This window comes from Lolium perenne, chromosome 4 (assembly GCF_019359855.2).
Source record: "Lolium perenne isolate Kyuss_39 chromosome 4, Kyuss_2.0, whole genome shotgun sequence".
Lineage (NCBI taxonomy): Eukaryota > Viridiplantae > Streptophyta > Magnoliopsida > Poales > Poaceae > Lolium > Lolium perenne.
Genome location: NC_067247.2, coordinates 242,841,762 through 242,913,850, shown reverse-complemented (window position 1 = coordinate 242,913,850; position 72,089 = coordinate 242,841,762). Strand labels below are relative to the sequence as shown.

Below are 72,089 nucleotides of genomic sequence, written 5' to 3'. Positions count from 1 at the left end.
CGTATCTATAATTTCTTATGTTCCATGCTAGTTTTATGATAATACCTACATGTTTTATTTATACTTTATATCGTTTTGATGCATTTTCCGGAACTAACCTATTAACAAGATGCCGAAGTGCCAGTTCCTGTTTTCTGCTGTTTTTGGTTTCAGAAATCTTACACAGGAAATATTCTCGGAATTGGACGAAATTAATGCCCACGATCTTATATTTCACGGAAGCTTCCAGAGAGCCAGAGAGGGACCAGAGGGGAGCCCTGGGGGCCCCACCTCACATGGCGGCGCGGCCAAGAGGGGGGGGGGCGCCAGCCTATGGGGGGGCACCCCCTGGCTCCTCCGAGGCCGCCCTTCCGCCTATATATTCTCTCCGCCTCGAAAACCCTAAAGACATAAGCCACGATACGAGAAAAATTCCAGAGCCGCCGCCATCGCGAAGCCAAGTTCGGGGAACAGAAGTCTCTGTTCCGGCACGCCGCCGGGACGGGGAAGTGCCCCCGGAAGGCATCTCCATCGACATCACCGCCATCTTCATCGCCGCTGATGTCTCCTATGATGAGGAGGGAGTAGTTCTCCCTCGAGGCTAAGGGCTGTACTGGTAGCTATGTGGTTCATCTCTCTCTCCCATGTGATCTTTATGTGATCATGAGCTTTGTGATCTAGTTGAATATCATCTATGTGCTACTCTAGTGATGTTATTAAAGTAGTCTATTCCTCCTTCATGATGTAAAGTGGACAGTGTGTGCATCATGTAGTACTTGGCGTAGGTTATGATTGTGATCTCTTGTAGATTGTGAAGTTAACTATCACTATGATAAATATATTATCTTGGATTTATGATTTGACGTGGATATCCCTATGAGTGGTGTTTGTCAAATACTTGTTGAACTCTGAGCGGAGATTTTGTAGCCACTACACGATTAGTGATTCCATTAGGAGAGTTATCCAGAGTAGCACTATTATACACTCTAGAGGTTACTTTAATATGAACTCCGGATTCACTCTCCACGGTGTGACGGTGACGGTGTGCGCATCGTGTGTGTTTCCTTTATGAAGTTGTGGAGCTTGTTAACTCCGGCTTGAGGTGTGCTTTTGTAGCCCTACACAATGAATGGTGTTTGTTATCCAACAAGAGAGTGTAGCATTTATTTATTCAGTTATGTGATCAATGTTGAGAGTGCCCATTAGTGAAAGTATGATCCCTAGGCCTTGTTTCCGAATATCGAAACTCCGTTTATTTACTGTTCTACTGCATGTTTACTTGCTGCCATATTTATTTCAGATTGCTATTACCACTCATATTCATCCATATCACTTGCATTTCACTATCTCTTCGCCGAACTAGTGCACCTATACATCTGACAAGTGTATTAGGTATGTTGGGGACACAAGAGACTTCTTGTATCGTAATTGCAGGGTTGCTTGAGAGGGATATCTTTGACCTCTACCTCACTGAGTTCGATAAACCTTGGGTGATTCACTTAAGGGAAACTTGCTGCTGTTCTACAAACCTCTGCTCTTGGAGGCCCAACACTGTCTACAGGAATAGAAGCATGCGTAGACATCACCATACCACAGCAATCGCGCCCACTCTAATAAGTGTTTTATACCTAGGATCCATCCCATTTAGCAAATTGCCAAAAATATTTGCAATGCTACGAGCTGGTATAAGGTAGAACCCATCTGAATGATTGACCATATAGATCTAGCAACTCGGCAGTTGAAGAAATGGTGTTTTATAGTCTCATCTTCATGACAAAACACACATTTCTTACATCCTTGCCAGTTACGTTTTACAAGGTTTCTTTATTTAGAATCACACCCCGACGAAGATACCACACAAAGACTTTTGTTTTCAGGGGTATCTTCATTTTCCAGATGGACTTATTGTTGACAATCGATTGAGTGGAAATAGTAAGAGCCTTCTACATGGAGTTGACCAAGAAAACACCATTCTTGGTGAGACTCCATCGGAATTCATCAGTCCCATGCAGTAGTTGTATTGAAGCTAACCTCTGTAGCAATTCTTTCCAACTAGTAAGGCGGGGGCCAATAAGAACACACCTGAATAGATGGTGGTGAAGTTTCCATGACCTTCTCTAAGGTATCTCCCTTATAACGAACAATATTGTACAAGGATGGATATTGTTCGTGGAGAGAACCTAATCTCCGCCCCATTCCCGATGGAGAAAGAACCATATGGAAAAAGTGCTTCTTAGTCGTCATAATGCCAGCCCAAAAGTGTGAATCCCCCGGTTTCCAATAAACCTGAGATATTGCTTTTGAACCCATATACTTTTTCCGTAATAGTTGTTGCCAAATACCATCCTCGGTCAATAACCTGGCCAGCCATTTCCCTAACAAGGCCATGTTCTTAACTTCAAGATATTGAACTCCAAGTCCACCTTGATCTTTTGGACGGCAAACAACACTCCATTTTGTCAACTGGTATTTTTTTTCTTCTCACTATCCCCTTGCCAAAAGAATATTGATCGGAGATAATCCAATCTATGTAAGATTCCTTTAGGTAAGTGGAATAAGGAAATCATATACAATACCATATTCGTGAGTACTGAATTTATGAGAACCAATCTCCCCCCTAGGGACAGTAATTTACCTTTCCAACTACTAAGACATTTATGTAGTCTTTCCTAAACGAGTTTCCATTCGGCCAACGTCAGTCCCCGGTAATGAATCGGAATACCGAGATAGCTAATTGGAAAATAACCAAGCCCACAACCGAACAACTCGGCATATAGGTTGGCTTCGTCTTTGGCCTCACCGAAACAAAACAATTCACTTTTATGGAAATTAATCTTAAGACCTGATAACTGCTCGAATGATGTAAGAATTAACTTCAGATTTCGTGGTTTTTCCAAGTCATGATCCATAAATAGAATTATATCATCGGCATACTGAAGAATAGATAATCCCCCATCCACAAGATGAGGAACTACCCCTTCAATTGGCCATCAACCTTCGCACGCTCAATTATAATAGCAAGCATATCTGCAACAATGTTAAATAACATTGGAGATAGGGGATCTCCTTGCCTCAAACCTTTTTTTTGTCTGGAAGTATCGACCAACATCATCATTGACCTTAATGGCAACACTTCCACCAAAAACAAAGTTATTTATAAGAGCGCGCCACTTATCTAAAAAGCCTTTCATCCTGTGTGTTTGTTGGAAAAAAAGACCATTTAACTTTATCATAAGATTTTTCGAAGTCGATTTTGAGAATAACCCCACTCAACTTTTTTGGTGCATCTCATGTACTGTTTCATGCAGAGTGACAACACCATCTAGAATGTGTATGCCTTGCATGAACGCAGTCTGAGATGCGCGGAACACATGATCCGCCACTGAATTGAGTCTAATAGTAGCGACTTTGGTGAAAATTTTAAAACAAACGTTAGGTAGACATATTGGTCTATACTGTTGAATTTGTTCCACATCAGTGTCTTTTGGTAGGAGGATAATTTTACCAAAATTGATACGGAACAAATCTAGTTGACCCGCATGGAGTTCCCCAAAGAGCTCTAATAAATCATACTTAATTATATCCAGAAGGACTGATAAAATTCAGTCGGAAAACCATCAGGGCTTGACGCCTTATTATGCTCCATTTGAAAACCCGCTTTTCTTATATCCTCCTCAGAATAAGGGGTTGACAGAATCGCATTTTCTTCTGGAGACACTTGGGGTATATCATCAATCCTAGATTCATCCATGGATACATCAGATTCCTCTGAAGCGCCAAACAAGCCTTTATAGTATAATGTAATATAGGACTTTAGCTGCTCGTGACCTTCGATCACACCCTCCTCCTATACTAGAGAATGAATGAGTTTCTTTCTGTGTTTACCATTAGCCACACTATGAAAGTATCTCATATTTGAATCTCCTTCCAACAAGAATTGAGCCTTACATCTCTGATACCACTTGAGTTCCTCCTCGCTAAGTAGGACGGCTAACTTAGAACAAGAACTACTATCTACACTATCCTACACCTCCCTCTCACATATGGCCACCATGGCTGCCAATGATGAGAGAGAGGGAGGATGGAAACTAGAACGGAGGGGAGGATCAAGGAGAAGTTTCTAAAGAGGGTAAGTCGCCACATGGGAAAGTCCAGGAAAAAAACGAGTGGATAGAGAGACTAGATAATTGTTTTTAATTCAATATCATCTTAGTTGTTCTAGATATACCAACATAATATGTTCACCCCATCTGGATATTCGGAAAATAAACTCCACCCATGGTTCGACGCCCGTGGCTTATCCTGGAGATCCAATCTAGCATTGAGATTCATGCAACTCTCTTTGACATTGTAGAAAATACCATAGGCAATATCCATTTCAAGTTAGCAAGCCCCTCCTCTTTTACATCACATACCCCTCATTCTTTTCATTTTACAAAAAAGTAGGACCTGGTGCACCTCCCTAAGAAAAGGGCTTCCACGGTGAACAAAAGCCATAAAACATGGAACAAAAAAAAGAGATTCTGATATTTTACATAAAAAATCAACATATATTTTCCTAGATAATTTTTCTACAGATATTTTACATAGAAACAAATCAACCAAGAACAGAAATATGCCACAAAACAAGAAAGAGGTTTGGATTAGTTTAGTTTTTTGTCGCTAATTTATACAACGTTCAAGGAAGAAAGAGGATGTGAGAGGTTAAAAGAAACTGAAATTTTGTTAGGATGAATCCCTAAGATCATGGAAACCAAACGCTAGTATCCATCATATCCATTTCTAGGAATTGGAAGAAGAAAAAGGGAAATAAATGCCAGCACTATCCCGTTGAACTCGAACGGGCTTGCCATCTCCAGGAGGTGAGCTCCATGGACCCGACGAACCCACGTCTTGAGGACCCTCGGTTCATCGCTGTAAACGGCGTCCCCGTTGGCGAAGTAGAAGATGTCATGGGGATGGCTGCGCATACATCGTCGCCTATCGGGGATGGATGCACCATCCTCATGTTGGAGAGAAGAAAGTGAGGATAATGAGAGAATGGAAGAGACAAAAGGATAAGGATGTGCAGGTAGAAAGTGGACACGTACATCTTCATTGCTATATGGGTGAGAATATAGACAATGTGCAGGTTTAAAATATAAAAGACATTGGGACAAATCTTGAATCTGCTTACGCTATCAGGTAAGGCATGGACGTCAAACACTATGTGGAATTGTTGCTTGCCTGCGTTATTAGCCTTAAGTTGTTTGCATAGGTAGGTTATAAACCTACATGAACGTGCACATCGAAAACACAAAAGGATATTACAACAATAATTTTTTAATTGTGTCATCAGAATCACACAAAGCAACCTACTTGCCACATTTTCAGCTACCCCTACCCAGTATCTTTAGTTGGAACAAATCATCTGCTAAAAAACCAATCGGATATATTGTTAATTTTTAGGCCAGAATTCTAATCTTAGAGGTAAACTTTCTACGAAAACAAAGATTTATTTAGGACTAGTTTTAGAAAAGAACAACTTGATAAGGAATAAGACTACTCATGTGGGAGTTACCACCTAAGTTACTCCTACTAAGGGAAACAATCTTCTCTTTCTACATTCTCTCTCCTCCAACTAAATAATAATCCAGTGTGGCTACCGTAAGGAAAGCTGACGTCACATTGTTGTACATGCCCTTAAGCAATCCATGATTAACAGAACCACCACACAATTAATGAACAGTGACTAGAGCTACTAAGATCAGAAAGATCATATGGAGCACGCTCGCCCCCGCTCCCGCTCGCTGCCCCCAGCGGCCACCTACCTAGCCACCAGCCCCTCGCCGCCGACAGCTCGGTCTGCGGCGACCACCTTACCTCCTACTGCTGCCCCTGCCGCAGCCCCCCGCTCCCCCATCAGCTGGTCAAACATTGGATCCCACGGGCGGAGCGGAGATCCCAGCCAGATCCAGATCTGCGCCGCCTCGGGCGTGGAGCGTCCCCATCCCCCTACGCCGCTGGCTGGAGCTAGCCTGCCGGGGTGTAATGGCTCTGCGGCGCCGCGTGGGCCGGTGGCTATCCAAGGTAGGTCTTATGGTGGCCAACTGCGCGTGCGCTCCATGGTCGTACGGACCGGTCCGCTCCTGGACTCGTCGCCTGCGCGTGCATCTACTACACCTGCTCCTCCTGCCCATGGCATTCATGGCCAAAGCTCGGATTGGCAACTGGTGGTTTCGAGGAGACGAAGGCGTCCGCCGCTGATACGCGTACAACACGCGTCCGTTGGGAACCCCAAGAGGAAGGTGTGATGCGTACAGCGGCAAGTTTTCCCTCAGTATGAAACCAAGGTTTATCGAACCAGTAGGAGCCAAGAAGCACGTTGAAGGTTGATGGTGGCGGGATGTAGTGCGGCGCAACACCAGAGATTCCGGCGCCAACGTGGAACCTGCACAACACAACCAAAGTACTTTGCCCCAACGAAACAGCGAGGTTGTCAATCTCACCGGCTTGTTGTAACAAAGGATTAGATGTATAGTGTGGATGATGATTGTTTGCAGAAAAACAGTAGAACAGTATTGCAGTAGATTGTATTTCAGTATAGAGAATTGGACCGGGGTCCACAGTTCACTAGAGGTGTCTCTCCCATAAGATAAACAGCATGTTGGGTGAACAAATTACAGTTGGGCAATTGACAAATAAAGAGGGCATGACCATGCACATACATATTATGATGAGTATAGTGAGATTTAATTGGGCATTACGACAAAGTACATAGACCGCTATCCAGCATGCATCTATGCCTAAAAAGTCCACCTTCAGGTTATCATCCGAACCCCCTCCAGTATTAAGTTGCTAACAACAGACAATTGCATTAAGTATTGCGCGTAATGTAATCAGTAACTACGTCCTCGAACATAGCACTAATGTTTTATCCCTAGTGGCAACAGCACATCCATAATCTTAGAGATTTCTGTCACTTCCCCAGATTCACGGAGACATGAACCCACTATCGAGCATAAATACTCCCTCTTGGAGTTACAAGCATCTACTTGGCCAGAGCATCTACTAGTAACGGAGAGCATGCAAGATCATAAACAACACATAGACATAACTTTGATAATCAACATAACAAGTATTCTCTATTCATCGGATCCCAACAAACGCAACATATAGAATTACAGATAGATGATCTTGATCATGTTAGGCAGCTCACAAGATCCGACAATGAAGCACAATGGGGAGAAGACAACCATCTAGCTACTGCTATGGACCCATAGTCCAGGGGTAGACTACTCACACATCACTCCGGAGGCGACCATGGCGGCGTAGAGTCCTCCGGGAGATGAATCCCCTCTCCGGCAGGGTGCCGGAGGCGATCTCTTGAATCCCCCGAGATGGGATTGGCGGCGGTAGCGTCTCAGTAAGGTTTTCCGTATCGTGGCTCTCGATGCGGGGTTTCGCGACGGAGGCTTTAAGTAGGCGGAAGGGCAGGTCAGGAGGCGGCACGAGGGGCCCACACTACAGGCCGGCGCGGCCAGGGCTTGGGCCGCGCCGCCCTAGGGTGTGGCCACCTCGTGGCCCCACTTCGTCTCCTCTTCGGTCTTCTGGAAGCTTCGTGGCAAAATAGGACCCTGGGCGTTGATTTCGTCCAATTCCGAGAATATTTCGTTACTAGGATTTCTGAAACCAAAAACAGCAGAAACAAAGCGGCACTTCGGCATCTTGTTAATAGGTTAGTTCCAGAAAATGCACGAATATGACATAAAGTGTGCATAAAACATGTAGATATCATCAATAATGTGGCATGGAACATAAGAAATTATCGATACGTCGGAGACGTATCAGCATCCCCAAGCTTAGTTCTGCTCGTCCCGAGCAGGTAAAACGATAACAAAGATAATTTCTGGAGTGACATGCCATCATAACCTTGATCATACTATTTGTAAAGCATATGTAGTGAATGCAGCGATCAAAACAATGTATATGACATGAGTAAACAAGTGAATCATAAAGCAAAGACTTTTCATGAATAGTACTTCAAGACAAGCATCAATAAGTCTTGCATAAGAGTTAACTCATAAAGCAATAATTCATAGTAAAGCATTGAAGCAACACAAAGGAAGATTAAGTTTCAGCGGTTGCTTTCAACTTGTAACATGTATATCTCATGGATATTGTCATCATAGAGTAATATAATAAGTGCAATATGCAAGTATGTAGGAATCAATGCACAATTCACACAAGTGTTTGCTTCTTGAGGTGGAGAGAAATAGGTGAACTGACTCAACAATAAAAGTAAAAGAATGGTCCTCCATAGAGGAAAAGCATCGATTGCTATATTTGTGCTAGAGCTTTGATTTTGAAAACATGAAACAATTTTGTCAACGGTAGTAATAAAGCATATGTATCATGTAAATTATATCTTCCAAGTTGCAAGCCTCATGCATAGTATACTAATAGTGCCCGCACCTTGTCCTAATTAGCTTGGACTACCGGATCATCGCAATGCACATGTTTTAACCAAGTGTCACAAAGGGGTACCTCTATGCCGCCTGTACAAAGGTCTAAGGAGAAAGCTCGCATTGGATTTCTCGCTATTGATTATTCTCAACTTAGACATCCATACCGGGACAACATAGACAACAGATAATGGACTCCTCTTTTATGCATAAGCATGTAACAACAATTAATAATTTTCTCATATGAGATTGAGGATATATGTCCAAAACTGAAACTTCCAACATGGATCATGGCTTTAGTTAGCGGCCCAATGTTCTTCTCTAACAATATGCATGCTTAACCATAAGGTGGTAGATCTCTCTTACTTCAGACAAGACGAACATGCATAGCAACTCACATGAAATTCAACAAAGAGTAGTTGATGGCGTCCCTAGTGAACATGGTTATCGCACAACAAGCAACTTAATAAGAGATAAAGTGCATAAGTACATATTCAATACCACAATAGTTTTTAAGCTATTTGTCCCATGAGCTATATATTGCAAATGTGAATGATGGAATTTTAAAGGTAGCACTCAAGCAATTTACTTTGGAATGGCGGAGAAATACCATGTAGTAGGTAGGTATGGTGGACACAAATGACATAGTGGTTGGCTCAAGGATTTTGGATGCATGAGAAGTATTCCCTCTCGATACAAGGTTTAGGCTAGCAAGGTTATTTGAAACAAACACAAGGATGAACCGGTGCAGCAAAACTCACATAAAAGACATATTGTAAACATTATAAGACTCTACACCGTCTTCCTTGTTGTTCAAACTCAATACTAGAAATTATCTAGACCTTAGAGAGACCAAATATGCAAACCAAATTTTAGCATGCTCTATGTATTTCTTCATTAATGGGTGCAAAGCATATGATGCAAGAGCTTAAACATGAGCACAACAATTGCCAAGTATCATATTATCCAAGACATTATAGCAATTTACTACATGTATCATTTTCCAATTCCAACCATATAATAATTTAACGAAGAAGAAACTTTCATCATGAATACTATGAGTAGAAACTAAGGACATACTTGTCCATATGCTACAGCGGAGCGTGTCTCTCTCCCATACAATGAATGCTAGGATCCATTTTATTCAAACAAAACAAAAACAAAAACAAACCGACGCTTCAAGCAAAGCACATAAGATGTGATGGAATAAAAATATAGTTTCAGGGGAGGAACCTGATAATGTTGTCGATGAAGAAGGGGATGCCTTGGGCATCCCCAAGCTTAGATGCTTGAGTCTTCTTGATATATGCAGGGGTGAACCACCGGGGCATCCCCAAGCTTAGAGCTTTCACTCTCCTTGATCATATTGCATCATACTCCTCTCTTGATCCTTGAAAACTTCCTCCACACCAAACTTAGAACAACTCATTAGAGAGTTAGTGGACAATAAAAATTAACATGTTCAGAGGTGACATAATCATTCTTAACACTTCTGGACATTGCATAAAGCTACTGGACATTAATGGATCAAAGAAATTCATCCAACATAGCAAAAGAGGCAATGCGAAATAAAAGGCAGAATCTGTCAAAACAGAACAGTTCGTATTGACGAATTTTATCGAGGCACCAGACTTGCTCAAATGAAAATGCTCAAATTGAATGAAAGTTGCGTACATATCTGAGGATCACTCACGTAAATTGGCATAATTGTCTGAGTTACCTACAGAGAAAACAGCCCAGATTCGTGACAGCAAAGAAATCTGTTTCTGCGCAGTAATCCAAATCTAGTATTAACTTTTCTATCAACGACTTTACTTGGCACAACAAAACACTAAACTAAGATAAGGAGAGGTTGCTACAGTAGTAAACAACTTCCAAGACACAAAATAAAAACAAAGTACTGTAGTAAAAACCATGGGTTGTCTCCCATAAGCGCTTTTCTTTAACGCCTTTCAGCTAGGCGCAGAAAGTGTGTATCAAGTATTATCGGAGGGTGGTGCATCATCCTTACCTTGGGCTTTACCCTTACCTTTCTTGTTGTTTTTCTTTCTCTTTGATTTAGGAAATGTATGATTCCCCCCCGGTATAGAGGTGAAATCCAGGATGCCTTCTCCCACATCTATGACTGCTCCCAATAGTTTTAGCAGGGATCTTCCGAGTGTGATTTTTCCTATCCCTACACATTCAATAACAAGATAATCAATGGATATTGTTCTTCCAAGAATGGTTGTATGCACACCTGCGGCTATTCCCTTAGGAATTATAACAGAGTTATCAATGAGAGTTATTTCTTCTTCTCTTTCATCAACTCCCCAAAGTTTCAAAGATTTATAAATGCTCTCAGGTATAAGGCAAAATTCAGACATAATATCACAGTTGGCATGAAGAGTTTGATCACCGATAACAATTTTAACAGTAGGATCCCATAATGAAGGTTTAGAGTTCACTAAAACTTGTTCAAGACGATTACGAACATGGTGATAGTTGTCATCCAGGCGAGATGTACTTATCTCGAGATTGTTTAATCTATTATAAATGCTAATAAGGGCTGAATCAAAGTTATTAGCTGAATCATGTGATGCAACCAACTTCTTTATGGCATTAAAAGCTTGATCCCCATTGCAATGAAGGAAATCTCCTCCCACTAAAGTATCCAAAGCATATCTATAGCGAATCATAAGACCAAAATAAAAATTACTAAGGAGCAAACTTAGAGTCATTTGAGGTTCAGTTTTACGAGAAGAAGTAAAAATTCTAGACCAAGCATCCTTAAAACTCTCCTCATCCCCTTGTTTAAAAGTGAAGACTAATTCTTCAGGCGAAGAAGTAACAGGTTCAGAGCTAGACATGGTAACAAAAGTAACTAATTTTTTTGTATTTTTAATATAGAGTGCAGGACAGTAAATAAAGCAAACTAGATAAAGTAAATGGAAGTAACTAATTTTTTTGTGTTTTTGATATAGCAAACAAGATAGCAAATAAAGTAAAACTAACAACTAATTTTTTTGTGTTTTGATTTAGTGCAGCAAACAAAGTAGTAAATAAAACTAAGCAAGACAAAAACAAAGTAAAGAGATTGGGAAGTGGAGACTCCCCTTGCAGCGTGTCTTGATCTCCCCGGCAACGGCGCGCCGGAAAAGAGCTTGATACGCGTACAGCACGCGTCCGTTGGGAACCCCAAGAGGAAGGTGTGATGCGTACAGCGGCAAGTTTTCCCTCAGTATGAAACCAAGGTTTATCGAACCAGTAGGAGCCAAGAAGCACGTTGAAGGTTGATGGCGGCGGGATGTAGTGCGGCGCAACACCAGATATTCCGGCGCCAACGTGGAACCTGCACAACACAACCAAAGTACTTTGCCCCAACGAAACAGCGAGGTTGTCAATCTCACCGGCTTGCTGTAACAAAGGATTAGATGTATAGTGTGGATGATGATTGTTTGCAGAAAAACAGTAGAACAGTATTGCAGTAGATTGTATTTCAGTATAGAGAATTGGACCGGGGTCCACAGTTCACTAGAGGTGTCTCTCCCATAAGATAAACAGCATGTTGGGTGAACAAATTACAGTTGGGATATTGACAAATAAAGAGGGCATGACCATGCACATACATATTATGATGAGTATTGTGAGATTTAATTGGGCATTACGACAAAGTACATAGACCGCTATCCAGCATGCATCTATGTCTAAAAAGTCCACCTTCAGGTTATCATCCGAACCCCCTCCAGTATTAAGTTGCTAACAACAGACAATTGCATTAAGTATTGCGCGTAATGTAATCAGTAACTACGTCCTCGAACATAGCACTAATGTTTTATCCCTAGTGGCAACAGCTAATCCATAATCTTAGAGATTTCTGTCACTTCCCCAGATTCACGGAGACATGAACCCACTATCGAGCATAAATACTCCCTCTTGGAGTTACAAGCATCTACTTGGCCAGAGCATCTACTAGTAACGGAGAGCATGCAAGATCATAAACAACACATAGACATAACTTTGATAATCAACATAACAAGTATTCTCTATTCATCGGATCCTAACAAACGCAACATATAGAATTACAGATAGATGATCTTGATCATGTTAGGCAGCTCACAAGATCCGACAATGAAGCACAATGGGGAGAAGACAACCATCTAGCTACTGCTATGGACCCATAGTCCAGGGGTAGACTACTCACACATCACTCCGGAGGCGACCATGGCGGCGTAGAGTCCTCCGGGAGATGAATTCCCTCTCCGGCAGGGTGCCGGAGGCGATCTCCTGAATCCCCCGAGATGGGATTGGCGGCGGCGGCGTCTCAGTAAGGTTTTCCGTATCGTGGCTCTCGGTACTGGGGGTTTCGCGACAGAGGCTTTAAGTAGGCGGAAGGGCAGGTCAGGAGGCGGCACAAGGGGCCCACACTACAGGCCGGCGCGGCCAGGGCTTGGGCCACGCTGCCCTAGGGTGTGGCCACCTCGTGGCCCCACTTCGTCTCCTCTTCGGTCTTCTGGAAGCTTCGTGGCAAAATAGGACCCTGGGCGTTGATTTCGTCCAATTCCGAGAATATTTCGTTACTAGGATTTCTGAAACCAAAAACAGCAGAAAACAGCAACTGGCACTTCGGCATCTTGTTAATAGGTTAGTTCCAGAAAATGCACGAATATGACATAAAGTGTGCATAAAACATGTAGATATCATCAATAATGTGGCATGGAACATAAGAAATTATCGATACGTCGGAGACGTATCAGCCGCCCGTACCATCTTCGGCCGCCCCTCGGCCACGCCCCAACTCCCCTCCTGCCACCGGAGTGATGAGGCGCTCCCGCTTCCCCCTCCATAAGAAGCGCCTGCGGGGGGAATGCTTCAAGTGTCTCAGCCCCGGCCACCACGTCTCCGACTGCCGCGACCCCGTCCGGTGCCGCTCCTGCCACCGCATCGGCCACATCGCCAAGGAGTGCCGTGCGGGGCCGACCCCGTGCCGCACTGCCACCGAGCGCCTACGGCCTCCTTCCTCAACCGAGGCCCCTCCGCCTAGGCCCATGGCGGCCCGCCCTGGTGAGGCGCACCGGCGCCCTGCAAGATCGACGGCGGTCATCATCTGCACGCCGGAGACGGAGAGCGTGGCGCAGCTGCTCCATTCCAAGGCGCTCGTGCTCACCGCGTTGGTGCGCCGCAACGACCTCACCATCGACCTCGTCGCCAGGGCCATCGCCCGTGACTGCAACATCCCCGCCGAGAGGTTCCAGGTGTCCAAGCTCAGGCCTGGCTGTTTCCTCGTTCGCTTCGACATGTCCTGGCACCGGGACCAGGCCATGGACGCGGGCGTCGTCTCCTGCCGGGGCATCGCCCTCACCATGGCCCCGTGGCAGCAGGCCTCCATCCGTGCGACACATCGCGTTTGACGCTACTACTGCCGCGTCGCGGTGGAGGGCGTCGCTCTCAACTTCTGGACCAAGGATGTCATGCAAGATGTGTTGGGCTCCTCCGTCAAGGTCGAAGTCCTCGAGTACCGCTCGGAAGCCCTCGACGATGCCCAGGTATGCTATGTCTGGTGCTGGGCTTGCAACCCCGACGACATCCCGTGCGCCTGTGACGCCTCCTTCCTCACGCGCTTGGGCGCGGCGCCGCCAATGTGCTGCTCCCTCCCCGACGGCACGCCCCGGGAGGAGGGCTACGAGGACACGCGGGAACCCCTGCTCATCCACCTCGACAAGACCGAGGACTTCGCGCCGGCGGAGCGGCACACGCCCAGCAGCCGCGCCTCCGGCATCCCCTCGCCAGAGGTTGCGTTGCTCGACGCGCACGTGCCTACGGAGCGCTTCGACTGGAAGCTTGGGGTGGAGGATGCCAACCCAAGGGCGCGCCATGACACGCCCGACATGCAGGCTCGTCTCGGCCCTCGACGCCGTGACGACCGTGATGACGACGATGACGACCTGCCTGGCGGTGGTGGGTGCCGCCCTCGTCGGCCATGGCGCGATGCGCTGCTTGGCCACGTCGGTCGTGGAGGGCTGCAGTGGAACTGCGGCGGTAACAACAATAACCGCCGCCAGCAGCAGCGCCAAGGTGGAGGCGGGCGCCGCCGCGCAGAGGATGGTGCCGCCCGGGAGCTTGACGGCTTCCACGCAGCTGATGGTGTGCGGAGAAACGCTGTTGCCGAGCCCGCGGCGCTCTCCGTGACGGACCCGTCCCTTGGCGCCATCCTGGCGTCTGCGCGGGAGGAACTTCGCCGGCCAGAGCCGAACCTGCTGCAGGCTGTTGCTTTGCCCATGGAGGTGGACATGATCCCCGTGCGGTTTGACCCTGCTTCCTTTTGGCAGGACCTTTCGCGCACTGACCCGGTGGCCATTGAGATCGACGCGGCCCAGAGAAGGCCGTCTCCGGTGTGGCAGGCGCTGGGTGACCACCTATCCTCCGGCCAGGAGGCGGGCCTCGTGGACTTGTCGCGCGACATGGGCGACACCGACGGCGAGGTCCTCTTCGGGCCTGGGGTACAGCTGTCGGGCGCGGTGGCTAGCCCTGGCAAGGCTGGGACGGCGCCGTTGTTGATGGCGCCTGCCGGTGGCCACGGCGGCCACGGTGCACGCACCGATCACGCCGGCCAAGACGTCCTCGACCTGCTGGCGGCCAAGTTTGGCAAGATGAAGGTCGACGGCGCTACCACCTTCCTCGCCAAGGTGCTCAGCATGCTGCCGCCGTCTGTGATGGGCGCCATCCCGCTGATCGACGCTCCGAAGCCCAGGGCTGGCCGGCGTAAGAAGCAAAAGGGGGAGCTCCTGCCGTCGCGCCGCTCCTCTCGCAACTGCTGCATCAAGAAGTCGGGAGCGCCCATGCCGTGCATTCTCGAGGAGAGCCCGATGGCCGTGCTGGAGCTCGCTGGAGGGGCGACGGCCGTGGAGCAGCCTTGCTCTTCGCCTCTAGGCGCGGAGGAGATTGCACGCATCCGCCTCGACACCGGCGTGCTCCAGGGCGCGCGGATCGCTCTCCCAGACAACGAGCTCCTGTCGATCCTGGACATGGAGGCTTAGGCACTTTGTGTCTGTGCTGATGCTTAGCCATCTCCATGTTAGATCGTCTGCATCCTGTGTCGCAGAGGGCCTCCCCGGTTTCGGACCCCTGCTGCTGTAGCCATCCTGTGTGTGTGCGTTGCGAGCCCGACGGCCCTCGCTTGTGCTGTGTCTTCATATCCCCGTCAAGATTAGCTCCGGATGACTGTAACCGTCCCTGTTCTGTCGTGGTCGTGGAGGCTATCTTGGTGACATGTGTTTTTCGTCGACGCATTTGCCTCCCTGTTGTGTGCCTAGTCTCCAATGGATCTTGACCTTAAAATCCTTGATTGGAACCCGCGCGGACTCAACAATCCTGCGCGGAGGACGGCGATACGGGGGGTCGTTGAGCGCTCCGCTTGCGACATCATCTGCCTCCAAGAAACGAAACTGTCTGACGCTTCCGATGCCATCCGGGCAGAGTCGGTGGGCAACCGCTGCCACTCGGCTTTCGCCTCTCCGGCCGATGGGACCAGAGGGGGACTGTTGGTCGCCTGGGACCCGGATAGATATAATGCCCAGCTTATCAGCTCGGTGCGCCACTCCATCACCGCCACCTTCGTCAACAGAGCCGGTGGTCCGGCTTGGACTCTCACCAATGTCTACGGACCTTCCGACGCCGATGTGGCTAAGGAAACCTTCCTCCATGATCTTGAAGAGTTGAGGCACTCTGTCATTGGCCCTTGGCTAATTGTCGGCGACTTCAATGTCATCCTCTCCGCACCGGACAAAAACAATGATCGTCTCAATAGGCATCTCATGGCCAACTTCCGGGCCATGCTCAACATCACGGAGATCAAGGACATCAAGCTGGTGGGCCGACGGTTCACTTGGAGCAATGAGCAGAACCCGCCCACCCTTGTCCGTCTTGATCGGGCCATCTGCAATGTGGATTGGGACGCCTCCTTCCCCAATGCCCAGCTAACGGCTATTTCCTCCTCGATCTCGGACCACTGCCCTCTGGTGTTGTCCCACGCAGGCAAGATTAAGTGCTACAGCGGTTTCCATTTCGAGGCGTTCTGGCCGCATGTCGAGGGTTACGCGCAGACCGTGGCTAAAGCTTGGGTCCAGCCTTGCAACCACTTCAATGCGCTTATTCGCCTTCACCGTAAGCTCTCCCGGACGGCCTCCGCTCTTCGGGCTTGGCACAAGAAACGCATCGGTGACACCAAAGCATAGTTGCTTCGGGCCGAGGAGACGGTTAGGCTTCTGGACGCAGCGCAGGACTTTAGAGCCCTCTCGGCGGACGAGGCCGACCTTCGACAACAGCTGAAGTCCCCTGGGCCTCTCGGTGTTGGAGCACATTCGGGTTCGACAACGGTCTAGGGTGTGTTGGTTGCGTGCTGGGGACGCCAATACCCGTTTCTTCCACGTCAAGGCCAATGGCAGAAGACGCAAGAACTTCATCCACTCCCTTAGTCGCGACGGAGGCACGGATGCCATCTCTCAGGAGGAGAAGAGGCAGGTGGTGGACGCGCACTTCCATGCCATCTTGGGCACGGCCCCATTGCCATCGGTTACCTTCAACTGGGAATCTCTCGGGTTGCCTAGCCTCGACCTCTCCGCGCTAGACGCTGACTTCTCCCTTGCCGAGATCCACAACGCAGTAAAGTCCATGCCGTCGGACAAGGAGCCCGGCCCCGATGGCTTCATCTCCAACTTCTTCAAAGCCTCGTGGGACTTGGTAGGGCCGGACATCCTCGTGGCTTTTCAGCAGATTGCGGAGGGCAATTTTGCTGGGCTGCACCAGCTCAATGTCTCTCACATGGTTCTACTGCCTAAGTGTGATGACGCCTCCTCCATGAAGAACTACCGCCCCATCAGCATCATGCACAGTTTCGCTAAGCTGTTCATGAAGGTCCTCGCCACCAGGCTGGCCTCCAGGATCGATGAGCTCGTGGGCATTGAGCAGAGCGCCTTCATTAAAGGTCGGTGCATCCAGGATAACTTCATCTACGTTCGGCTCTTCTTCGACGGCTGCACCGCTCCAAGACGCCATCGCTTCTTATGAAGCTCGATATCTCCAAGGCATTCGACTCGGTCTCCTGGACGTACATGCTTGATATGCTGCGGGTGCGCGGCTTTGGGGTGCGTTGGCGGAATTGGATTGCTGCCTTCCTGTCTACCGCCTCCTCGCGCGTGCTCTTCAATGGGGAGAAGGGTGCCAGCATCTCTCACCGGAGAGGCCTTCGGCAAGGTGACCCCCTGTCACCGCTTTTGTTCATCCTGTACATGGAGCCGCTCCCCCGCCTCTTCGCTTTGGCCACCGAGGAGGGCATACTTTCGCCTGTCGCAGGGTCCATCCGATGCTCCCTTTACGCCGACGATGTGGTCCTCTTCATCATGCCGACCACCGGGGAGGTAGCTGCGACAAAGGCAATCCTGCAGGTCTTCGGTGAGGTCTCCGGGCTGGCTTTCAACCTCACCAAGAGTCAGGCTATCCCCATTCGTTGCGACGGCATCAACATCGACACCATCCTGCAGCCGGTTGGCTTGCAGATCACTACGCTGCCATGCACCTACCTGGGCATGCCCCTATCGCTGCGCCGCCTGCGAAGGATCAACATTCAACCTCTCATCGACAAGATCGCCGCCCGACTTGGACACTGGAAGGGCAACCTCATGTCCAGGGCAGGACGGCTCACCCTGCTTAGGGCTGTCCTTTCGGCGCTCCCGGTTTTCCTCATGACGACGCACCCCCTATCTGCTTGGGCGGTGGCGCAAATTGACACGCTGCGGCGGGCTTGGCTTTGGGCGGCAAAAGACGTTTGCAACCCTGGCCAGTGCAAGGTGTCCTGGAAACTAATCTGCCGGCAGCGAGAGTTGGGCGGCCTAGGGGTGTTGGACCTGCAACGGTTCAATAACGCCCTTCACCTACGCTGGATTTGGCTTGCGAAGACCGGGGCAGACAAGCCCTGGAAGGGCCTGTTGGAGCAGCCCTCCCCTTCTGACCAGGCCTTGTTCGCCTCGATGACTGAGGTGGCCATTGGCAACGGCCTAGCAACCAGCTTCTGGTCAGACAACTGGTCCGGGGAACCACTGAGGAAGCGGTGGCCCCTGCTCTTCGAGGTGTCCAGGCGCAAAAACAGGACAGTGGCAGATGCCATTGACGAAGACCACTGGCTCATGGACCTGCGGGGACGGATCTCTCTCCCCTTGCTGGCAGACTTCGTCGCGCTTCGACAGGTTGTGCTAAATTGCAACATTGATCCCGACACTGAGGATTCTTTCCGGTGGAAGTCTGCCTCCGGTGCCTACTCCGCGTCCTCCGCGTACGCACTGCAGTTCGTCGAGATCCACCAGTCACCCCTGCGCCATATCTGGCCGGTCTGGGCACCGCCAAAGTGAAAATTCTTCATGTGGCTCCTTATGCAGCGTCGGATTTTCACAGCGGATAGACTGCTTCACTTTGGGATGCAGAACCAGTATTTCTGCACTTTGTGCCGGCGCAACCTCGAGACCCCGGCGCATCTCTTCGCTGAGTGTCCTTGGGCTAGGCAAGTCTGGGAGCGCACCGCCCTTCTGTTCCACTGCCCAGCCATCGGAGCTCCGGACGGCGATGACCGCGCCCTGTCCTGGGTTGTGACCAAGCTGGCGGCCACAGATAAGCGGGCAGCCTCGCTCATCATTCTAGTGGCGTGGGAGATTTGGCGCGAGAGAAATAGGCGTGTTTTCTGTAATAAAGAGTTGAGTGTGTCTGGCCTCATTCACCTCATTGCTGATGAGGCCAATAGTTGGGTGCTTGCCGGTGCGATGCACCTTGTAAGGCGAGAGTAGGCTTTGAACCTTAGGTGGTTTTAACCACCTATGTTGTTTGTTGTCAACACCCGGATTTTTAAGTCTAGATGCCTATTATGCCATTCATCGCAATCCCAGGAATATTGTTTTTGCGAGACATAATAGATTGATATCACAACACATCATTCATTACAACACATAATCGTCTTACAACAAAGGATCACATGATCCAGTCTTAATACATCATAGTGGATCTAGATATCATATTACAAACACATAGCGGAAGCGAAGTAGTAGCGGTCGTGGTTCATCTGTTCCACAGGCAACTGTTGACGTCAGGAGTGATCCTAGTTGTCGTAGACGTCCTGCTGTCCATCTTCTTCGTACTGCTGTTCTCCTTCATAGTCTGGCCATTTGAATAGCCAGGGACAAAGCCATGAGTACTTTAAAGTACTCGCAAACTAATACTAATGTAAGCACTATCAACTATTGTAAGCGGGTGCTAAGCTCTAAGTTTATTTGCATAAAGTCAATTTTAGTTCACAAACATTTAGTAAAAGCCTCTTCATTTGCTAACTAACTCAAGTGGGAACATTAGTGTCATTCCCACAACTCTGTTGTGATTCAAATTCAAGTCACCATTTCAAATTCAACTTTCCTTTTCAAGACAAGACCTGATGATGGAACAGTATGGCCTTTCCAATCGTCCGTAACTGTGGACACGGCTATTCGAATAGTTTTACACTCTGCAGAGGTTGCACACTTGTGCCACAACATTTTATTACATCCGTCAGGGGTAACCCCGAATAATCGTAACTCAATACGCGGATCATCAACCCTAACCTTTCACTTACACATCCTAGTATAGGCACCTCTCCCCATGAGCTTGGCCTCCCAGTGAAGACAAACCGTCAGCCTGGGAACTGCACAGGGCTTGGGCCGGACAATTCACCTCATTCACGTCATTTCACATCATTTCACTTGCAATGGAGGCAGCCTCGGCATAACCCCTATGACGCTTGTTTAGAGGGAACCCATACTAAGACACATAAACTTCCAGTTAAGCCTTACCCATAATCAGGTATTGTGGGGGTACTTGTAAATTGGAATGGTATCGCATCCGAACCCAACCATCAGTTTTTATCAAGTTCATCAATTCATTCATGTCATATTCACCTTCAATATCATTCAATGTCATTTCATTTCACTATGTTCCCATCTAGAGTAGTCAATTTTTATTTGTTAGCACTAGCAACTAATCATGAGGGGTGCTATCTAGCTTTCATTGCTCTAGGCTAATTGTGATGCTCTTGTTCTACTGTAGACCAAGTGAATCATGAATCAAAAAGTAAACTTTGATAAATCAAAAATCAGTAAAGCTTGTAAAGTAAAACTTGGGATAAAATCATTAAGCATGAAAATAAAACTTGTTGGTGCCTTGCTCTTGGAGAGCTTTGCACTTTGCAAGAATATTAGCTTGCCTTGAGTGGTGTATTGATCAAAGTGGTCTTCCTCTCCTTGGAAGTAGACCTCCTCCTCCTCTTGATATTCTTCGGTACTAGCGTCTAAAAACGAATACGATACATACAATCACCAAACAAGCTTAAGTACTAGGCTAAGCACACACATGAGTCACACAAGCTAAGCTAGCATCACAACATGCTTATTATGTGAGTTGGCTTTGTTGTATTCTTAAGAAAAATAATTTACTCTCATTACAAATATTACTTAGTGTTTCTATTTAATTCTTGAGAGAAATAATTTCCTCTCATTGAATCTTGTTAAGATTTAATCTCCTCAAATAATACTATATGACCTAGGTTGACCAATGTCAACCTCTTCATAATTATCACTTGGGAAAATGATTTAAATGAGGTGATGCACCTCATGCATTTTAATAACACATGGTAATGATTTAATATCACCAACTAATTCAATATGAGATTTAATTAACCATGGTCTTTACCTCATGTTGAATTAGTTGGGACAAGATTTAAATGAAAGTGAAGCCCTCATACATTTTAATAAATCCTTTTGCACAATTTAAATGAACTAGAAATAGCCATAGGGCCATTTTTTAAACTAGGCTATGATCATACAAACAACTATGTCATATTTTTATATATTCTGATACATAATGTGAAATATGATTTTTGAGAGTTGGAATCATCTTAGAAGAATTTTTATTTAATTTTTAATAATTATTTGAAGTTGCAAAAGGTCCTGCTTTGTTATTTTTGTCACATTTATTCTACAAATAATCTAGAGTTGGGACCAGTGTAATTTTGTAGATAATTTGACAAGCTTTCCAAATATATAAAATTTGTCAAATTTGGTTTGGTGGATTTTATTCTATTTAAAATTGAAAACAGCATATGTGAGTAATTCAGGAAATTCGAATTTCAACATTTGAATTGATGGGCTTAGGCAGGAAACTAAACGGGCTGCATAGAGGAAAAACGAAACGGGCCGGCCCAGCAGTGCGTCTAGCGCAGTGGGCCGCCTGAAAGCGTGAGGTCCACGCGTCAGTGGGTCTTAACCCAGCGAAACGGTATGGGTAATGTGAGCCGCACGATTAGATGGCGATCGAGCGGCCCAGAGACAGCGTCGTCTCCAGCGAGAACATGCCACTGGCGTGGCGAGGCTAGGGGGTCGACGGCTCACCGGCGGCGCGGCGAGGGTCGGCGAGGTGCGGAGGCGACGTTGTCGAGGAAGGGGAAGCAGATGGTAGCAGTGGCGCGTGCTGAGGAGGCTCCAATCGGCGGTGAGCTTCTCAGCACCTCCGCGGCTCCGATGATGCAATTGAACGGCGGAGGTGGCTAATCGAGCAAGGGAAGTAGCTGAGGAGGGTGAGAAGAGTGAGAGGAGGCTGGCGGTGTGAAGAATTTGGAGCGGGAGGGCCTCCTTTTATAGCGTCTGGCGGTGGCCGTGGCGCTGCGGTGATGTCAACTGCGGCGACGCGTCTACAGGGGCGGAGGGGCACTGGTGATGACGCTCGTCGCTCGGCGACGTCACGGTGAGGACGTAGGGCTTGACGGCGGTGAAAAAGAGGCAAAGACGATGACGTGCGCTTGATTGGAGTGGCCAGTACCGCGGCGGACGTCGGCGAAGTGGGCGTCGTCTACGGCGTTCCCGCGGGCCAATGGCGGTGTCTGGGCGGTAGCTGGTGACGTCGCGAAGCGGTTGGCGCAGAGAGCAAGGGCGGAGGTGACGTGAGCTGGTGGGGCGGCGTGTGCTCTGGGCGTGCCCGTGGTGCTCGCCGTGCACGCTCTGGCGCGCGCGTGCACGTCACTGGCACGTCTGGGCGTCACGATTTCCGGCCGTTGCGGTGCACGAATCGATCGGGGCTGGTGTCCAGTCGATGCAGGGGAGTGAGGGGAAGTGTAATGGCAAGGTGGTGCACGTTGGGGAAGGCCAGAGAGAGAGGTGGCATGTCCAGGTCATGCCATGCCTCGGCATGGTTGGCTTGGGTCAATTTGATGATGATTTCTTGTACCACTCCTTGTCTTTTCTGCTTGGCAATGCTTGGTGAGGTCAGAGAGGTACTGGAGGTGACCTAGGGTTGAGGAGGGAGGCTAAGAACTGCTGGACAATACAATGCATAGAGTTGGCAGATTGTTGCTCACAACCTGTTTGATGCAATGGCCGCAAGAACTTTATTTTCGAATTTTTGATTGAAATTTGGTGGGTTGCATTCATATATTATTTGAAGTAGAATGGTGGTGGTGGTGGTCAATTTGGTGAAGGTTTGCAAGATTTCAAATATGAGGTGATCTTCTCTTTGATTCAATGTCTCCACTTGGCATCTCTATTCTGATCAACCTAGGCAGAGTCAACACTGGTGGTCAACATCAAAGTGGTTCACCTTGACCTGGTCTTGGATGAGGTGATGAGAGTTGGGCAAGTTTAGTTTAGGAAACTTCCAAACCAGGGGTGCAAAGTGGTTAACCTTTTATAAATGGGCAAAGTGACCATTATCACATGTATGTTGAATTTGAATTCTTCTTTGATTTGAATTGGGTTTCTTTGATGAAAAAGGGTTTGTTTTTGATATATAAGTGTTTTACAAGCAATGGCACAAGCAATGGTGGCCTTGGTTAAAGATTGGAAAAGTGGGCCAAAGTGTATGTGAGTAAAAATGGAATTTTCTCACTATTTCCTTTCTCTCTATTTGATTTGGTTTTTCTTGACTCCAAAGTGATTCTTATTAGTTTAGAAATATTTCCAAACTATTGAAACCATTCCAAAAGGTCTAGTTCAAAGATTTGCAAAAATGGCCATAAACACATACGAGGTGATATGTCAATTTTCCTTATTTTCCTCTTTTGTTTATCTTGCATTACTTGGGCATGGGTTAGGGTCCATTTAGGGTTAGATTAGGTTTAGAGATGGTTTCACACCATTTAGTCAAGGTATAAATGCATAGGTCAAGGTTTGGGTAAATTGGCTATGTGTCACATATGCCTCTATGCATAAGTTGCATTTTCTTTTTGATTTGACTTGGCTTGGCCCAATTGATGTTGTTGAGTGTTGAAATGGTATAGAGGAGTGATCCAACCATTCACAACAGGTCTTAGGGTTAAGATTCTCAAATTCACAAATTTGCTATTTGCTCTCATATGCCTCTATGGCATTTTTATTTTCTTTTTAAAATCTTTGGTTTCAACTTGGATTTGGTTTGATAAGTACTAGGTAAGGTTTATGAAGGTTTTCCAATCCTCTAACAAAGTGGAAAGGCCTAGGGTAAAGTTTTCCAAAAATAGCCATAGGCGCCTTTTTCTTATTTAATTTCTTTTTATTTTGTTTTAACTTGGATGGTGAAAAGAGAAGTGAGGTTTAGGGTTAAGATCATTTCAAAATACCTCAACAAACAATCATGGCAATAGCACAAGAATTAAGCATGAGTACTATGTATCAACTTATTTTAAGAAAAGTTTTTGTTGGTTCCAAAATTTGGAAAAAGGGAAATTCATTTTCTTTGTTTTGAAATTTTTGGGATGTTACATTTGTACAGTTCCGCTTTCTTCTATATATGAAACCAGCAGCTCTCCTGCTGAGATTCAAAAAAAAAAAAGATCGGCTGGAAGCCACATCGATCTATTTCACTTTGTATTACTTCAACCACCTTGGAACCTTGATGACGATCATCATTTTACCTTGCTAGGTTCACCGCATCATAGTCTTCTTCATATTTTTCTCGTATGTTCCAATGAATGAATGAGTGAACAAAATGAATGAATACGGACATCTCCAACAGCATGCTGCAAACGGACAGTTTGTGTCCGCTGTTGTCCACGCGGACTGGAGGTGAGGCCAAACGGAGACTCATAAACGGACCACACCTCGCGGACCGGTCCGTTTTGGCACACTCCTATCCCAAATTTGGGATGACTTTGTTGTCGAACGAACAACCCCCATGTCCATGTCGCGTGGACGCTTTTTCTGCCTCGGGCCCTCTAGATAGGCACACAACCTGCAAGGACAATTCTACCACCTCACACCCATGTTGCCCCTCCGCCGTCACATATCCACCATCGCCTACAACGGCTGATTCGGCCACCAGTTTCAGTCGCATATCATAGAAGTATCCGTCTGGGCCTCTCACCGCCGTGGTCGGATGGCCTTGGCGACGCAGTGGAGGCCTACGTTCTGGTCGCCACCCGCTTGGTTTGTGCCGCCCGCAACCTGTTCGACTGATTACCACGCAGACCGACAAGGTAATTCACAGGCCTCGCAGTCCACTTTCCGTGTGTACATATGAAAAACATTGCTCATAGTGTGTTGTTTTCTATTGCAGACTATGGAAGATAGTTTGGATGTGTTTTTCTACGACCATTTCATCGACACATCGTCGGATGAGTGTGATGATCATAGCGAGATCCTAGCGGCCGTGGCTCTTCTCGCCCATGATCACGAAGACAACCAAGTACAAATGTACTGACGTGCCGCAGTGAACGACCGCAAACGAGAGGCTGGCCATGATCAACTATGGCGGCAGTACTTTCATCGAATTGATCCCTTGTTCAAGGCACCTCATTTCCGGCGACGCTTTCGGATGTCAAGGAATCTTTTCTTGAAGATTATGTAGTGAGGGCTTATGATGACTACTTCCACTTAAAGAAGGACGCCACATGTAAGCTTGGCTCCACTTCTTACTAGAAATTCACTACATTTGTGAGGATGCTTGCGTATGGAGTTGGCAGTGACCTAGTAGATGAGTACATTCACATGAGCGAGTCCAATTTCCTTGAGTCAATGTACATTTTATGTGAAGAAGTTGTTTAGGTGTTTGCAGATGAATATTTGAGGAAACCAAATGTTGTTGACAATGCCTGGCTTTTGTCAATCAACCAGTCAACTTGATTTTCTAGTATGTTTGGAAGCATAGATTGTATGCACTGTGAATGGAAAAAATTTCTATTTGCATGGCAAGGGCAATGCCACGGTACATCAGAAGGGTGCACTGTCATACTTGAGGCGGTTGCATCTCAAGATCTCTAGGTTTGACATGACAGGCGCTCACAATGACATTGGTGTGCTACAGCGATCTGTGGTGTTCTCTCGACTTGCGAAGGGTAATGCCCCAACGGTCAACCATCAGATTAATGGCGAACACTATGACAAAGGATACTATCTATCAGATAGTATCTATCCTCGTTGGTCCACATTTGTGAGGACAATCTGCAATCCTAAAGACGAGAAAGAGAGTGGGTTTGCTAAAAAGCAAGAGGATGCTAGGAAGGATGTGCAGAAGACACTTGGTGTTCTACAATCTCGTTGGGCTATTCTTAGGCACTTTGGCAGGACATGGAGCAAAGAGACAATGTGGGAGATCATGTCGGATCCTTGAGGAGGAGCGTGTATGACCAAGGCTAGGAATTCAAGATGATTTCGTTGAGCCCGAGCCCGATCGTCGGCAGACTTGGTAGATTTTCTTCATGTGCACCATGAATTGCGAGGCCATGCAACTCATAGCCGCCTCCAAAATGATTTGGTCTAACGTATGTAGAATTATATTGGAAACCAGTAGTCTTCTACTTTCATTTCTATTTTAGTTCTAATAATTGTAATGAACTATACCATATGACTTTGTATTTGTTTTATGAACTAGGATGTTATTATTATGCCATTCCATTTCCATGACTTGTTTATTTCACAATATTATTCTTGTCCAATAAAAGCCTACGAAAATAACCTAGAATTATCTAGCCGCGGACCAAGCTAGGACGCCGCTGGACATGAGCCTCCAACCGATCCGCATAACACCGCAAACGAATCAAAACAGACCAATTCGATACTAAACTGCAGGCTGCCGATGAAGAAGTGGTTTTACCCACAAACGAAGATCCCCAGTCGTTGGTAACTCGTGTCCTGTGTTTCAACTGTTCTCTGGACGATTTATTTTGTCGACAGGTTGTGTCACGAGAGCATATCATAGACGGTACGGTCCACGCGTGTCGTCGCCTCTTGATGCAGCGCTCTTGCTGTCCTTCCTCGTTCTCTTTTACAGGCAGGGGAAACAATAATAGCGGGCGTGCATAAAAGTCTAGCATACGTAGCCTGCATGTGTCTATTCTGTAGCCAGCGTCAGAGAACAGAGGCCGATCGTACCACGCGTACGGCATTTTATCACGATCCTGTAAAAATCATCCAAAACATTAAGTTTGTGTCCTATGAAGCTTGACTGATATCACTATAACGGGAACTTCAAAATTCAGAGATGCAATATAACCGTTTGTTGAAATACATTTTTTGAAATGGGGATGTACCCTGGCTTCTGCATCGTGATGATGCACACGACCATGGTTTGTTGAAATACATAGCGTAACCTTTTTCGTAAGTTTAAATTTTTGGTTGGGTTGGCAAATACATCGGTTTAATACATACAATCGAGTTGTCTCTTTTACGTGCGCGCGTTATTAGTATAGCATGCAGCCCGGGTGCTCCCGACAGTCACCACGTACACCTCTCTCCACATTGTCTTCTTCCTCGTTGACATGCTCGGAGCTTGCCCCTGATGGCCTGACCGCCAGCTCCCACCACCCACAACTGGTGTCTCTACCGCCCCGCCCCACCTTGCCCTAGTCTTCACCTCCGTCGGTCCACCGCCCTCGACCGACCTTCCCTCAAACCCCACATCCCCTTTCTCCGGCGCCGGTGAGACCCGCACCCCTAACCTCAAGTTCGGTCGCCGGCGACACACCTCTATCCCTATGTTTGGTCACCGGCGAGATCGTACCTGCATCCCTAACTTTCAAATTTCTTCCTTACCTCCGTCGGGGACGCCGCCATCGCCAGCAACGCAACCCTGCACCTCCGCCCTAACATCTTTGCCGGTCGCGGGGAAGAGAGGAAGAAGACGATCCCCACCCGCACCCTCACCCGCTCGCTAACAGTCTCGACCCACGAGAGCACGCACGCCTAGGAGAGGCACGCAGTGTGACCGAACGATGTATAGGATTTGCCGGCGGCCACAGTTGTTTCCCCGCTGTAGAAAGAATTACAGGACGGGCAGGCGCGACGGTCAAAACTGAAAATCGTCGGGACAGACGAATGAAGCAGAATCAATCTAGTACGCATGCACGTACACTTGTACGAGCCCGCCCCGCGGCTACGGCAACGGCCCCGTTAGGATCTGGCCCGGCCTAGCTGCGACTAGACTGTAGCAGTACTAGATACTAGCGGCAGTCTGCATCGACCATTTCGCCACCCACGATGCACGGGACAACGTGGGAACAGTTATACGCGCGCTCCACATATGTACGCGGTACGAGTAGGCAGCAGCTTGTCGTCTTCTCCATCACGACGACAGGTTTGTGCAGGCATGTATGCGTGGCCGGCATCTGCATTCTGTCTCTGCACTCCGACACACACAGCTACGTGCCACCTGTTTCAGCCACTCACATGAGCCCGCCCGATCTACCTCCTCTTTGTGTACGGTTTTTCATTTGCGTGGAGACAAACCTAGTCTTTTTTTTTTGGTCAGCATTTTCTCCAAGGCCATAATATTGACAAGGCAGGCTAAGTGATGCTACTACTAATATAAGGTTTTAAACTGAAACCTATTATGAATCCAAGGTATAAGATTGATGCACTAGCCTAATTTTTCAAAAGTCCGAACTAAAGAAGGAGGCTATCTAGTATATTTATATTTAACATGTTTTCTTAGGTCTGGGCTATTTTAGTCTTTAGCGTGAGTTTCATTTATTTTTAAGCTGCAGGATCTTTTTTCATTTATTTTTAATACTGCGCGACGGTCTTGAACTTGAAACTCATGACTCTGATACCAGATAAGACTGATGCACTTACTAAATTTTCCAAAAGTTCGAACCAAAAAGGAGGTTATGCATTATATTTATATTCCCACAAGGAAGTAATAATTCTAGCGTGTAGGGCAAGTGGGCAACATGGTTTTTTAATCTGCCTAATGACTTTTTAAATGGAGAATGCTTGAATACAGGCCATTGTGTCTTTTAAACGTATTCTCCAAGATCAATACGGTACCAAAGTTTAAGTTAATAAATTGAGTAAAACCACTAGGGTGTAATTAGGTAATCTCAAACTGCTTTCCTCAAGTGTAGATATATTCGAAGCATTCTACATGGTACTATTACTTTGCAAGGTACCCCCTCACGATAATTTGTTTAGGACTAAAATTCTATGAAAATTTTCTCCATATAGCCGTTGAATGATAGGATCATGCCCCAATGTGGAGCAGTCATATAGTAACCTTGTAGTGTAAATTTCGTAACCAAATAGCATGGAGTTAGATGTCATGGAAAATTACTTCGCAACAATCTCAAAGAAAATACCTCCTCTCCCATGGGATTCAAATAGATATAGCATCCCAATTTTATAGAATTCCTATTTCTGCAATTTTCTATCCTATGAATCATAGGAGCCATAATAAGAGACAGGGACATCTTTGGCTTAAAAAAATGTTATTTTGTTTTTACACTCCTGGTGGCTCCCATATTCCCCTCGGGTGGTGAAACTTGTGTGGGGTTGTATTGTCTGCATGTTTGGCACGGCGGTGTCTTGAGAATCATCCTCTATGAAGTCTTAGTCCACCAGGTAAAAAAAAACTCTTAGTCCAACCCCATTTTCACGTATCACGCTTTCTATGAGGGGATGATGTCGTCTGGCTCATGAACTTTCAATGGCCTATCAATAGACCCTCATGGCGTTATTTTTACCATTGTTGATGATTATTAAAAGTTCTGCGGTCCTTTTCGCAAAAAAGACCCTCATGGCGTCCAATGGGTTTCATCTACTTGGGTGGTGACGTGTATTGATTTTTGACTTCAGTTGCCTGATTTCTATACAAGATCAAGTATGCCCTTTGTTCGATAGTTTGCATATGAGTTTGGTATTCTTGGTGCGGCCTCAGCTGCTCATTTCCCTTTAACTGCAGCACGCATGCTCACATCATACAATATTGGATGGTGTACTTGGCCTTGTTTTGGTTGAGTAAAACCCGTTGATGGCATTGGCGGCGCGACTTGCGGCGTGACTTGCAGCGCTGTCATCGTTAACCATCGAGGTTCGAGTCTATTGTTTTCGGTTGAGTGAATCCTTCGACAGTGTCGAAGACACTTGTGCACATGTTGTAGTCCAAAATTTGTTCTTCTTGGCCGTGGAGTTTTTTTTTTGTATATTTGTGTTATCTAGTGCACATGGTGTGAAGGTGTCTAGTGGAGTCAGAGACACTCCTCCGTGTACCACTAGAGAGTAGAGACCTGTTATGGTGGTGGATATCATGTTCGCCGGATCGGTACTATTTCATCATATGTGCACTTGTTGTTTCATTTTTATTTTTTTGGTTGTTTTCGTGCATCAGTTTTATTTTATCTTCTTTTAATAGTTCTTCGTTACGGATGTCTCAACGCGAGGAAATGCCATGGAATGTGAACTTTGCGTCCATGACTTAACTCCTAGAAATAGAAACTGAGGTCTAAAATGATGAATCCACGTGACTAAATGAATACTACAATTTAGGTGGAGAGGCTTTCCTCCCCTGTGACTATTAAGAAAATATCATATAGTTGACAAAACCATTTTTAATCTACTTCTCTCGAAATGATTGTCAAGGATCATAAGACTAATGGCTCCTTTGATCATAGAATAGGTAAATTGTAGGAATGCGAAACATATAGGACTGAAATGCCATGCCTAGTTGAATCCTACGGAAGGATAAATTATATTTAATTGTGGTGAAGAATCTTTTTCATAAGGTCTAAGGTAATGGTTTTCTCCTATGAAATGTACACTACAAGATTCTTATGAAATTATTTTCTATAGGATATGATCCTATGAATCAAACAGCCTCCAAGAAAGAAAGAAATCATAGGATGTCAATCCTATACAAATGTATTAGAATTCTACGAATCAAAGAAGCTACAAAAAGTTTTTTCCATGGAGGACAACACAGCCAATGAGTTCATCGACTTGATAAAACATGTTGCATCTTAATTATCTTCCGCATGTAAGCTTGGCCGTTACGTACTTACACTTCTATACGTTGGTGTTATACTAACATGGACCAGTTATATTTGGAATATGTTACACTATTTTGAAGTGAGAAATGACACAGTAATGGATTGATATAACTTCTGATGTCACATTATTAAGAAGATATCACATACTTGACAGCCATTTTCAATCTACTTTTCTCGAACATGATTGTCAAGGATCATAATACTAAGGGCTCCTTTAATTCATAGAATAGGTAAAGTGTGGGAATAGGAATCTTATAGGACTGGAATGTATGTCTAATTGAATCCTACCCTACAAGAGGAGGAATTATCTTTGATTGTGGTGAAGAAATTTTTCATAAGGTCTAAGGTAATGGTTTTTCCTATGAAATAAACACTACAAGATTCCTATGAAATTATTTTCTATGGATATGATATATCCTATGAATTAAACGGCTTTCAAGAAAAAAAAGTTCCATAGGATCTCAATTATGTACAAATCTATTGAAATCCTATGAATCAAAGAATCTATAAAGAAATATTTTGGATGACAACACATCTAATGAGTTCATCGGCTTGATAAAACATATCGCATCTTAATTATCGTCCACACGAAAGCTTTGTCGTTATGTACTTACACTTCTATATGTCGGTGTTATATTAACATGAACCAGTTGTATTTAGAATATGTTACGCTATTTGGAAGTGATAAATGACACCGTAATATATAGAGTGATATAACTTCTGGCATCACAAACAAATTTTACAGCCTAGAAACTCGGGCATAGTAAATTGGACTCTGACCAGGTTTAATTTAATTTTTTTCGATAAAGGATGCTTTATTACTTTAATAAGCAATTACATCCAGCCTCTGCATAACCAGGATGTACACAGCCGTTTTGTTGTCTCAAGTCCAAAAGGATAAATAATAAAAACTAGGCGAGATACATATCGGAGCAATGAATCATATAACGCCTAAAGCGTAGGTGGGGCATCTATACATAGACTATGCTGCCACCCATGTAGGGAAAAAGTATCCCTCGACGTAGCCTCCAACCGTGTACAGACCTCCGTACATAGCTGTCGGTTCTCCACTCGCTGTAGAGGTAACCATGAACGGAGAATACCTGTACATCTGTAGATGACCTGCAACAAAGAACAATTTTTGTCATTAAAGATCTTGTCATTTCTACATAGCCAAAGCGCCCAAATAACTGCTAGCGCCCCCACCCTAAGAAGCATCTTAAACCTTGAATCTATACCATGAAGCCAATTGCCAAAGACATTGGCGACACTAGTCGGAGGATACAAGGTAGACGCTACTTGGATGACAGACCATATAGATCTCGCGAAATGGCACTGGAAGAATAAGTGTTTGATTGTTTCGTCCTGATGACAAAAAACACACCGTGTACTTCCATGTCAATTCCGCTTAACAAGATTGTCTTTGGTGAGAATAACCCCACGACGAAGATACCATCCAAAAAATTTAATTTTTAATGGTATCTTCATCTTCCAAATCTTCTTATTGTTGTCAACTGGTAAGTCAGAAAGAAGGATCGCATTGTAGAAAGATTTTACGGAAAAGGTACCATCTACATGAAGGTTCCATCTAAATTAAATGCAGTTCGGGTGATAAATGAATATCTCCGAGCCGTTGAATTAGGGTATTCCATGCCACAAGTCTTTGTCCAAGTAAAACCCGTCTGAACGTCACATTCGGAGGTGAGGTAGCCATTACAGTAGCAATGGTATCACCTTGGCGACGAGCAATCCTATACAGAGCAGGATACTGTTCACTTAAGGGTGCATTGTCTAGCCAAGCATCTTTCCAGAACCGTATATGTGCTCCATTCCTGATTGAGAAAGTACCATGGCGAAAGAATACATTTTTTGTCGCCATAAGACCAGCCCAGAAGTGAGAATCCCCAGGTTTCCAAACCACTTGGGATAATGTCTTCGAACCGATATACTTTCTCCGAAGAATAGTTTGTCAAGTCCCATCCTCAGTAAGTAGCTTAAACAGTCATTTACCTAGAAGAGCTGAATTCTTGACCTCCAGGTCATGAACTCCAAGCCCTCCTTGATCTTTGGGACTACAAACTATACTCCACTTAACCAGTCGATATTTCTTTTTCTCGCTGTCCCCTTGCCAAAAGAATCTGGATCGATAGTAATCGAGTTTATGCAGAATTCCTTTCGGTAGGATGAAGAATGATAACATATACAGTACCATATTTGTGAGTACCGAATTAATGAGTACCAATCTTCCTCCCAGGGACAACAATTTACCTTTCCAACTACTAAGCCGTTTTTGTAATCTTTCTTCCACTAATTTCCATTCCGCGATTGTAAGTCTCCGATAATGAATCGGAATATCCAAATAACGAATAGGAAATTGGCCTTGCCCGCAACCAAACAACTCTGTATACAGAGCCGTATCGTTTTGGGCATCACCGAAACAGAACAATTCGATTTTATGGAAATTGATTTTCAATCCTGACAACTGCTCAAAAGCCGCCAAAATTAATTTCAGATTTTGAGCTTTTTCAAGATCATGATCCATAAACAGAATTGTATCGTCGGCATATTGAAATATAGACAGACCACCATCAACCAGATGTGGAATCACTCCTTCAATCTGGCCATCAGCCTTGGCCCGCTCTATGAGTATAGCCAGCATATCCGCTACAATGTTAAACAACATCGGTGATAACGGATCCCCTTGGCGTGACCCTTTTCGTGTTTGGAAATAGTGGCCGGTGTCATCATTAACCCGGATTGCAACACTACCTCCAAACACAAAATCATTTATTAGAGCGCGCCACTCTGGAGAAAAACCTTTCATCCTGAGTGTCTGCTGTAGGAAAGACCACTTAACTTTATCATACGCCTTTTCAAAATCTAGTTTTAGAATAACCCCATGTAATTTCTTAGAATGCATCTCATGTACCGTCTCATGCAAGACCGCCACTCCATCAAGGATGTTCCTTCCTTGCATAAAGGCTGTCTGCGATGGCTGGACAACATGATCCGCAACCGTATTAAGTCTAATGGTGGCCACTTTCGTGAAAATCTTGAAACTTATATTTAAGAGGCAAATAGGTCTATATTGTTGAATCCTTTCTGCCTCATTAACTTTCGGTAACAAGATTACTTCACCAAAATTTAGACGAAATAATTCTAGTTGTCCAATATGTAGGTCACTGAACAAATCTAGAAGGTCTGATTTAATCGTATCCCAGAAAGTTTGATAAAACTCCGCTGGAAAACCATCAGGACCCGGTGCTTTGTTGCATTCCATTTGGAAAATTGCCTTCTGAACCTCTTCCTCAGTATAAGGTGCGGTTAGTAGACCATTTTCTTCCATAGAAACTTGGGGTATATCGTCCGTTCAGTCCTCATTAAGAGAGAAGGTGCTTTCCTCCGGAGGACCAAACAGACCTTTATAATAATTAGTAATGTAAGATTTGAGTTGCTCATGGCCTTCAATCAACCCTTCATCTTGAATAAGAGAATGAATACGTTTTTTTCCGATGTCTCCCATTGGCTAAGCCATGAAAATATCGCGTATTTGAATCTCCTTCCAATATGAATTGAGCTTTGGAACGTTGATACCATTTGAGTTCCTCCTCGCGAAGAATACTCGCCATCTGCGCATTTGATTGATTTTTATGTTCAATCTCTTGCGTAGACAACGGTCTAACCTCCGCAACAGCCTCAAGCTCATCAATTACAATTGATAAGCGAGCCGTCTCTTTTTTAAGGATACCGGCCGTATGGGCAGCCCAACCAGAGAGATGTTTGCGCATTGTCCACATCTTATTATTCCATCTCGAAATTGGAGTGCTGCCCCCGACCGGTCTCTCCCAAACCTTCTTAACCATATCATGAAATTCCTCTCGATGTAGCCAGCCAAGTTCAAATTTGAACGGCCGTTTACAAACAGGACGGGGATTCCCAGTAGTTAGGAGGATGGGAGCATGGTCAGACAGTTTTTCAATACGTTCTAGTGCACAGACTGACACCATAGGGTATTTATTTTCCCATTCGGTATCCATCAACACGCGATCTAGTTTCTCGTATGTGGGTTCAGGCAAGCTGTTGGCCCAAGTAGACTGTCGACCGGATATAAACACCTCTCTTAAATCAAGGCTATCAATGACAGCATTGAACAAGAAATGCCAATGTCCATCAAAACGGCCTTTACTTTTCTCGTGAGAAAATCTCAACAAATTAAAATCACCTCCGATTAAAATCGGATAAGGATTATCTTTTGTTAGATTTACCAACTCACGTAAAAAGTCAGCCTTAAAAGCATCCTGGGCGGCACCATACACAGCAACCAGACTCCACGTGAAACCGTCTGCTTTATTCTGAATGTCGAGCTTAATGTGATACTCTCCATCAGAACTAGCTAAGACAGTCATGGTGTCTATACGGACGCCAAGTAAAATGCCACCGGACCTACCACGAGGCGGGCGAGAAAACCACTGAAAGTTAATCCCGCCTGACAGTCGGTCGATAAAACTTTGTGTGAAATTTCGCCTACCCGTCTCCGATATAGCAATGAAATCTAAATCATAATCTCTACAACCATCGGCAATGTGGGAATGTTTAGCCAAGTCACCAAGACCTCTGCTATTCCGAAACATGCCATTCATCGAGAAACTATTTTAGATTTAGTATTCTTGCTATATCTACGAGATTTCTTTCCAGCCGACGATCGAGAACCACGTTCAGAAGCTTATAGATCAGAACTAAGCTCCACGTGTTCTAAATCGACTTCTGAAATATTACCAATAATAGCCGAGAGAAGCTGACCATCTAGGATGTCATCCTCTTCCTCATCGTCTACTACTGTTGTTTCATGCCCAGTGGAAACATTCGGAACAACCGTTAGACGGTCAAGCTCCATCTGTCTCAACACATTGGCCGAAACTGAAATCTCATCAGACCTACTACCCAAATTAACTCCTATGCTACTCAAATTTGAAGAAATACGAGTATCTGAAAACGAATTAAACGACTTGGATGGTTGCTTATTACCTGCCGTGTCGAGGTTCTTCTCAGCCTTACGCTGCATGGCTCTCTGCATGGCGTCCTCATCCGTTGGCCCCGCCCCATCCACCGCAAGAGCGTACCTCCCACTCCGCCTCACCGTCGGTTGAACAACGGGAGGAGGGACCGTGGGTGGCGGCTGCTGCAGGGCGGATACCGGCGATGGAGAAGTCGAGGGCGGTGGAGACCAAGCCGGTGAGGGAGAAGAGGTCGTCGCTACAGGGGTAGAAGGTGATGTAGCCCCTGTATCACAGCAGCCCCAGGCGAGTCCCCCTTCGCGGGGGAAGAGGGTGTCGAAGAAGAAGCGCCCTTCGTCCCATCAGCCTGCCCCTCCGCCCATGGAGGCGGTATCACAGGCTCAACGGGTCCGTCCGCGGGACACGACGAGACCCTCAAGGTCCGCTGCCCCGCATCCAGATGGCGCGGTAGCGTAGCGTCCTCCGCCGCACCGTGCAGCTGCGTATCGACCTCCGAAGTCGGCTGTTGCGACGAAGGTGGTGACATGGCCGGCTGCATAGCCGGCCGGTGCATCGGCCCCAATGCCGGCAGGCCCGTGGTCGATTCTTTGCGACGCTGGGGTCACCGCGGCCGACTGCTGCATGTTGTCGATAGGGACGCAGCGAGGCGCCTTCTGCACAGCCATCACGGCCCGACCGAACCAGGCCCATCGACTTTGTGGCCCACTAGAGGAGGCCTCCAGTGCTGCATCCGCCGGTTTGAATCGCGGCTCGAGACCCGCCACGATCAACAGCCGCACCGCCGGCTCCTCAGCCGTCACCGAAGGCGAAGCTGCCGGCGTCGCCTCCACCACCACGCAAGGGCGAGCGGCGGCGGTGAAGATGACTCTGGAACGATACGGGACCTAGTCGATCTCCCGTGATCGTATGCTGTTGTCGATAGGGACGCAGCGAGGCGCCTTCTGCACAGCCATCACGGCCCGACCGAACCAGGCCCATCGACTTTGCGGCCCACTAGAGGAGGCCTCCAGTGCCGCATCCGCCGGTTTGAATCGCGGCTCGAGACCCGCCGCGATCAACGGCCGCACCGCCGGCTCCTCGGCCGTCACCGAAGGCGAAGCTGCCGGCGTCGCCTCCACCACCACGCGACTCAGCGTCGGAGACGCCCCAAGCACCACGGAGGTAGCAGACCCCAACGAAAGATCCACCGGCGCGATCGCCGCCGGCCGACGTGTCGTGGCTGCAGCGAGGAAGTCCCCAAAGACAGGTGCCGGCGTGACTCGACGACGCCAATTCTTCGATCCGATCGAAATGCGGGCGATGGGACGGATACGTTGCCTCCGCCTCGCAATCTGGATGTGCAGGGCCGGCGGGATTGGGGAGACCTGCCTGGAGTGTTGCGGAATTGTACTGCGATTGCCCCGGCTTGCCGCTGCCGGCCGGCGACGTAGGCTTCCGAGAGCGATCCTGCGCACACCTCGGAGGAGCTGGGATCGGCAGGCGGGATCTAGCCCCACCTGAGCGCCGGGTACCGGGCGAATCTGGCACTGCCGGCTCGGCGCCGTCCGGTTGCTTCGGCTCCGTAGGCACGCGCGCGAGCGAGCGTCTGCGTGATACGTGCTTAATCTCCCCGGTTTAATTTAACTGCAAAAGAACAAGTGGCTACCTGTATCAGTTGTGTGGCTTTTGTCCCACACTGTCTAAAAAGCATCCTGCCGTGCATACTGCGCCTCTCTATTATCAGCAATAAATCAAAACAAGACCAGTGCAACTGTGCAATCACACCATAGACTGTACGTGCACCCTTTTTTTTTTGGATCTCGCCGTAAGAAAAAAAAAAAAGTTTACAGTAAAAAGAGGTGAAGCCAATAGCAACTGAAAGAAACAAGGAATTAGCGACAGGGATGCAATCCTGAACCCCCCGATCAAAGGCAGTGTACTGCCGGCCAGCACAATCAACATTTACATCCACGTACGTTCCACACAAATAGACTGAGCTAGTACTAACTAAACTATACTTTACCTTCTCCAGGCATGTTCCACTCCCAGAACTCCTCAGTCTGGTTGCCCCGTCTCCTAACAGTCTTCTTCGGAGACCTGGCTTTATGCCTGTAACCACCATTACCGCTCTCCCTCTCGCCATTCCTTCTTCTCGTCGCTCTCTCCTTCCTAGCGTCATCCTGCGAAGCTACATACACCACCGCCTCGCTGGGCACGTCGTCCGTGAGGCTGAGGAGGGGCTCCAGCTCTTCCACGACCTTGGACATGTCCGGCCTGCTCTTCGGGCTGCCGCTGAGGCACTGGTACGCCACCATGGCCGCCCTGTGAGCTGCCGCGGCGGAGTACTTGCCCTCCAGCGCCGGGTCCATGATCCGTCCGAGCTTCTGCGGGTCTTTGAGCCACGACCGCATGTGCTCGACCAGGTGGTGCTCCCTGGTAGGCCTCGTCTTGTCCACGGCTCGTCTCCCAGACAGGATCTCGAGGAGGACGACTCCGAAACTGTAGACATCGCTCTTCGATGTGAGGTGACCTAGAGATGATGATATTGTGTGGGAGCTGTTAGGAAACTGGAATTACAGAAACATTTCATAGTGTAAACAAGTGTCGGGGGCAAAGCATTTTTATGTCTGTACCAGTTAGAATGTACTCTGGCGCGGCGTAGCCATGAGTGCCCATGACTCTCGTCGAGACATGGGTGGCGTCGCCCTCCGGCCCATCCTTCGCGAGCCCAAAGTCCGAGAGCTTTGCCTTGTAGTCCTGCACATCGATGAGACGAAAGTTCAGTCATTTTCAGCTAAAAGAAGTTCAGTCATTGTCCTATTTTTCAAAGGGGAAATTCAGTCATTTTACTGTTCACGCATGGGCCTAATTAAGCCGAATCCATCAAAATTGTTAGTTAGCTACACAAAGGCCCAACACTATCTGCATGAATTTGGTTGGACTGAAGCACAATCGTTAACATTTGGGGAGGGACGCAATTTTCTTTGGTTGGTGAGTCCTATTTTTGCTTTCACTTTGAAAGAAGAAGAGGTTACTTGAGCTGGAGACTAATTCAAATATTGGAGCATGTGTTTACATGTGGTGGTCAGCCTATAAGTATAACGAGAAATCCAAGTTTTGACTAATATAGTAAGTGCTAGTAGTAGCCGGCAAGACCAAGCTTCTACCTTTTCTTCACGTATTCTCCTTGTTTCAAGGGTCGCATGCGGCAAAGTAGAAGGAAACACGCTAGTAACAAAGGTACTACCTACTTTGTCAAGGGAAATCTATTCACCAGGTCAATCACCTACCACACACGTACCAACTTTAAAGTTTTCAAATTTTTGACGAGTTCATCATTTGCGTGAAGTCAACCCAGAAATAATGGGTTGGGAATTATCATACGGGAAGAACCAGCAGCACTAACTTAGAATATATATACACGATCAGAAATTTATATAATGAATTGTGTTGATATATAACTGTTTTCTTCAAAACTGTGAATCCGTGAATAAAGAACAGTAGCTGTTCTAAGTAGAATACAACTTACGGGGTCGAGCAAGATATTGGATGTCTTGAAGTCGCGGTAGATGACGGGCTTATCGGCGTCGTGAAGGAAGGCGAGGCCCTTGGCGGCGCCCACAGCGATGTTCAGCCGGGTTGACCACGACAGACCGGGAGAAAACTCTGCCAAATCAACAAACAAACAAACAAATTAGTCTGCAATCTAAGTTTGGAGTACAAACATCTGGACAACAACGATGGATGGTGTGAAAAAGGGAAATATGCACCGCTCACATGTACATATATGCAAAAGCTAGTCAAAATTAAGTGGAGACGTTATCACGTCGTGATCCAAGTCAACGCGCCCGGTTTCTTTTCAAATTGAGGCGCCTAATCATCTGCGGAGCAAGTTACTGAATTTTAAAACTGAGAAACGCGCCGCGCGAGCTGGATCAGAATTCAGAAGACAGTTGGAAGAAGCTACCTCTCCAGGACAGACAGAGATGTAGTAAAAGCCTAGTTCCAACAACTGTGGCTACCAGTTCTCACCCGCCCACAGGAAATGCATGCTCGCACGTCCGTTCTAGAACAAGTTTATAGTATGGGCCAATGGAGTCAACAAGGCAACGTAGGACTGGTCAACCACCTCATATATATGTATATCTGTTGTTTTTTCCCCCTTGTCCTTTTCTTATCTCTACTGCTAATTAGTCAATACAGTAAATTGATTGTTGAAAGCAGCAAGCTAGCTAGCTACAAGGAGAATACATATGTAAGTATACATCTCCATCAAGCTCGACAAATATGTCAAAAACTAGGGGTAGGCGGTAGTGGTAGTGCAATACAACTAACTGAAGTCTAGTCAGAGGACGGCAAGCTAGCTCTAGCTGTGATGAACCGATGACTAAGCAAGTGGTCGATGCTGACATGGCGACATGGCATGTACGGCCATCGGCAACTAATCAAACACATACACCCGTGTATGCAGCTAGCTCAGCTGTACGTTTGCTTTCTTTAATGGCGGCATGCTGCACACGTTGGTCACTTGGTCGACCGAGCAAAGCATGCACACTAATTAATCTTCTACCTAATGGAGGAACTAGTCGAGGTCGATATATGTCGGTCATACATAATCCTGGGGCTTCATTAATTCAAGTTAGCTCAACTGTAGCTAGCATGCAGGAGTTAATATGTCGCAGCAAATTAAAAGGAATCACAGTTGAATGAAGTATGGCGATCGAGGGGGCTTACTTCTGAAGAGATGGTTCTCTAGGCTGCCCTTGGGCATGTACTCGTAGACGAGCAGCCTGTTCTCGTCCTCGCAGCAGTAGCCGATGAGCTTCACCAGGTTGGCATGCCGGAACTGCCCCAGGAAGATCACCTCCGCCAGCCACTCCTTGTGGCCCTGGGTGCCCTCGGGGTCCCAGAGCTTGACGGCGATGGACTGCGCCTTGAGCCCCGGCTTGGCCTTCTCCTCCAGGGAGCCCTTGTACACGGGGCCGAACCCGCCCTCGCCCAGGAAGTTGTCGTCCAGGAACCCCTGCGTCGCCGCCTTCAGCTCTCCCACCGTGAACACGTGAAGGTTGGAACCAACCAGCGACACCGACAGATCCTGGTCCGACGCCGCGCTCATCACGTCCGTGAACGACAGACGCTGCCCCAGCGCCGCCACCGCGTCGGCGGCGACGTCCTTGATCCTCCTCGAGCTCGACCCAGGACCGACCTTCCCGCTCCCCGTCTTCTTCCCGCCGGAGCCGACGCAGCACCCGAACAGGGAGCTCCACGCCGACCGCTTCTGCTGCTTCTTCGATGATCTCGACATCATACCATGCAACTCTGATCTCCTACGATCGGCTGGCCGAGCTAACAGCCTAACACTGATCGATCTGCCTGCGACCAAGTATCTGTCTGAACTCGCTTCTTGGATGGACAAATAGGCAAGAAATCTCTGTCAGTTGTGACTTGTGAGCTCGGAAATGTTGGTTGGATCGGATTGGGTCCAGGGAGCCGCACGAGGAGTATATATTTGTAGTAGGGATCACAAACTGGAAGAAGAAGAGGAGGCCGTGTGTGGCCGTGTGGAGAGACGACCGTGCCTTTCACCTACCTACCGCCCGTGCCGAATACATGGACGCCTTCTTCTTCTTCTACTACTACTACTACTCCGACTCAAAGGCCGCGTTGAGGCTTTCGACTTTGGTCGATCAGATGACATGTCACTTCGCTGACCGTTGACTCGCAGAAGCCACGGATTGGTGAGATCATCCATCGCCGTTTTCTTCTTCTTCTCCTCCTTTTATTTTCTTTTTCACCATGCCAACTAGTTTGTATTGTGGGAAAAAGTATTGCATTATTGTTGCTAGTTCGGTGCTAAATGACTTGGTTATTCCTACTAGCAATTGTATTGAAAAAAATGGCACGTAACTGTTTTACACATGTGGCTACGATCTAGTTGGGTACGATCTAAAGAGTTTACACCCATCCTCTCCATAGTTAATTAGATGCACGACAAGTGCCAAAAATTCAATGAAACAAATATTCTTGCATGATCGTGCATGTTTTAGCCATCAATCTGGTGCTTTAAAATTCGTGCCGCGGCATTTCATCAAGTTTCATTAAGTTTTTGTGAGCTGCAGTCTGTTTTGGCCTAATGAAACTCAATGAAACATAACTGAGCCGTACACATGACCTCCTGTGCACACGAAAATAAAATCATTTTTTGAAGTATAAGTACATTTCCCTCTTTTCTCCATCATCTTGGGCTTTTGGGTGAACGGAGTCTGTGCATACAATTCTACATGGTATCACAGCTAAAAAAAAATCTTGAGTTCAATACCATTTATCGCATTTTATAAGTGCGATACCCGTTTGGTGCATGCAGATATTTGGTTCTTGTCAATTTTCTAACAATATTGTTATCGGAAGGAAGTTCCCACAGATTAACCTCCCACATGAAATTGAATTAGTTATAAAAGAGGCGATTGCATGTAAGTCACCAACTTCAGACGTGTGTTCATGAACTAGGCAAAATGCAACACACGTGGTCAAGAATCGCGTCGATAGACTAAGATAGGTGATCATTCATTGACTTGGCCATCAAGGGTTTTGGTGAGGAAAAACCATATGTTCATCTCTATAGAGGTGAGGATCCCTAGCCATAAGCGCTCTTCACATGAGCCAGTGCTCAGCTTTTTTTGGATCTTGGGATGAAACCGTGACTAGTGGTGGTGCCACATGGCCTCGGCGTGGTCAAAATCATGTTGCTAGCGTACACCATCGGGGGGGGGGGAGCGGTGGCAGAACTCGGTGATAAGATTCTATGGGACCAAAATGGGCGTATGAGGTGGAGAGATCAAATCAAGGGGTCGCTAGGAAGCCGCAAATATGATGTAAGCATGGCAGACAATCGCAAACCGAGACATCGATGAGGCAAAATGAACAAGAGCAGGTGGTATCCAGTGCTTGTGTGGCATTCGCAGGGCACTTGATAAGTTTGGATACCATTTATATAAAAAATTAAGGCGATGATCCATCTTGAACTCAGGCGTCCCCCCTTTGGATTCAGGGGTAGGAGAAGAAGATGGAGAGGATAGTATAAGACACTCCACAACAACTCCCACACCCGAAAGGTTTAGGGACACAAGCACTTCGGGCAAGGTGGCTCTACTCGGGGAGGTGGCCAATTCCATCCACCATAGTGTTGCCAGTATGACGTATCTATGGACGGTGGTCATGATACGTAGGAGAACTAATTGCATGGGAGCAACCGGTGCGGGTGAAGTAGACGCTTCCAAGCGTCTTCCTCCTTGGAGGCGTTGTGTGTGTGTGTGGGGGGGGGGGGGGTGATGGCGTGTAACTCACACGTTCGTTGGGAACCCCAAGAGGAAGGTATGATGCGCACAGCAGCAAGATTTCCCTCAGAAAGAAACCAAGGTTTATCGAACCAGGAGGAGCCAAGAAGCACGTTGAAGGTTGATGGCGGCGGGATGTAGTGCGGCGCAACACCAGGGATTCCGGCGCCAACGTGGAACCTGCACAACACAACCAAAGTACTTTGCCCCAACGAAACAGTGAGGTTGTCAATCTCACCGGCTTGCTGTAACAAAGGATTAACCGTATTGTGTGGAAGATGATTGTGGTGACCCGGCATACCACTGCATGGTGTAGTATGCAAGTCTGATACAACACCAATGAAACACCGTTCCACTAGTATTATATCGCTCAGAGTGGTACAACAGAAACATATGCGGGTCCAAGGCATGTCTATAGAATTACAACATTGACTCTATTACATAAGATCAACACAGCCTCCTACTTTACAATGAGGTAAAACTGCAGATAACTCCAGAAGAACGACTCGTAGTCTAATCCTATCACGAACTCTATTTGTAGAGTGTTTAACTAGCTATAGAGGCTAAGAATAGATTCTAGCTAAATAGGAGCTAGGTTTAGGAAGCTAGTTCCCTTCTATGGCTAAACTAGGTTTTCTCCTTGATGGATGTGGTATCTGACTCCTCTGACAGGGTCCTGTATCTTGAAGTAGTTGTTGACTCCTCGGTCTTCGAGTTGTACGGTAGATCCTCCTTCGATGCCTCCATATCTAAGCAGGGGATTTAAGAGTGGGATGAGTACGAGCGTACTCAACAAGTTCATTATAGGAAAGAGGTGTTTAATGCACTAGCTATGACATTAGACCAGAAAGTCTAATACCAATGCAGGTTTTCATAACCATTTCTTCAAAAGGTTGCTTTTATTCAGAAGAACTATGTCCGTCAGCCTTCACCGGTTTACTAGAACTTCATGGAGCTCCTTTCCGGCCGCGTTCGCAGTTCCATATCCCGGAACAGGGAGTGACAGGTCACGGTTCTTTACACTCTGCAGATGTGTGTTGCTTTACCCATAAGAGATCTTATCCTTGGTGCCAACCGAGTCTAGTTCTCGTCCACACTTCCTTTGGTGTGAGGCCCGGTATAAGGTCTAGCCAATCATGTTCCTCCGCTACCTCGAACACCCACCCGTTGTTGCATGCGCCGACCCTGGGTCCACGTCGGTCCCATTATTCCCGTAATTTCAGGGTGGACCCCGACCACGACAACGATCTTTGGGCTCTACCATACACTCCTACGCCGGTGGCTGCAACCCATCATAGACCGCATTACCGTGGGGAATTAGAATGGGATCCCCACCCTCCGGTTGTTCCGCAAGACACAACTGCTACGGCAAGCAATGCTTTACCGTGGGGAATTAGAATGGGCTCCCCACCCTCCGGTTGTTCCGCCAGACACAACTGCTACGGTAAGCGCATCCGTTGATGAACGAGAGGTGGAAACACTTTTGACTATTCCGTCCCACTCCAGATCTTATGGTTAACACGGGTATTACGGCACAAGAATCACTGGCGACATTTGTTGTTTAATCCTAGATGGGTATAAACCCTTGCAATGGAACCTCCACCATATCAACACAATCCATGGTTCCATTGCCCACCACATAGCCATATTCATAGTTATGAAAATAGTGTTTTTGTTTTTCATGCAATAGTGATAAATATAATACTTTGCAAGTAATTTGGTAAAAATACTCAAATGACATGAGCAAGCGATGAACTTGCCTTTCTTGACTGCAAGATTATGCAGGCAAGGTCTTCGATACGCAATAACTCCAAATTCTGAAATAGCAATCATCGTCCGGTAAGGATGATGTTTAAAAGATTGGCAAAGATGCAATCATGCATAAGTATGAGATGCAATCGCTCTAAGCGTGGCCTAACCCCGATGATTTAGGATTAGTGAGTGGTATTGATTAGTTCAGGGTGTGTTGCACTTTTAGAATGATTCTCATACAAGGTTCTTATTCAGGTGTGGTTACATGGTATCATAGACAGGTACTGCAATATATCATAACAATAATATTAGTAGCACATAACTATAACATTTGGTATAATCCGAACATGTAATGAATAGTGGTTGTTTTTAGCACTACATGGCATGGTTAATGATTAATTATCATATACTTCAAAAGAATAACTTTTGAAGAACATGTTCTTTAATAAAGAACAAGTATGATAATTAGGGTTGTGGAGTTCTATGGTTTACTATGGTTTCAACTAATTTCTGGAGTAAGGTTTAGATGGATCACAACCTAGTTGGATTCATCAGCTACTAGGGCTTGTATTGTTGAATTAAGCCTAGGCATCTTAAGCAATTAATTCCACATGGGTGCTATCAAGATTGGTTTATTTTGCTAGTGATAGCTGGCTAGGGTTTATAGGTCCTTATAAGCAGGGTTGATGATGGTTCTCGGTTTACTTCAAAAGAATAACTTTTGAAGAACATACTTCTTAAATAATAAGAAGTATATCAATTAGGTTGAGATTGTTTAGGTTTGCTATTTAATTCCCTAAGTAAAGAATGGTTGGTTCTTAGATGGAATGGTTCCTAAGTATTTCACACTAGTAAGGTTTAGTGGAGTGTGGTTAGTTAATGCAAGATAATAAGCATGGTTGCTATTTGGGTTCATCACAATGGTGTGATGCTAGGCATGGATAATTAAAGATGAGGGTTTTCGTAATGGAAGCTAGGGTTTAGATTTGGTTGATCCTACTTGATCAACTAGGTTGAGTAGGTATGCATACATTACATTATTGATAATAGGACTCCTAGATTTTATGTGAACATAGCAAGTATTAATTTGCTAATTATGGTTCTATGAATTCAAGAGGAAGTACATGATCTCATGTTATATCTAGTGTTTAGATTTTGGAAACCATTTAGGGTTTACACATAAAATGGTGGAACTAGGGTTTCATAATAGAATTAGGGTTTTAGTGTTCACATGGAATTATGAAACCATAAGGTTATTTAAAATGGAACTAGGTTTCATAATTACTATTTAGTTCTTAAGTTAAGAACTTTATTATCAAGTTGAAATTATTAATCACTTTGAAATAAAAATAATATTGGATTTGACATTTTATTATTTTTAATGAATTAATAATTAAGAGAATTATTAATAGGGTTTAAATCCCTCTAATAAGGATTTAACAAAATAATAAATAAAAAAAATTAGTTTTAAAGTTTTCTTTATTTCTTTACTGGTTTCTATTTAATTTTTAAAGTTTTCCTTATTTGTTGAATTTTAATTCAATCAAGTATAAAAGAAAAGACTTAATTAATGAGTTTAAAATAATTAAATTTTTATTAAAAATAAAAATTCTATATTATATTTTTATTGGATAGATTTTCTTTTTAGGAACATTTTGATATCTAATTTGTATTTTTCTGAATTGTAATGAATTTTCTAAATTTACTTGAAGTTGCAGATATTATTGAATTTGAAGTAAAACTGAAGGAACTGCTAACTGTACTGGGCCTAGAGCTACCCAGGGTCACTGACGAGTGGGCCTATGTCCACGTCTGACGCCACCAAGGCGTGGACTGGGTCAAAATTCGCCAACGTGGCCAGGAGCATGGTGGCCGGTGGCAGTAGCTGGGCTCGCCGGCGCTGGGCTACTCCTACGAGCGCGTGGATGGTCTGGTTGGGTGCGCGGCCCCCTACTGGACCTAAAGGTGGCGGCGCCGCGCCCTAATGGTTGCCGGAGTTGCTCCGGCGAGCTCAAACAACGGCGGCGGACGACGGCTAACGTCGATGCAACGCTACCGAATGAATTGGGACGCGATAGTAGTATCAATCGACGGGAAATCTTACCCTGATGCTTTTCTGAGGGTCGATGGTGTGGATTAGGGGCTGAGGTGAGCTCAGTTCCGCCATTGCCGGCGATACCCGGCGATAGAGATGAGGCCGATTCGCGGTACACGATGCTTCCCCGGACGATTCCTTTTTCACCATGAACATGTCGAGGACGGCGGTGCTGCTGGTGGTCATGGCGAGGCACGGGGATGCCTCTATTGCCGGCGGCGAGCGGAGGTCTACGGCTAGGGTTTCGGCATTGTAACGAGGGAGAAAAAGAAATGGGTGCTAGGGTTTGTTCTCCCGTATTTATACGGTCACCGGCTATCGTCGATGGTCGCGGGGTCCACTTCGGCGGCCGGGACGTGGAGCTTGCCATCGCCGTGTCGTTCTCCTGTGCGACGACGGTGGCGAAGACGAAGACGAGTGCTTCGTCTCCAGTCTTATCCCCACGAAGGGGTACGTGGTTGGTTTGGGCTGCGGCTTGGGCCGGACCTGGGCCGTGTGTTGGACTGCCGAGGTGGGCTCTGCGGCCAGGTAATACCAGGTGAGGTTTTTCTCTCTTTTCCATTTCTGTTTTCCTTTTCTGTTTTTTTTATTTTATTTATTTCTTGTTGATTCAAATTCTGTTTGAATTCCAATCTGTTTTGCAGGATTTTTAATGTGTGGATCCTTTTGGGTTTATAAAGATACTAATATAACTCCATATAAAATCTAAAAAATATTTTATATGTGTAATGACATCCTTGTTTATTAAATGTTAATAGAGTTTGAAAATGGGCATTTATATAGTCATAATTTCCAACATCAATTTAAGTGATCCAAACTATTTTTTAAGAGGTTCTTCTAAGTACCTATTAACAGTTAAGTTTTTGTTATTTTGCAAGAAGCAATTTCAAAGTAATAGTTATATATGGATTTCTATTAAGAAAGTGATTTATTGGCATGATTTCATGTGCCTAATTATTTCTAAGGGCTTGATCTCCCATTGGAGAATGTGGTCTTTTGTATTTTATATTATGTGCATAACTATGTGCTAATGAACTGAAAATTCTCCTAGAACTACTCCCAAGCTTAGCACTATTGTTATATCTTAATAACTTCTTTAAATACCTAGAGTAGGTACTACCCTCATCATGGTTTGGTCTTGGTTACAATAATAAGTGGTTGAGTACTACACATGGTGTTAAATATAGTATTTAGCACTAGGCTAATCTTAGGTTCAATAATTGAAGACTAAGATTTAGTTTGTGAGCAATTCTAAGATTCTAATGATATTCACCTTATGGCATATGGTTTGGAACTCAAATGTGAACTAGGTTTATGGTTATGATCACCCAATGGTTCACAAGTAAAGGTTGGGATATAAGCCTAGGGTTGCTTACTAGTTACCTCTCTATGATTTCATGTGGTGATGATAGCTCTGATCATATAAGTGTTAGTATTTGGATTATTCTCCTATTTCTCCAAAGCATGGCCATGGATTAGGCATGATCCACTTGTTCTTAATATCTTTACCTCAAGTTCTTAGGGTTTATGATCATCACTCAATTTATAATGATCAAGGTTGGGCTTCCTAAGGTATCTCTCAAGAGTTAGGTTTCTCACTCCCAAGATTAAGTATTGTCTTGATCAACTAAATATAGCACTTCTAATTTATCTTCTTGAATGGTACTACTAGGGTTGCCTCTTAAGTTTATATCCCAGGAGAATGCCTGAGATATTATGTTAGGTTTCTACTTAATCAATGATGATATAATCATCTGGGATATGGATAGTTCTCTCCCTCCAATCCAGGTGTTGCCTCAACTAACTTGAGTGTAACACCATAGCTTGAGCCCTCTTATATAAGAATGAATTATTCTAGGTTATGGTGTACTCCTAATACTAGAGTTCAATGGTTGTCCTTTATTCTTAAATAGTTAAAGCTAGGTTAGGTATGAATGGTCTCTCTCATTTGGGAATGACCTGAATAATACTCTAGGTTTCCTCTTGAAGATGATGTTGTGATCATATGGTTATTTATATCCAAGGTTTGCCTCAAGGTTTATCATGGCTTCTCTAAACAAAATAGGACTCTCACCTCTCTAGGTTTGATGTATAATAATTTGAAATAGAGGAGAATTATATTTCTTAGTTAGATCTCCTTGTTATATTTCCAAAATTGAAATAGAATGAATACCATGAGGTTCATGGTAGGATCAAGGATTTGTTTAAGACATGGAAAAGATAAGTGAAGAATGGTTTCTCCATTTATTGTTACTTGATTTCCAAATAGATGTATGTTCATATGTTATGGTAAGGAATTCCATATTATGATCTTTCATAAGATCAAGCAATTGATCACTGAGTAAAGTGTTGTTGTGTTGATTATTAGTTCCATTTGATCTAACCCCTTTAGATCAAATCATCTTTACCCAAAACAAGGTTTTAACAAAGTCACATTGAGGTTTATAGCGCTTGCCTTGATTAGCTACTTCAATTCCACCAAGGTCAAGTGAAACTTCAGTTACTGTGACTGTTTTATTTTAAAGCGCGAAAATTTCCCAGATTTTCTATGCATGAATGCAATGCACACATCTGTTTCCTCTATTTTTGTAACCCCATTACCTGGGATATTACAGTCTCTACCCCTTAAACTAAACTTCGTCCTCGAAGTTTGATATCTCTCACGTTTCGGAGTGTGGATCTGACTTGTGCAGACTACATCTTTTCTCAAACTCCTTGGTGATCTCACTGGATATAATTGAATATATCCCTTGTCCAGACTCTTCCTGGAATCCATTAGGGTTTGTCTCCGAACATTAGTTTCTAACTCCAGTTCTATGATTTTCTTCCGGGAATCTAATAATACCTGTCTCTGAACCATGGCTCTTACTTTGATTCATTGATTTCTTCCAACTATTATAATCTTGTTTCCTTTCTCATTGAATATTCAATGATTAGGACTTCTTCTGGTCCTGACAGTCTTAATTGAGGACTAATTGGATAACAATCTCCTATTTGAAAAAAGTAGGTCTTTGTTTTCCCTTACTACCAAAAGTGCAGTAATGGTACTTGGTAAGGCACTTACCATGGAAATGATCATGATGGTTTATTCCTCTAAGAATGGATTAGACTCATTTAGTCCATCCAATCATAGTTTATAGTTGATACCTATACTATTTCGAGTTATTTAGGTTCCATGAAAGGAATCATTCTATTAGTCCTTGATATTAATATGTTCAATCTTCTTCATTCTTTGACCATCTTGGGCTTTATTGGTCTACGGTATTTCCTTCGTCCAACTTCATTATACTTAATTTACTTGGGCTATCATACTTCTGAGTAAATATTACTCACTTTCTCAAGTTACAGTCCACTTCTTACTTCCTCGAAGTATAAACCTCGGCTTTTGGTCTGACATCCTTCTGAAAGTAATGTCCAACAATCTTATGAAAATAAGATCGAACTTCCTCTCAGTTCAGACCTTCTTCTTCTATCTTGCTTAAAGTATTGAGTTATTGTACATCCAACTCAATCTTTACTCTACCCCTTAGAGTTTTCTTATGGTCTTTAACTCCTTTTCTTCCAACTATTGGACTTTGATTAGAATAGTTGGTCTAGGTCTAGTTTATGATTTATATTCCTCTAAGGTTTTGCGAAGAAACTTTGTGGTGTATCCACTCAATTGTGGACATCCAATGTGAATCCTTTGACTAAATGTTTATAGATCTAGCTATTTGGCTGACAGGATTTTTATTTGTTCACGAACTTTTGTTACAACTAATTAAATCGTGGACTATTTGTAATACCAACTAATACCAGCTGTGGTTATTATACCAACTGTAGCTATTTGATATCTAAAAATGGATTCTATTATAGGTTCTGATCAACTGGACGAGACATCTTCTACTTTATCTCGCAGTATTGATCCTATACCATTTGTGGTCTTCTGATACCAACTATGGTCTTCTTATATCTGCTATGGTTTTAGATATCATCTTCCTTCATTCAGGGTTTATTTTGCAAGAAAACCACTAGCTGACACTATGATTATAGTATCCTAAGTGATTTCCCATGCATTCCCTCTTCTATGTTGACTATGGATCTGCTTCAGCTTCACCATAATCATTATATTTCTCACCTTCATGCTTCTCATGTACTAAAGTACTCCTCTGTTGAGGTAAAGCATGAATGTTGATTAGTACTTCCTTCAGAGTATTGTGGTTGCTTCCCACAACTTTGTTTCCTTTATCTGATGAACCTTCATCTTGTCTTCAAAATATACAGAATTCGTCACTTCCTCACACGAATACCATTACCCTCTAGATCTATAGCTTTAAGTAAGAACTTGATATAGCAACATGCATTTGCATACCAAAGTCAAACTTCATGTATAGATCTAGTCAAACAATGAAAATCCAATAAAATCCAAGAAGATTCAGCTTTGTGCATATAATACACACCATCATAAGCCTGAATATAGTAGTTGAGTAGGACATCTCTAAACATCAGGCTCTGATGTGTAGTATATAACACCACATAATATAAGTTTATATCGTGATACTTAGCACGAATATAGGGAATTCTACCATTTGTCTCAACCTTTACCTTAATTGCACATTTGCAATGAGATAAACTTGAAACAAAAGTGGTCTAGGATAGTTAAGGTTAACCTGGTTTTGTTTGGAAGTACTGACAAAGTATTATTCATATATAAGGGCTATTGAGGACTATTTTGTATGATACCACTAGTTCTAATATGGTTACTCTGAATACATATTTATTAGGATATAGTTCCTATACTTCCAAGTGTTTCTATCATAAGACTATGGTCATGATGTGCTTGGCACACTTCCCATATTTTTGGAACACAATTCTTGCACTATTGTTTTGCTCTATTGGTGATCACCTGACTTCTTATTATACTTCTTCTAAATATTTATGATGCTCTAGTTCATCACATAATGATTCTCAGGTGAATCCTATATGATTACTATCACTACTATGTAAGTAGACATATTTTATTTCTGTCACTCCTCCTTACATTCCATGATTGACTCATCATGGTCTATGCTACTTTATATAACTTATATTTTTCACTGACTATCAATTGTTTCACAAGTCTGGATAATTTTACTTACTCATTACTTAATTTGGTCTACATTATCTATTAGGATATAATAATTATCTTCACCACTCGATATTACTCCTATTACAGGTCTGATAACTCTTACTTCATCATAACATATGTTGGTACACATCTTCCAATAGGATATCTTCCTTATGGTTGTATCCTCTCTTTGGACTACCATGTATTGTATACCAACTGTGATCTACTCATCTATTGTTTTAAGGACTTGTTGATATGCTACATACTTGGAATTAACTACTAGCTTCACTTAGGAAGAATAGGTAGGAAAGTTTGACTTGAGTATGTCAGGATTATTTTCAAGTGAATACCCATCTCAAGTCATACAAATATTTGGTTTACCTAAGACAACTCCCTATAGACACTACCAATCCTATAGGTCTCCTTTAAAGGGTTTTAATCCTAAGGTCAAAGCATTTGCTCTGATACCAACTGTGGTGACCCGGCATACCACTGCATGGTGTAGTATGCAAGTCTGATACAACACCAATGAAACACCGTTCCACTAGTATTATATCGCTCAGAGTGGTACAACAGAAACATATGCGGGTCCAAGGCATGTCTATAGAATTACAACATTGACTCTATTACATAAGATCAACACAGCCTCCTACTTTACAATGAGGTAAAACTGCAGATAACTCCAGAAGAACGACTCGTAGTCTAATCCTATCACGAACTCTATTTGTAGAGTGTTTAACTAGCTATAGAGGCTAAGAATAGATTCTAGCTAAATAGGAGCTAGGTTTAGGAAGCTAGTTCCCTTCTATGGCTAAACTAGGTTTTCTCCTTGATGGATGTGGTATCTGACTCCTCTGACAGGGTCCTGTATCTTGAAGTAGTTGTTGACTCCTCGGTCTTCGAGTTGTACGGTAGATCCTCCTTCGATGCCTCCATATCTAAGCAGGGGATTTAAGAGTGGGATGAGTACGAGCGTACTCAACAAGTTCATTATAGGAAAGAGGTGTTTAATGCACTAGCTATGACATTAGACCAGAAAGTCTAATACCAATGCAGGTTTTCATAACCATTTCTTCAAAAGGTTGCTTTTATTCAGAAGAACTATGTCCGTCAGCCTTCACCGGTTTACTAGAACTTCATGGAGCTCCTTTCCGGCCGCGTTCGCAGTTCCATATCCCGGAACAGGGAGTGACAGGTCACGGTTCTTTACACTCTGCAGAGGTGTGTTGCTTTACCCATAAGAGATCTTATCCTTGGTGCCAACCGAGTCTAGTTCTCGTCCACACTTCCTTTGGTGTGAGGCCCGGTATAAGGTCTAGCCAATCATGTTCCTCCGCTACCTCGAACACCCACCCGTTGTTGCATGCGCCGACCACAGGTCCACGTCGGTCCCATTATTCCCGTAATTTCAGGGTGGACCCCGACCACGACAACGATCTTGGGCTCTACCATACACTCCTACGCCGGTGGCTGCAACCCATCATAGACCGCATTACCGTGGGGAATTAGAATGGGATCCCCACCCTCCGGTTGTTCCGCAAGACACAACTGCTACGGCAAGCAATGCTTTACCGTGGGGAATTAGAATGGGCTCCCCACCCTCCGGTTGTTCCGCCAGACACAACTGCTACGGTAAGCGCATCCGTTGATGAACGAGAGGTGGAAACACTTTTGACTATTCCGTCCCACTCCAGATCTTATGGTTAACACGGGTATTACGGCACAAGAATCACTGGCGACATTTGTTGTTTAATCCTAGATGGGTATAAACCCTTGCAATGGAACCTCCACCATATCAACACAATCCATGGTTCCATTGCCCACCACATAGTCATATTCATAGTTATGAAAATAGTGTTTTTGTTTTTCATGCAATAGTGATAAATATAATACTTTGCAAGTAATTTGGTAAAAATACTCAAATGACATGAGCAAGCGATGAACTTGCCTTTCTTGATCGCAAGATTATGCAGGCAAGGTCTTCGATACGCAATAACTCCAAATTCTGAAATAGCAATCATCGTCCGGTAAGGACGATGTTTAAAAGATTGGCAAAGATGCAATCATGCATAAGTATGAGATGCAATCGCTCTAAGCGTGGCCTAACCCCGATGATTTAGGATTAGTGAGTGGTATTGATTAGTTCAGGGTGTGTTGCACTTTTAGAATGATTCTCATACAAGGTTCTTATTCAGGTGTGGTTACATGGTATCATAGACAGGTACTGCAATATATCATAACAATAATATTAGTAGCACATAACTATAACATTTGGTATAATCCGAACATGTAATGAATAGTGGTTGTTTTTAGCACTACATGGCATGGTTAATGATTAATTATCATATACTTCAAAAGAATAACTTTTGAAGAACATGTTCTTTAATAAAGAACAAGTATGATAATTAGGGTTGTGGAGTTCTATGGTTTACTATGGTTTCAACTAATTTCTGGAGTAAGGTTTAGATGGATCACAACCTAGTTGGATTCATCAGCTACTAGGGCTTGTATTGTTGAATTAAGCCTAGGCATCTTAAGCAATTAATTCCACATGGGTGCTATCAAGATTGGTTTATTTTGCTAGTGATAGCTGGCTAGGGTTTATAGGTCCTTATAAGCAGGGTTGATGATGGTTCTCGGTTTACTTCAAAAGAATAACTTTTGAAGAACATACTTCTTAAATAATAAGAAGTATATCAATTAGGTTGAGATTGTTTAGGTTTGCTATTTAATTCCCTAAGTAAAGAATGGTTGGTTCTTAGATGGAATGGTTCCTAAGTATTTCACACTAGTAAGGTTTAGTGGAGTGTGGTTAGTTAATGCAAGATAATAAGCATGGTTGCTATTTGGGTTCATCACAATGGTGTGATGCTAGGCATGGATAATTAAAGATGAGGGTTTTCGTAATGGAAGCTAGGGTTTAGATTTGGTTGATCCTACTTGATCAACTAGGTTGAGTAGGTATGCATACATTACATTATTGATAATAGGACTCCTAGATTTTATGTGAACATAGCAAGTATTAATTTGCTAATTATGGTTCTATGAATTCAAGAGGAAGTACATGATCTCATGTTATATCTAGTGTTTAGATTTTGGAAACCATTTAGGGTTTACACATAAAATGGTGGAACTAGGGTTTCATAATAGAATTAGGGTTTTAGTGTTCACATGGAATTATGAAACCATAAGGTTATTTAAAATGGAACTAGGTTTCATAATTACTATTTAGTTCTTAAGTTAAGAACTTTATTATCAAGTTGAAATTATTAATCACTTTGAAATAAAAATAATATTGGATTTGACATTTTATTATTTTTAATGAATTAATAATTAAGAGAATTATTAATAGGGTTTAAATCCCTCTAATAAGGATTTAACAAAATAATAAATAAAAAAAATTAGTTTTAAAGTTTTCTTTATTTCTTTACTGGTTTCTATTTAATTTTTAAAGTTTTCCTTATTTGTTGAATTTTAATTCAATCAAGTATAAAAGAAAAGACTTAATTAATGAGTTTAAAATAATTAAATTTTTATTAAAAATAAAAATTCTATATTATATTTTTATTGGATAGATTTTCTTTTTAGGAACATTTTGATATCTAATTTGTATTTTTCTGAATTGTAATGAATTTTCTAAATTTACTTGAAGTTGCAGATATTATTGAATTTGAAGTAAAACTGAAGGAACTGCTAACTGTACTGGGCCTAGAGCTACCCAGGGTCACTGACGAGTGGGCCTATGTCCACGTCTGACGCCACCAAGGCGTGGACTGGGTCAAAATTCGCCAACGTGGCCAGGAGCATGGTGGCCGGTGGCAGTAGCTAGGCTCGCCGGTGCTGGGCTACTCCTGCGAGCGCGTGGATGGTCTGGTTGGGTGCGCGGCCCCCTACTGGACCTAAAGGTGGCGGCGCCGCGCCCTAATGGTTGCCGGAGTTGCTCCGGCGAGCTCAAACAACGGCGGCGGACGACGGCTAACGTCGATGCAACGCTACCGAATGAATTGGGACGCGATAGTAGTATCAATCGACGGGAAATCTTACCCTGATGCTTTTCTGAGGGTCGATGGTGTGGATTAGGGGCTGAGGTGAGCTCAGTTCCGCCATTGCCGGCGATACCCGGCGATAGAGATGAGGCCGATTCGCGGTACACGATGCTTCCCCGGACGATTCCTTTTTCACCATGAACATGTCGAGGACGGCGGTGCTGCTGGTGGTCATGGCGAGGCACGGGGATGCCTCTATTGCCGGCGGCGAGCGGAGGTCTACGGCTAGGGTTTCGGCATTGTAACGAGGGAGAAAAAGAAATGGGTGCTAGGGTTTGTTCTCCCGTATTTATACGGTCACCGGCTATCGTCGATGGTCGCGGGGTCCACTTCGGCGGCCGGGACGTGGAGCTTGCCATCGCCGTGTCGTTCTCCTGTGCGACGACGGTGGCGAAGACGAAGACGAGTGCTTCGTCTCCAGTCTTATCCCCACGAAGGGGTACGTGGTTGGTTTGGGCTGCGGCTTGGGCCGGACCTGGGCCGTGTGTTGGACTGCCGAGGTGGGCTCTGCGGCCAGGTAATACCAGGTGAGGTTTTTCTCTCTTTTCCATTTCTGTTTTCCTTTTCTGTTTTTTTTATTTTATTTATTTCTTGTTGATTCAAATTCTGTTTGAATTCCAATCTGTTTTGCAGGATTTTTAATGTGTGGATCCTTTTGGGTTTATAAAGATACTAATATAACTCCATATAAAATCTAAAAAATATTTTATATGTGTAATGACATCCTTGTTTATTAAATGTTAATAGAGTTTGAAAATGGGCATTTATATAGTCATAATTTCCAACATCAATTTAAGTGATCCAAACTATTTTTTAAGAGGTTCTTCTAAGTACCTATTAACAGTTAAGTTTTTGTTATTTTGCAAGAAGCAATTTCAAAGTAATAGTTATATATGGATTTCTATTAAGAAAGTGATTTATTGGCATGATTTCATGTGCCTAATTATTTCTAAGGGCTTGATCTCCCATTGGAGAATGTGGTCTTTTGTATTTTATATTATGTGCATAACTATGTGCTAATGAACTGAAAATTCTCCTAGAACTACTCCCAAGCTTAGCACTATTGTTATATCTTAATAACTTCTTTAAATACCTAGAGTAGGTACTACCCTCATCATGGTTTGGTCTTGGTTACAATAATAAGTGGTTGAGTACTACACATGGTGTTAAATATAGTATTTAGCACTAGGCTAATCTTAGGTTCAATAATTGAAGACTAAGATTTAGTTTGTGAGCAATTCTAAGATTCTAATGATATTCACCTTATGGCATATGGTTTGGAACTCAAATGTGAACTAGGTTTATGGTTATGATCACCCAATGGTTCACAAGTAAAGGTTGGGATATAAGCCTAGGGTTGCTTACTAGTTACCTCTCTATGATTTCATGTGGTGATGATAGCTCTGATCATATAAGTGTTAGTATTTGGATTATTCTCCTATTTCTCCAAAGCATGGCCATGGATTAGGCATGATCCACTTGTTCTTAATATCTTTACCTCAAGTTCTTAGGGTTTATGATCATCACTCAATTTATAATGATCAAGGTTGGGCTTCCTAAGGTATCTCTCAAGAGTTAGGTTTCTCACTCCCAAGATTAAGTATTGTCTTGATCAACTAAATATAGCACTTCTAATTTATCTTCTTGAATGGTACTACTAGGGTTGCCTCTTAAGTTTATATCCCAGGAGAATGCCTGAGATATTATGTTAGGTTTCTACTTAATCAATGATGATATAATCATCTGGGATATGGATAGTTCTCTCCCTCCAATCCAGGTGTTGCCTCAACTAACTTGAGTGTAACACCATAGCTTGAGCCCTCTTATATAAGAATGAATTATTCTAGGTTATGGTGTACTCCTAATACTAGAGTTCAATGGTTGTCCTTTATTCTTAAATAGTTAAAGCTAGGTTAGGTATGAATGGTCTCTCTCATTTGGGAATGACCTGAATAATACTCTAGGTTTCCTCTTGAAGATGATGTTGTGATCATATGGTTATTTATATCCAAGGTTTGCCTCAAGGTTTATCATGGCTTCTCTAAACAAAATAGGACTCTCACCTCTCTAGGTTTGATGTATAATAATTTGAAATAGAGGAGAATTATATTTCTTAGTTAGATCTCCTTGTTATATTTCCAAAATTGAAATAGAATGAATACCATGAGGTTCATGGTAGGATCAAGGATTTGTTTAAGACATGGAAAAGATAAGTGAAGAATGGTTTCTCCATTTATTGTTACTTGATTTCCAAATAGATGTATGTTCATATGTTATGGTAAGGAATTCCATATTATGATCTTTCATAAGATCAAGCAATTGATCACTAAGTAAAGTGTTGTTGTGTTGATTATTAGTTCCATTTGATCTAACCCCTTTAGATCAAATCATCTTTACCCAAAACAAGGTTTTAACAAAGTCACATTGAGGTTTATAGCGCTTGCCTTGATGAGCTACTTCAATTCCACCAAGGTCAAGTGAAACTTCAGTTACTGTGACTGTTTTATTTTAAAGCGCGAAAATTTCCCAGATTTTCTATGCATGAATGCAATGCACACATCTGTTTCCTCTATTTTTGTAACCCCATTACCTGGGATATTACAATGATTGTTTGCAGAAAACAGTAGAACAGTATTGCAGTAGATTGTATTTCAGTAAAGAGAATTGGACCGGGGTCCACAGTTCACTAGAGGTGTCTCTCCCATAAGACAAACAGCATGTTGGGTGAACAAATTACAGTTGGGCAATTGACAAATAAAGAGGGCATGACCATGCACATACATATCATGATGAGTATAGTGAGATTTAATTGGGCATTACGACAAAGCACATAGACCGCCATCCAGCATGCATCTATGCCTAAAAAGTCCACCTTCAGGTTATCATCCGAACCCCCTCCAGTATTAAGTTGCAAAGCAACAGACAATTGCATTAAGTATTGCGCGTAATGTAACTAGTGACTACATCCTTGAACATAGCACCAATGTTTTATCCCTAGTGGCAACAGCACATCCATAACCTTAGAGGTTCTTGTCACCCCTCCAGATTCACGGAGACATGAACCCACTATCGAGCATAAATACTCCCTCTTGGAGTTACTAGCATCAACTTGGCCAGAGCATCTACTAATAACGGAGAGCATGCAAGATCATAAACAACACATAGACATAGCTTTGATAATCAACATAACAAGTATTCTCTATTCATCGGATCCCAACAAACGCAACATATAGAATTACAGATAGATGATCTTGATCATGTTAGGCAGCTCACAAGATCCGACAATGATAGCACAATGGGGAGAAGACAACCATCTAGCTACTGCTATGGACCCATAGTCCAGGGGTAGACTACTCACACATCACACCGGAGGTGACCATGGCGGCGTAGAGTCCTCCGGGAGATGATTCCCCTCTCCGGCAGGGTGCGGAGGCGATCTCTGGATCCCCGAGATGGGATCGGCGTTGGCGGCGTCTCTGGAAGGTTTTCCGTATCGTGGCTCTCGGTACTGGGGGTTTCGTCACGGAGGCTTTAAGTAGGCGGAAGGGCAAGTCAGGAGGGGGCACAGGGGCCCCACACCATAGGCCGGCGCGGCCAGGGGGTGGGCCGCGCCGCCCTAGGGTTTGGGCACCCTATGGCCCCACTTCGTTTCGTCTTCGGACTTCTGGAAGCTTCGTGGAAAAATAGGCCCCTGGGCGTTGATTTCGTCCAATTCCGAGAATATTTCCTTACTAGGATTTCTGAAACCAAAAACAGCAGACAAACAAGCGGCACTTCGGCATCTTGTTAATAGGTTAGTTCCAGAAAATGCACGAATATGACATAAAGTGTGCATAAAACATGTAGATAACATCAATAATGTGGCATAGAACATAAGAAATTATCGATACGTCGGAGACGTATCAGCATCCCCAAGCTTAGTTCTGCTCGTCCCGAGCAGGTAAAACGATAACACAGATAATTTCTGGAGTGACATGCCATCATAATCTTGATCATACTATTTGTAAAGCATATGTAGTGAATGCAGCGATCAAAACAATGTATATGACATGAGTAAACAAGTGAATCATATAGCAAAGACTTTTCATGAATAGCACTTCAAGACAAGCATCAATTAAGTCTTGCATAAGAGTTAACTCATAAAGCAATAATTCAAAGTAAAAGCATTGAAGCAACACAAAAGAAGATTAAGTTTCAGCGGATGCTTTCAACTTGTAACATGTATATCTCATGGATATTGTCAACATAGAGTAATATAATAAGTGCAATAAGCAAGTATGTAGGAATCAATGCACAGTTCACACAAGTGTTTGCTTCTTGAGGTGGAGAGAAATAGGTGAACTGACTCAACATTGAAAGTAAAAGAATGGTCCTCCATAGAGGAAAAGCATCGATTGCTATATTTGTGCTAGAGCTTTGATTTTGAAAACATGAAACAATTTTGTCAACGGTAGTAATAAAGCATATGTATCATGTAAATTATATCTTACAAGTTGCAAGCCTCATGCATAGTGTACTAATAGTGCCCGCACCTTGTCCTAATTAGCTTGGACTACCGGATCATCACAATGCACATGTTTTAACCAAGTGTCACAAAGGGGTACCTCTATGCACTTTGTACAAAGGTCTAAGGAGAAAGCTCGCATTGGATTTCTCGCTATTGATTATTCTTCAACTTAGACATCCATACCGGGACAACATAGACAACAGATAATGGACTCCTCTTTTATGCATAAGCATGTAACAACAATTAATAATTTTCTCATTTGAGATTGAGGATATATGTCCAAAACTGAAACTTCCACCATGGATCATGGCTTTAGTTAGCGGCCCAATGTTCTTCTCTAACAATATGCATGCTTAACCATAAGGTGGTAGATCTCTCTTACTTCAGACAAGACGAACATGCATAGCAACTCACATGAAATTCAACAATGAATAGTTGATGGCGTCCCCAGTGAACATGGTTATCGCACAACAAGCAACTTAATAAGAGATAAAGTGCATAATTACATATTCAATACCACAATAGTTTTTAAGCTATTTATCCCATGAGCTATATATTGCAAAGGTGAATGATGGAATTTTAAAGGTAGCACTCAAGCAATTTACTTTGGAATGGCGGAAAATACCATGTAGTAGGTAGGTATGGTGGACACAAATGGCATAGTGGTTGGCTCAAGTATTTTGGATGCATGAGAAGTATTCCCTCTCGATACAAGGTTTAGGCTAGCAAGGTTATTTGAAACAAACACAAGGATGAACCGGTGCAGCAAAACTCACATAAAAGACATATTGAAAACATTATAAGACTCTACACCGTCTTTCTTGTTGTTCAAACTCAATACTAGAAATTATCTAGACCTTAGAGAAACCAAATATGCAAACCAAATTTTAGCATGCTCTATGTATTTCTTCATTAATGGGTGCAAAGTATATGATGCAAGAGCTTAAACATGAGCACAACAATTGCCAACTATCACATTACCCAAGACATTAATAGCAATTACTACATGTATCATTTTCTAATTCCAACCATATAACAATTTAACGAAGGAGAAACTTCGCCATGAATACTATGAGTAGAAACTAAGGACATACTTGTCCATATGCTACAGCGGAGCGTGTCTCTCTCCCATAAAGTGAATGCTAGGATCCATTTTATTCAAACAAAACAAAAAACAAAAACAAACCGACGCTCCAAGCAAAGCACATAAGATGTGATGGAATAAAAATATAGTTTCAGGGGAGGAACCTGATAATGTTGTCGATGAAGAAGGGGATGCCTTGGGCATCCCCAAGCTTAGACGCTTGAGTCTTCTTGATATATGCAGGGGTGAACCACCGGGGCATCCCCAAGCTTAGAGCTTTCACTCTTCTTGATCATGTTGCATCATACTCCTCTCTTGATCCTTGAAAACTTCCTCCACACCAAACTCGAAACAACTCATTAGAGGGTTAGTGCACAATAAAAATTAACATATTCAGAGGTGACACAATCATTCTTAACACTTCTGGACATTGCATAAAGCTATTGGACATTAGTGGATCAAAGAAATTCATCCAACATAGCAAAAGAGGCAATGCGAAATAAAAGGCAGAATCTGTCAAAACAGAACAGTTCGTATTGACGAATTTTAAAATGGCACCAGACTTGCTCAAATGAAAATGCTCAAATTGAATGAAAGTTGCGTACATATCTGAGGATCATGCACGTAAATTGGCTTAATTTTCTGAGCTACCTACAGGGAGGTGGACCCAGATTCGTGACAGCAAAGAAATCTGGAACTGCGCAGTAATCCAAATCTAGTACTTACTTTACTATCAAAGACTTTACTTGGCACAACAAAACACAAAACTAAGATAAGGAGAGGTTGCTACAGTAGTAAACAACTTCCAAGACACAAAATAAAAACAAAGTACTGTAGGTAAAAACATGGGTTGTCTCCCATAAGCGCTTTTCTTTAACGCCTTTCAGCTAGGCGCAGAAAGTGTGTATCAAGTATTATCGGAGAGTGGTGCATTGTCAGTGGGGTGTGGAGTTTTCTCAACCAGGCATAGTATATTAGATACATAAGTTTTAGCATCTCCCTTTTCATTAGTCTTAGGTGTGCTACTCTCATCAAACAAATTTTCAGGAACAAGCCAAGCATAGTTATTTTCTAGTGCATCATTCATAGCTAAGAGTTTACATGGTATTGGTGCTTTGATCTCCCCACCATCATCAATATTATTAGTGTATCTTATTCTATCCATGTCCATCTTTTCAAGGAGACTAACAAAATTAGTATGAGAACCAAGCATATTAAATTTAGCAAACACCTTTCTAGCTTCTCTTGCTAGACCGCCAAATTCTCTAAGAAGGGTTTCTAAAACAAAATCTTTCTTTTCCCCTTCTTCCATATCGCCAAGTGTGAGAAACATGTGTTGGATTATAGGATTGAGATTAACAAATTTAGTTTCCAACAGGCGAACTAAATGCGCAGCAGCAATTTCATAAGTAGGCGCAAGGTCTACCAAATGTCTATCTTCAAAATTTTCAATGGTACTAACATGATTGAAAAATTCTTCTATATTATTTCTCCCAACTATAGACCCACGTCCTACCGGTATGTCTTTTGTGGTAAAATTAAAAGGAAACATGATGAAATAAGTAAAGTAAATGCAAGTAACTAATTTTTTTGTGTTTTTGATATAGCAAACAAGATAGCAAATAAAGTAAAACTAGCAACTAATTTTTTTGTATTTTGATTTAGTGCAGCAAACAACGTAGTAAATAAAACTAAGCAAGACAAAAACAAAGTAAAGAGATTGAGAAGTGGAGACTCCCCTTGCAGCGTGTCTTGATCTCCCCGGCAACGGCGCCAGAAATTTAGCTTGATGGCGTGTAACTCACACGTTCGTTGGGAACCCCAAGAGGAAGGTATGATGCGCACAGCAGCAAGATTTCCCTCAGAAAGAAACCAAGGTTTATCGAACCAGGAGGAGCCAAGAAGCACGTTGAAGGTTGATGGCGGCGGGATGTAGTGCGGCGCAACACCAGGGATTCCGGCGCCAACGTGGAACCTGCACAACACAACCAAAGTACTTTGCCCCAACGAAACAGTGAGGTTGTCAATCTCACCGGCTTGCTGTAACAAAGGATTAACCGTATTGTGTGGAAGATGATTGTTTGCAGAAAACGGTAGAACAAAGATTACTGATGAGATTGTATTTCAGTAAAGAGAATTGGACCGGGGTCCACAGTTCACTAGAGGTGTCTCTCCCATAAGACAAACAGCATGTTGGGTGAACAAATTACAGTTGGGCAATTGACAAATAAAGAGGGCATGACCATGCACATACATATCATGATGAGTATAGTGAGATTTAATTGGGCATTACGACAAAGTACATAGACCGCCATCCAGCATGCATCTATGCCTAAAAAGTCCACCTTCAGGTTATCATCCGAACCCCCTCCAGTATTAAGTTGCAAAGCAACAGACAATTGCATTAAGTATTGCGCGTAATGTAACTAGTGACTACATCCTTGAACATAGCACCAATGTTTTATCCCTAGTGGCAACAGCACATCCATAACCTTAGAGGTTCTTGTCACCCCTCCAGATTCACGGAGACATGAACCCACTATCGAGCATAAATACTCCCTCTTGGAGTTACTAGCATCAACTTGGCCAGAGCATCTACTAATAACGGAGAGCATGCAAGATCATAAACAACACATAGACATAGCTTTGATAATCAACATAACAAGTATTCTCTATTCATCGGATCCCAACAAACGCAACATATAGAATTACAGATAGATGATCTTGATCATGTTAGGCAGCTCACAAGATCCGACAATGATAGCACAATGGGGAGAAGACAACTGATACGTCCAAAACGTATCTACTTTCCCGAACACTTTTGCTATTGTTTTGCCTCTAATTTGTGTATATTGGATGCAACTAACACGGACTAACGCTGTTTTCAGCAGAACTGCTCTGGTGTCTCGTTTTTGTGCAGAAATCCAACTTTCGGGAAAAACCTCGGAATTTATGCGAAGGCCCTATTTTCCCAGGAAACTAACGGAGCCGAGAAGGGCAATTGAAGTGGAGGCCCGAGGGCCCCACACCGTGGGGCGGCGCGGCCCAGGGGGGGCCCGCGCGGCCCTGTGGTGTGGCCCCCTCGGCCGGCCTCCGACGCCCTCTTTCGGACTACTTATTCGCCTCGACCTAAAAACACCAGTAGGAGAAGTCGAAGTCGCCAGAAACCCTCCAGAACGCCACCACATCGCGAAACTCCGTCGCGGGAGCCAGAAGTCTCCGTTCTGGCACTCCGCCGGGACGGGGAATTGGAGGAGATCATCGCCGCCATCACCGCCATCACCTCTACATCAACCAGCCATGTTTCCCCCATCCATGTGTGAGTAATCCCCCCGCTGTAGGCCGAAGGGGATGGTAGGGATTGGATGAGATTGGTCATGTAATAGCATAAGATTGTTAGGGCATAGTGCCTAGTGTCCGTTATTGGTACTTTGATGATATTGTTGCAACTTGTTATGCTTAATGCTTGTCACTAGGGCCCGAGTGCCATGATCTCAGATCTGAACATGTTATTGTTTCATGAAGATAATCATTGTTTATGGTCTTATCTACAAGTTGTATACACATGTCGCTGTCCGGAACCGATGGCCCCGAAGTGACAGAAATCGGGACAACCGGAGGGAATGGTAGCGATGTGAGGATCACATGTGTTCACGGAGTGTTAATGCTTTGCTCCGGTACTCTATTAAAAGGAGTACCTTAATATCCGATAGTTTCCCTTGAGGCCCGGCTGCCACCGGCTGGTAGGACAAAAGATGTTGTGCAAGTTTCTCATTGCGAGCACGCACGACTATATATGGAACACATGCCTATTGATTGCTTTGTACTTGGACACCATTTTATTATTATCTGCAAATGCCCTGCTATGATTGTTACATGTGTTTCTATCATCCATGCAAAGCCATTCATCCTTCCCCGTGCCTACAGTATTTTAATCCTGCTGTTTACTATAATCACTACTGCTGTCTCTGTTACTCTGCTTCTGTTATTTCACTACTATCTTGCTATAAAGCTACATCGATAAACTCTTGCGAGCAAGTCTGTTTCCAGGTGCAACTGAATTGACAACTCCGTTGTTAAGGCTTCCAAGTGTTCTTTGTCTCCCCTTGTGTCGAATCAATAAATTGGGTTTTACTTCCCTCGAAGACTGTTGCGATCCCCTATACTTGTGGGTCATCAAGACTATTTTCTGGCGCCGTTGCCGGGGAGCATAGCTTTATTTGGAAGTTCACTTGGATTAATATTGTTCGCTGCAAATTCTCCATCATGGGTAAACCTCGCGATACTAAGATCGCCATATTACCATCCACTACAAGAAAAGGTACAATTACGAGTACCTCCGCTACACTTGATTCACCATCTGTGATTGATAAACTTGTTTCACCGCCACATGCTTCGCATGTGGGTACATCTGCTGAATCTGAACACTCTCATAATATTGATAATGTTTCTGCTGTGCTTGATGATAGTGGTTCATTGGGATCCTTTCTAGATGCTACAATTGCTAGGTCTAGACAAATTGAAAATCTTGAAACTCCTAATGCTACTACACCTGTTAGTTCACCCGAACTTGGTTATTTTAGTGATGATCCTGAGGAAGATTATGTGGAGCTTGATGATGATTTTATTGAAAAATGCAATGCTACTATCTGATGCAAGAAAAATTAAAAAGTTGCTTGCGAGAACATCCGTTAGATATAAACTGTCTCTGATCCTAAATTTGCCACATCTCCTATAAACATTAGGGATAAAGATTATGATTTTTCTCTTGATCTATCTCATATAGCTATTGTTGAGAAAACACCTTTACGTGGTACTGAAAAAGAAAGTGCTGTTGAACACATGACTGAGTTATCTACTTTGAGTAGCTTGTTTTCTGATGACGTTAAGAAGCGTACTTACTTTGTTGCTAAAATATTTCCATTCTCATTGAAGGATGACGCTAAAACTTGGTATAATACTTTGCCACCTAGTTCTATTAAAAGTCCAAAAGAATTGCTTGCTGTTTTCTTTCGGAAATATTTTCTGCTAGTGCTCAACATGCTGCTTTGCAGAGAGTTTATAGTTTTGATCAGGGAGATGAAGAGAAATTGCACGAGGCTTGGGCGAGATTTTGCTCTCTTATTAGAGCTTTGCACGACCATGATTTAGAAAAGCATGAATTACTTGATATATTTTATAGTGGACTAACCATTGATTCTAGGGCATACCTGGATAGTTGTGCTGGTTGTGTTTTCAGGAAAAGAACTCAGACGACGCTGAAGAATTATTGGCTAAAATAGGCCGGAATTATGATGATTGGAATACGCTGAACCAACTCCAACGCCAATAGTGAAGAAGAGGGGTTTAATTAAATTGAATGATGAAGATATGAGGGAAGCCAAGAAGTCTCTCAAGGAGAAAGGTATTAAATCTGAAGATGTGAAGAATCTACCTCCTATAGAAGATATATGTGAGATAATTCCCCTTTCGTCCATGATTGAGGTAAACTCCCTTCAACGCTTTACTAGGGAAGATATTCCGTATTGAAACCTCCTGCACAATGCTTAGATGAGTTTGATAATTATATTGTTAAGCAAGAAAATTTTAATATGAGAGTAGAGAATCATTTAATGGAAAATTCTCAAGCTATTAGTGAATTGCATGATATTGTGGAGAGAACCTCCAATGATGTTAAGATGCTTGTTAAACATTTTCAAATGATTCAAACTCAAATTGATCAACTCACTAAAGTGCAAAATGACTTGTTAGGGAATAATTCTAAAGAGAAACATGCTTATGAAGTAACAACTAGAGGTGGTGTCTCTACCCAGGATCCTCTATATCTGAAGGGCATCCCAAAAGAATTGAACAAGATTCTCAACGCATTGAACCTAGTGCTCATTCTAGGAAGAAAAAGAAGAAGAAACATAAAAATGTTGTAGAATCCTCTGAACCTGCTAATGATCCTAATAGTATTTCTATTTCTGATCTTTGAAGCGAAAGTGGTAATGAACATGATAATGATAAAGATAATGATAAGAATGATACTCACGATAAAGAAGAGGTGAAGAAGAACACGAGAAGCATGCTAAAAATAAAAAGTATACTAAAGAAGACTTTATTGCTTTGAGAAACATGGTAATGAAAGAGAACCTTGGGTGCAAAAGCAAATGCCTTTTCCTGCTAAGAAACTAAAATCAAAGGAAGAAGAACACTATAATAAATTTTGCGAATGGATGAAACCTTTATTCTTGCAAATCCCTTTGACTGATGCCATTAAATTGCCTCCTTATTCAAAGTATATGAAAGATATTGTTACTAACAAAAGGAAAATCCCCAATGAGGAAATTTCCACTATGCTTGCTAATTACTCTTTCAATGGCAAAATTCCAAAGAAGTTGGGCGACCAGGTATACCTACTATTCCTTGTTCTATTAAGAATAATTATGTTAAAAAAGCTGCTCTATGTGACTTGGGAGCCGGTGTTAGTGTTATGCCTTTTTCTCTTTATAAGAGACTTTACCTAGATAAGTTGATACCTACTGATATATCTTTGCAAATGGCTGATAAATCTCTTGCTATTCCTGTTGGTATATGTGAGAATGTTCCTGTTCAAGTTACTACTAAGCGCTTGATATTAAGCCGATTTTGTTGTGTTGGAAATGCCTGAAGATGATAATATGTCTATTATTCTTGGGAGACCTTTTCTTAACACCGCAGGGGCTGTTATTGATTGCAATAAAGGAAAGGTTACTTTTAATGTTGATGATAGGGAGCATACCGTTTATTTTCCCAAGAGGATTGAGAAGGCATGTGGAGTTAATACTATTTCTAATGTGAGAACTATCAAAGTGGGAACTATTGATTGTCCTATATATGAGCCTAAGGAAGAATATCACACTCTCGTGATTGGATCCATATCAATACAATTCAAGGTAACATGATTGATTTGAGGTTTATTTCTTCTTATGCTATGAAAAAGTTATTTGGTGACAAGACTTGATCAACCTTGTTAACGGATACTTTTTATATGCATGGAGAGGGTAAACAACATCTCTTTCTTCCTCCACTTGCTCTAGTTGCTGTAGCACTTTTAATTTGCAAAGTTCTTGAGTTATTCGAAGATTTCAAAATTTTTCCTGGCCAGTAATAATAAACTTAATACCCAGAAAATATGCATTTTTCAAAGTTTTCAAAAATTCGCGAAAATTATACCGTTGGTCCTATTTTTCGACGAGGCACCTGGGAGTACCAGAGGATGACCTGTGGGGCAACCAGAGGGCACCACACCACCGGCCGGCGCGGCCAAGGAGGTGGCCGCGCCACCATGTGGTGTGGGACCCCTCTCGCCCACTTTGTCATCTCTTTCGCACTGAACAGTCTCTCTCCCGAAAAAACTCGTACCAAGTTCCTCTCACTCGCGTTTTTGCTCCAGAACTCCAGATTTTTCGATCTCTTTACTCAGCCCAGATTTCTGTCTGAAATTTGGCACATTTGCTCTTCGGTATGTGACTCCTCCACCCATCCAAGTAGAATTTCGTTTGGTTGAGTATATCTTGAATATTTTGCTGCTGTAGGTAACATGATTAGTGAGCTTGCATGCTTGTTCTAAGTGGTAGAAACTAGTTTTGATGCATGATTAGTACTCTAGCAAGTTCCTATTGTAGTTTCCCTCAATTATATGTCACCAAATCAAATTTTTATGTCATTTGTTGAAAATTTCAGAGAAGCTATGAAGAAGTTTAGCTTTGGAGAGTTGTTCAAGAAGGGGACAACCAGCACCGGGAGGCCTTCTAGGGCCGCCACCCGGATTAGGCAATCATACAATGAAGACATCCTCACGCCTAGCTTCGCGCCCGAAGAGGACCACGGTCCCCCTAATGCTTCTACTTTTCCATGTTATGATTTTCTAAGGAATGCAGGGATACTGGAGGATTTCTTGACCCTTGTCAACAGGGCAGGGTTAACCACCTATATGAGCGATGAAAGGGAGCAATACCACATGCTCACCAAGATCTTTGTCGAGAGTTTCCAGTTCGACAACAAACAATATGAGCCAACGGTTGCATTCAGAATCTATGGTAAGACTGTGACTATGCCGTTGAAGGATTTTTGTTGTGCTTTGGACATTGCCCTGTAGGTACAGCAAGTAGGATTGATGACAACCCCCGGGACTTGCTGGAGCTCTACCGAGGGATCACCGAGGATGATTGTCGCACCATCCAGCGGGGCAAGATAAGGAACATCCAACTTCCCGCCATTAAGTATTTCGCATACTACATTGCTACTAGCATTCTTGGTAGGGAGAACACTAGTAATATCTCTAGTTACCATCTTGCTTTCTTGCATATTGCACTTACTGGTCAAACCTCCTATCACCTCGGTGCTCTTATTGCTCGCCGCCTGACTACCAGGGGCCTATTTTTGGAGGAACTATCGCATTGCGTGTTTTAACATATCTTAATCTTCCTCTTGATCCTAATGATGTGCCATTGGCCCCTAGGAGACTCGATATTACTGCTATGAAGAGTCATCATTTTGTTACCACTGACTCTACTTTAGATAATATGGTGTATAGAATGTTGTTTTCTGACGGGGAGGAGAAGGAAATCCCTCTTCCCCAACCTGGTTTGTTAAGTATTGACAGGCAATCATGGTCGTGCACCAAGGAGGAGGTGGATGAACATATGAAGATACAAGAATTCCACCAGCAACATGACTCCGAGGATGTCGGGACCTCCTACGACCACACCGTCACATATCCGGGTGCTTCTTCTAGCACATACCCGGAATACGACCCATCTTCTTCATATTACGGAGACACTACTTCATGGGATCGATGGGATTGAACTCCACTTAGGCCAAAAGCCTAAGCTTGGGGGGAGGTATACCGGCATCACTCAATCTTTGCATATTATGATTGCTGGATACTTGCACATACTTGTTTTGTTCGTTTGAGTGGTTTTCTAATGAGAGGAAGATGATATTTGGGAAGTGCTGCCTGAAAACAGATTCTGGAACGTTACTGTAAAAATCGTCAAAAATAGCCAGAACGTCATTTTAAGCTGCAAATTTTTGTGCAGGTTCCCCAGGTTGTTATCTAACTTTCATTAGTTGAACACTTTTCGATCTGAGCAACGTAAGATTTTTGTAAAAATCGATTTCTGTACTGCTGTCAGGTTTTGGCAGATTTCTGTCATCCTGCTTTTCTGTGTTTCTTTTAGTTCGCTATTTCTTGTTTTTGTTTTGTTTCCTTCCCAAAACACAAAAAGACCAAAAATATTTCTGTTGTTTCTCTTCACCATTTGTTTGCTTTGGTTTCTTGCATTTGTTTCACTTTATTTGCTATTGCTAGTTTGCTATAAGAAAACCCAAAAAGATTTTGCTTTGTTTGTTTGTTTCCTCTTGTTCTTATTTGCAATTTGAAAACACCAAAAATATTTGCTGTTCTTCTCTGGTTTGTAAAGTTCTTTTTGAGTTCAATGGTCTTCGGTGGCTGGAGCGTGGTTTTCATTTCATATTATCCAAGCTGCACAAGTGAAAAGGCAATAATGACGATCTACGACAATCTGATTGTGGTGAGAGGCTGGTATGAACTCTATTTGTTTTCATTTTTGTACATATACTCATCCATGTGAGCATGCTTAGTTGGTTCATGTGAGGTATATGTTATTTGAGAAAGTCTAGTAGTTCATGATCTCTCATGTTTAGCTTCAATTTATTAATATGAGTAGCATGTCATGTATGTTTGTCTGCATTGTTTTATTCATAAGTAAGTATGGCATTGTGGTATCCTCCTCTGAATAATTCATTTATATCGACTTGGCACATGCTCACGCATGCATATGACTGAACAAAAAGTCAATTAAGCCTCGATGATCTATATTGCTTCAGAGTTCTTGTATCACTTTTATGCCTCCGTTAATTTATTTTGCCGCAAGCATGATTATGACGATTCTTGCTCTCTTGATTTGTCGCTCCCTAGTCTTTTGCTAGCCTTCACTTGTACTGAGCGGGAACGCTGCTCGTGCTTCCAAACACATGAAAACCAAGTTATTCCAGTGTCCACCATAAATACCTATGCATGGCATTTCAAACCATTCCAAGTAAATTCTCATGCGCTACCTTTAAAACCTTCAAAATGCTTCTCAATTTGTGTTTATGTTTCATAGCTCATGAGGAAGTATGTGGTGTTTAGCTTTCAACCTTGTCATTTACTTTTGACGGACTCTCATATGGACTAGTGGCACATCCGCTTATCCAATAATTTTGCAAAAAGAGCTGGCAATGGGATTCCCAGTCCGAATTAATTAACTTAAATAGACACTCCTCCATGGTTTGTGATTGTTGGACGGCACCCGAAGGATTCGGTTAGCCATGGCTTGTGTAAGCAAAGGTTGGGGGAGTGTCATCATCATAGTAAAACTAAAATAAAAAGGCACTCCTTCATGGTATGAGATTGTTGGCAGGCACCCGAGGATTCGGTTAGCCATGGTTTGTGAAAGAAAGGTTGGAA

At 43.8% G+C, this 72,089-nt stretch overlaps 2 protein-coding genes across 2 annotated transcripts; one reads left to right on the top strand and one right to left on the bottom strand.

Moving 5' to 3' along the window:
• The first annotated feature begins 15,721 nt into the window (after positions 1 to 15,721).
• Positions 15,722 to 17,468, top strand: LOC139839316 (uncharacterized). Its single transcript, XM_071829365.1, has 2 exons — positions 15,722 to 16,522; positions 16,836 to 17,468. The coding sequence occupies exons 1-2, from the start codon at positions 15,722 to 15,724 to the stop codon at positions 17,466 to 17,468; spliced, it is 1,434 nt and encodes a 477-aa protein (XP_071685466.1).
• Positions 17,469 to 37,563: 20,095 nt separating this feature from the next.
• LOC127332449 (serine/threonine-protein kinase RIPK) lies at positions 37,564 to 41,288 on the bottom strand. Its single transcript, XM_051358745.2, has 4 exons — positions 40,422 to 41,288; positions 39,217 to 39,353; positions 38,321 to 38,444; positions 37,564 to 38,217 (listed from the first exon to the last, which is right to left on the bottom strand). The coding sequence occupies exons 1-4, from the start codon at positions 40,993 to 40,995 to the stop codon at positions 37,700 to 37,702; spliced, it is 1,353 nt and encodes a 450-aa protein (XP_051214705.1). The 5' UTR covers positions 40,996 to 41,288; the 3' UTR covers positions 37,564 to 37,699.
• Between the last annotated feature and the right edge of the window lie 30,801 nt (positions 41,289 to 72,089).

What these genes read in the sequence shown, in the direction of transcription:
- LOC139839316 (XM_071829365.1), top strand. Translation starts at nt 15,722, where the DNA reads ATGGATCTTGACCTTAAAATCCTTGATTGGAACCCGCGCGGACTCAAC. An exon ending in AGACCGTGGCTAAAGCTTGG is followed by an intron (nt 16,523 to 16,835) that starts GTCCAGCCTTGC and finishes TTCCACGTCAAG; the next exon opens with GCCAATGGCAGAAGACGCAA.
- LOC127332449 (XM_051358745.2), bottom strand. Translation starts at nt 40,995, where the DNA reads ATGATGTCGAGATCATCGAAGAAGCAGCAGAAGCGGTCGGCGTGGAGC. An exon ending in CCAATATCTTGCTCGACCCC is followed by an intron (nt 38,445 to 39,216) that starts GTAAGTTGTATT and finishes ATCGATGTGCAG; the next exon opens with GACTACAAGGCAAAGCTCTC. An exon ending in GCCAGAGTACATTCTAACTG is followed by an intron (nt 38,218 to 38,320) that starts GTACAGACATAA and finishes CATCATCTCTAG; the next exon opens with GTCACCTCACATCGAAGAGC.